Source organism: Dipodomys spectabilis, unplaced genomic scaffold (assembly GCF_019054845.1).
Source record: "Dipodomys spectabilis isolate Male_0828 unplaced genomic scaffold, ASM1905484v1 ptg000030l, whole genome shotgun sequence".
In the NCBI taxonomy this organism is placed as follows: domain Eukaryota; kingdom Metazoa; phylum Chordata; class Mammalia; order Rodentia; family Heteromyidae; genus Dipodomys; species Dipodomys spectabilis.
The window spans coordinates 7,668,595-7,737,010 of NW_024870707.1; the positions used below are offsets into that span (position 1 = coordinate 7,668,595).

General features: G+C 52.9%; 4 protein-coding genes across 4 annotated transcripts; 2 read left to right on the top strand and 2 right to left on the bottom strand.

Moving 5' to 3' along the window:
* The first annotated feature begins 809 nt into the window (after positions 1-809).
* Myrf (myelin regulatory factor) lies at positions 810-30,610 on the top strand. The gene is made up of 26 exons (XM_042676062.1): positions 810-890; positions 11,344-11,431; positions 11,554-11,817; positions 14,487-14,548; positions 15,429-15,699; positions 16,374-16,624; positions 16,714-16,837; positions 18,213-18,408; positions 19,723-19,799; positions 19,981-20,091; positions 20,512-20,602; positions 20,886-21,086; positions 21,287-21,398; positions 21,869-21,978; positions 22,786-22,946; positions 23,030-23,102; positions 23,303-23,391; positions 23,640-23,708; positions 24,293-24,381; positions 24,493-24,678; positions 24,885-25,136; positions 27,094-27,181; positions 27,339-27,413; positions 27,685-27,790; positions 28,872-28,946; positions 29,108-30,610. Exons 1-26 carry the CDS (start codon positions 845-847, stop codon positions 29,186-29,188), a joined length of 3,348 nt encoding a protein of 1,115 aa, XP_042531996.1. The 5' UTR covers positions 810-844; the 3' UTR covers positions 29,189-30,610.
* A 1,157-nt stretch (positions 30,611-31,767) lies between these two features.
* Positions 31,768-34,888, bottom strand: Tmem258 (transmembrane protein 258). The gene is made up of 4 exons (XM_042676110.1): positions 34,764-34,888; positions 32,990-33,099; positions 32,144-32,279; positions 31,768-31,876 (listed from the first exon to the last, which is right to left on the bottom strand). The coding sequence occupies exons 1-3, from the start codon at positions 34,764-34,766 to the stop codon at positions 32,153-32,155; spliced, it is 240 nt and encodes a 79-aa protein (XP_042532044.1). The 5' UTR covers positions 34,767-34,888; the 3' UTR covers positions 31,768-31,876; positions 32,144-32,152.
* Positions 34,889-35,098: 210 nt separating this feature from the next.
* On the top strand, positions 35,099-39,672 carry Fen1 (flap structure-specific endonuclease 1). The gene is made up of 2 exons (XM_042676477.1): positions 35,099-35,226; positions 37,837-39,672. Exon 2 carries the CDS (start codon positions 37,855-37,857, stop codon positions 38,995-38,997), a length of 1,143 nt encoding a protein of 380 aa, XP_042532411.1. The 5' UTR covers positions 35,099-35,226; positions 37,837-37,854; the 3' UTR covers positions 38,998-39,672.
* A 1,785-nt stretch (positions 39,673-41,457) lies between these two features.
* Fads1 (fatty acid desaturase 1) lies at positions 41,458-55,766 on the bottom strand. The gene is made up of 12 exons (XM_042675872.1): positions 55,484-55,766; positions 53,739-53,849; positions 53,011-53,208; positions 51,905-52,006; positions 51,673-51,801; positions 47,671-47,731; positions 45,636-45,712; positions 44,922-45,019; positions 44,653-44,749; positions 44,145-44,224; positions 43,931-44,056; positions 41,458-43,737 (listed from the first exon to the last, which is right to left on the bottom strand). Exons 1-12 carry the CDS (start codon positions 55,688-55,690, stop codon positions 43,686-43,688), a joined length of 1,338 nt encoding a protein of 445 aa, XP_042531806.1. The 5' UTR covers positions 55,691-55,766; the 3' UTR covers positions 41,458-43,685.
* Positions 55,767-68,416: the final 12,650 nt, after the last annotated feature.

Consider the following 68,416-nt stretch of genomic DNA (forward strand, 5'->3'; position numbering starts at 1 on the left):
GGAAAGTCCATGAGACTCTTATCTCCAGTTAACCAGCAAAAAGCCAGAACTGGAATCAGTTGTGGCTCAAGTGGTACAGCCCCAGCCTTGAGTGGAAAAAGCCAAGGGAGAGCACCCAGGCCTGAATTTCAATTGCCAGGCGTGACAGGTGATGATCCTGCTACACAGAAAAAATGAGCACCTCAGAAAGTTCTATCAGACAGTGATTCCTCAGATAGGACTTAACCTCATTAAGCCTCAGTTTCCCTTTCTGTAAAATGGGGATAATCATAGTACCCTCTTGGCAATCCTCTCTAAGGTTTGGTTCTGAAGCCGCTGACCCCAGCCTGCGACGCCTGCTGAGCTGGCGCCCTTTCTGTCCCTATCTGGGCCCTGGCCCTGGCCCAAGCCGACCCAGAACCCAAACCCAGACGGAGGATCCGGGGGCCCAGCGTCCCCTGGAGGCGGCACCGCGTCCTGCCGCGCGGAACTGCCGGCAGGGGGCGCCGTGCGCGGCGAGCGGGAGGGGGGGGGGGAGGAAGCGCGGGTAAGAGGCGTGGTCAGGATAACGGGGCGTGGCTATATCAGCAGCGCGGGGCGGCGAATGGTCGTGTCAAGGCAGTGGGGCGGGGCTAGGGCAGCGGGGCGGGGCTAATGGGCGGGGCCAGAGTAGCGGCACGGGGCGGGGCTAGGGCAGCGAGGCGGGGCCGAGACCGCTGGGGGCGAGCGCACCGCGCGCTGTGCGGGACGCCAGCAGCCGGGAGCCGAGCCGGGACGAGCGCGCGGGCTGCGCCGGCGATGCCGCGCCCCCGGGCCGGGCTGTAGCGGGGGGCCGCGGCCGGAGCGCACGCCCGGAAAGCCGGACATGGAGGTGGTGGACGAGACGGAGGCGCTCCAGCGCTTCTTCGAAGGTGAGAGCCGGCGGGCTAGCGGGCACCGTCGTCCGGGAGGGGACTCCGGGTGGTTCCCGCCACGCCGGCACCGCGCGTGGCCCCATCGCGGGGGTCTGCGCAGGCGTGGGTCCCCTCTGCTGCCTCCCCTGACACGCAGCTTCCTTGGGGCTGCGTCGTCTTCCCGGCTCGGTCTCCCTCCGGCCGTCCCGTTGGGACCTTCAGTGCTGACACCGCACCCCCCCCCCCCCCCCCCCGCCCCGGCACACTTCCCATCCGTGGTCTGGAGCCTACCTTCTGGGACCTTCCATCTCTCAAGGCTGGTTGTCCGATGCCCAGCCTGCCCCCTAGAAACCAAGACCCCCTTGCATGCCTTTTAGGTAGTGGCCTCCCCTCCGCCCATCTCCATGGCCTCCCTGCGGGGCTTCCCCGGGACGGGGCTTGGGACCCCCTTGGAGATTGTCATGGCCATGCGCAGTGCTCTTTCTCCCCAAGGCTAAAATTACGCTGTTTTGGGGCGGGGAGCAGAGACTAGTACTGGGGTTTGAAGTCAGGAAGGCTGGTGCTCTACCACTTGAATCACGGTGACACTTCTGGACCTCCCCCCCCCCCCCTTTGGTGTTTAATTGGATAAGAGTCTCCCAGACTTTACCGTCCATGCTGGCTTTGAACCTCTTTCCTCACACTTCAGCCACCTGAGTAGCTAAAATTACAGGCGTGAGCCACAGTGCCCAGCTGAAATTTCACTTTGAAGCAATTGTTCCTGCCCTACCTGAGGCAGGACCTCTCTCCAGCATGCTTCCTAGGCAGAGAATTTTGTGTGTGTGTGTGTGTGTGTGTGTGTGTGTGTGTGTGTGTGTGTACGCGTGTGCCTTCGCTAGAACTTGAACTCTGGGTCTGGGTGCTGTCCCTAAGCTTTCTTATTCAAGGCTAGAGCTCTGCCACTTCAACACTTCAACCACAGCTCCATTTTCAGCTTAATGGGGGCTGGCTTTGAACTGCGATCCTTAGATCTCAGACTCCTGAGTAGCTAGGATTCCAGGCATGAGCCACCGGTGCTGGCTTGGGATAGAACTTTCTTGAAGCTGGTATCCCCTACACCAGCTACCTGTGCTCTTGGAGACACCCCCAATACTGAGAACTGCATCCCACCAGCCCCGTGAGACTCCTTAGGCTGTTCTCCCAAGCTGTCCTGAGAGCTACCTCTCTTCCCCACAAGGAGCGACCCCAGCCTGCTCTCACCTTGACCTGAAAGGACCCTCCCTCCCTCACAGTGGCATCTATGCTTACCCCATCACGTTTTCTTCACCCCACCCCCCACATCGGTTTTAGAAGTGTGTTCCTGTGTCTTACCATCTCCCCCACTCTTCCTGAGCAGCCCCTGCCTCTCCTCTAGGGCTGCCCCTCCTCTGTGAGTACTCTGGAGGGAGGGGAGAAAGTGTGGGAGGGGAAGAGGAGAGGAGGGAGGTGCAAGGTGATGTCTCCCAGCCTACTGTGCGTCTCAGATGCACTGGGACAGTGATCCAGGACTGCTGGCCCCTTTGGCATCCCTCTCTAGTATCTTGGGGATCCTAGCTCCTACCTCATCCTCTCCCCTGGTCCTTAAATTCCTATTCTGTTCCTTAATGGGTGAAGAGCCTTCCTTGGGGGAGACTCTCTCCTGGTCCCCACTATACTGGGACAACAGGGTATAGGGATGAAATTGGGGCCAACGTTTCATGTCCAGTTCCTGGTTTCCTGGGGAGTCCCTTGGGTAGGAGAGGAAGGCCTTCCTCTGCCTTAGTCTCTCTGTGAACTTGGTAGAGGGGAGGGCTTGGCAGGAACCTTTGTTCCTGCTAGCGGAGCAGCCAGGCCAGAGCACCCCCAAGCCTCAGCTGTCCTGCTCCAGGACTGTCACATGGTGGATCCTGAGGCACCTGGACTAATTGAGGGGTGCTAAGTAGCTCTCCCTCAGTCCCAGGGACTCTTACTCTCCACAGACATCATTTGTCCTCTAGCAACCTTTTAGGCGGAACCCTTGGGAAAGGGGATGGGGTCCCCAGGTAGAAGGGAAAGACTCTGGTCCTTGATGGGCATAGAGAACTAACTTGGGGTGCCTGGTACCTGCAAAATACCCAGATGGCCTGTGGGCCATATCCCCTTGATTCCTAAAGATACCCTTACACTGCTTGCCCCGGACCTGGGCCTCAGGCAGAGGGGTGAGCCTGGCTGGTCTGGCTCCCTGCTCCTAAGCCAAACCTTCTCTCCTGCCCTGGAAGGAGGGGGGGCGCGGGGGCTGACGCCACAGCTCAGCCATGCGGCTGCCTGGTGGGGAGGCTGCCCTGCTCCCTCCAGAGAGATAAGAGGAGACTCAAGAATGTCTGTGGGGAGCAGGGTGGGGTGTGGGGCTGGCTGCCCAGGAGGGCTGGGCTAGGGAAGGCTACAGCATCTGAGATGGAGGCAGGGTGGTAGACACCAAGGGCTGGTCTCTCAGGCCCTTTGGAATGGGAAGGCCCAGCAGAGAATGGGGGCGGGGGGGAAGGGATGGTGGGGTCCCAATAGGGGCATGGCATCTCTGAGGCTGAACTCAAAAGCCTGAGAAAGAACTAGAAGAGGGATCAGAAAGCTGTGTTTTGTGTGTGTGGCTGTCATTTCTGAGCTCATCAGGGGACCCTGTATATTCTCATACTCAGGGCTGGGGACCCCTGGGTCCTGACCTCGTCCCCTCGTGGGCTCAGTGGCTCCAACTTAGACTGTGAACAGAGGGCCTCAGGCTTTTGGCTCTGGGACGGGAGACAGGAAGAGGTGATCATGTCAAAGACCCCACACACATGCACACACTGGATCTGCTGTCCGTGCCTCCTCATGGGCCTGGTCCTGCTGGGTGGGTAATGGGAGACTGGGGGACTAAGGCGCTTTGGGCCTCTTGCGGGAGGCCGGGACAGGGCAGCCCCCTCGAGGCTGGTACAGCCGGGCCCTTGTGACCATCCAGCTAATCCCCTCCAGAGAAGCCAGGGCAGCCCAGACGGGCGGGCACAGTGCTGTCAGAGGGAACCCTCCTGGCAGGATGCACTGGCTCTCAGCAGGTAACCGGGGTGTAGGAATAGGTGTGTTTCTCATCACCTAACTGGCAAGGCCATGAGGGCTGTGTGACTGGGCAAAACCTGTTCCTTCTATGGACTCTTTGTTCCTCACCTGTAAAAGCAGAGGTGGTCATGATGCCTTCAGCCCTGGTGAGCCCCCTCTCTCAGTATTGAGAACAGGGGGACACTGTAGGGATGGCTGAGCCTGAAGGGGGTGGGCTGGCCTCTGACTTGAGGCTGGGATGAGCAGCGGTACCCCAAGAACACAGGTGGGTATGGAAGGGCCTCAGCAACTGCTGGGAATCTGGCGTCCAACCAGGGTGTAACAGCTACTGAGTTCTGGGGCTGCCTCCCAGCCTCTAGATGGGAAGGCTGGGTCTCCACTAACGGTTTGGGGCCCTCCATGCAATCTCTGGAGTCCCCCAGGCTGGATGGGTTGGCCTGGGTCTCACCCATAGTGAGTCTGAAGGGCGGCCTGGCCGACTTCCTTCTCTGGCCTCAGTTCCCCGCAAGTGTAGGAAGTGGATGGGATCCGAGCAGGGTTTCCAGTGTGATCATTTTCAGACATCCAACAAATAGCCTGTGATTGGACACACAAGGCAGACAATTGGGGGCTGGCTCTCCAGAGCCCCACGACCAGGGTCTGAGAGACACCTCTGGCTCGGCACTGTGCAGGGTGAGGTACGGGGTCAGCCTTTTTCCAAGGGGCCAAGAGTGAGGCTCATAGAGGAAGGGTGACTTAGCCAGTCAGCCCAAGTTGACCCGGCCCCCAGCTCTCTCTTCTGCCACCTGGGGCCGGGGGAGGGGCTACTTGTTGGGGACAGCATCTTTGCCTCCAAGCCTCAAGTGGAGGCTACCTAATGGTTTGAGAGGCTCCTACCTGTACAGCAGTGTGGGCTGAGACGGGCTGTGTGAATCCTCTCTATCTGTCTGTCTGTGGTATACCCAGGAGGAAGTGAGTGGAGTGGGGAACAGAGTTGGGATGAGACGAGGGGGTGCTCCTGTCCCAGGTCCCATCCCTGAGCTGGTTTGCCAGACCCAGCCCTCGGCCCTGGGCCAGGTGAGGGGGAGATGCCTGAGGGGTCTGACTCATCCCCAAGGCCCCACACCCAGCCGTGGGCCAGAGGGTGTGCAGGAAATGGCCCCAACCAGTGGAGGCCACACTGGAACCAAAGTGTTGGGGTGGAGGGTATGCTGTGGGACGCAGCTGCGGGACGCACCTGTGGAGATCAGTGTTAGCTAGGGTCAGGGAGCAGTGTCACCAGCTCCTGTCCTTGGGCCTAACCTGAATCTTGGGAGGGTCTCAATAGAGTATCCTTGGGGAGAGGCCTTTGGCAGAAGCAAAAGGGGACAGACAAGCCACTCTAGGCAGAATGGCCTCTTCCTGGGGACAACCCCCTCAGCTCCTAAGGAGTTACAGCACTGGGTGGTGGGGGGAGGAGGCTGGCAGCAGAGGCTGCTGGGTAACAGCCCAGTGGGGGCTGCTGATTGGTTGCTCCTCTTGGACTTTGCCCTCCCCGATAAGGCTGGGGCAGAAATCATTAACTGAATCATTAACTTGGGGTGGCCCTGCCTGGCCCAGTCAGGCTGCCTCCCTTGATTTTCCTCTTTCCTCCTTCCCAGAGCCTAGCCGTTCCTCTGGGCCTCAGTTTCCCTCCGTGAGGGGCTCCTCTCCCATCTCCAGATCTCCAGTCCCCGCAGTTGCTGTGTGTGGGTGGTCTGTGGGCTGGACGCAGGGAGGACAGCAGATTGGATTTGTCCCTGTGCTGGGTGGTCAGCGGGAGCCGCTGCTAGCTCAGCCTCTTCCCCTCCTCCTCTCATCTGTAAAATGGGAGCTCACTTGTAATCCTCCTCAGTGGTTACCTCTGGAGGTTTCTGTGAGATTGGATAAGGCAGCCTGCAGCGCCTGGCCTGGCTACGCCTCTGATGCCTGAACCAGAGGCAGGTGCTATGTGCTATGTGCCTGCCTCAAGAGGTGTTGTGTCCCACAGGGCAGGATGGTGCCCTCCCAGACTCAGGCTTGGGCCCTGTTAGTTGGCACTGTGTGTTTCAGGGGACCCCCCATTTCTGATCTCCTTTTTCTGGGGGGGGTGAGGAACACATTCTACCTTTGGGGTACATTCTACATGCACTGTGATAAGTCTGGCCCTGGTGCCTGTTTCTGGTCCCCTCCATGTCATCCTCCATCCTAGAGATGCAGAACTTGTTCCAGTGGGACAGGAGACCTAGGTGGATGGATCCAGAGCCCCACATTGGCCCCTGATGCCCTGCCCTCGCCCCTTTTAGTTGGAGGCAGGGAAGAGCGGGGGAGGAGGGGTGTAGCTTGGATAGCTACACCTAAAACCCATTTGCTCATTTGGATCTGTTAGCAGCTGGAGTGGAGAGGGCCTGCCCACAGCCAGTGGAGAGGGGAGTGGAAGGGAAAAAGAAGGGGCAAAGTCCTTCTGGGGGGCCTGGTCCAGACTATGAAGCTCTGTCTTGGGGAGGGGTGGCTGGGCCAGGCTCACCTGGGCTCTCCTCACCTGTCTTGTCATCTGATCTGTTCTCTAGCATGTCAGCTCCCTGAGGCCTCAGGTCTGGCCTGGTTCATTTACTGCTGAGTCCCGAGCCCAGCTCCCTGCCTGACACATAAGGCAAACCTCCCGGGTGGGTGGACGTCCTGGTGCGTGTGGAGGTGTGCGCTGTGGTCAGGAGAGCATGATGGAGTGTCGCAGACAGGTGGGCAGGGCCACTACACGGCGTGTGTGTGGCCTTCCCGTTCTGGGCCTTGTGGCAGAGGGTCAGAGGCATTGTGGGGGGGATATAAGTTGGCCCCTTGGGCAATTTGGGTAGGGGCTTCCAGAGGTAAGTGAAGGTTCTGGGAACGTGCAGGTTCTCTAAGAGCCAGCCACAGGTGATGACCTCGGTTGATCTAAGCTGAGACGTGGGAGCGTCTTGGAGCTGTGAGGTCAGTTTGTGTCATCCTGAGGACAGGGGACCCGGGACATGAAGGCAGCCCGGACTCTCTGCAGGCCGGCTGGATATTTTGTTGAGAAGTCGGGAGGAAACGGAGACAGGTGTGACTTGGGTTTGAAGATCTGAGGGGACAATGACTGGAGAGCCATGTCTTCTCTCAAGCATGGCTTTTGGACCCAAGAGGACAATTTGGCGCAGAGACGCAAAGTCTTGCTGGCATGATCGCATCAATAAAGATAGAAAGTCCCGATCAGGGGAGGCCAGAGCCCTTCTGAGCCCTGCTGTAGAGGAGCCTGCGAATGTGAGGAGACAGCCCACAGCAGTGGGCGGCTGTCTGTGACTGGGGTAATTGCGGAGGGACTGCAGGCATCTGCTTACCCACTGGGCAGTGGACAATATCTGGAGTCACGGCCTAGAGACTAGAAGAAGATCAGCATAGTATAGTCATGCCTTGGACAAACTGGAGGGGCTTTGAGAGACTCAGAAACTTCCTTGTGGGAAGGCTGAGAACAGATCGAGCCCAGGCAGAGGCAGCCTTTGGGCTCAGGACCCCCAACCCACCCACGCTGTACTCCATTTGACCAAAGGAAGCCGAGGCTCAGGGTGGTCAGGTCCCTTTCTGAAGGCCGCGCAGCAGTGCCAGGTGGGCAGCGCGTGATCCCAGCGGCTGCTTGGAGCTAGGGCACCTCTGTGATTCAGACGCCTTGAGGGGACACTCAGGGACCAGGCTTGGGCCCCCATGCCCTGTTTATCCCGAGTGCAAACCTACCCAGCAGGCCTCTGGCCCCTACATGCTCAGGTCTTTGCCCACCCTGCCCACGGCCACGTGGCTGAGGGGATTTCCGCCATGTTTGGGCATGAATTGACAAGTGCCCCATTGACGGGGCAGGGGAGGGGGTGGGCAGGGCACAAGCCTCCCACTGTGCCGGGTCCCCACCCTCCCCCGTCCCCCAGGACAATGGCCGGGCCTCAGCCAGCAGCCACAGCTGGTGCTGGGGGGGTGGGTATGAGCACGAGGAGGGGAGGAGAGGAGGGGTCTAGTGTGCAGGGACCACCTGGGGTCCTGCTGCTCATGTCCTGCACCTGGCTTAGGTCCCCTCCATACCCCTCCTGCTCAGCTGGGTGGCCTTAAAGGAAGGAGGAGAGAAAGGGAGGGCTCTGCTTCCCCACAATGCAGACCCCAGCCTGCCTGGAAAGGGACAGTGGCTGTTTCCTGTTCCAGGCAGGTAATAAACAGCCTCAGGAAGGAGCGGGACGGGAGGAGCTCTGTTTAGTCCCAGACCCTCCGCCCAGCATGGCCTGCCATGTTCCCCAGCTTGCCCACTTGGGCACACTCATTCCAGGTGTACTTTTGGCATACCTACTGTGTGCTAAGATCCTTACACCCCAAAGGAGGGAGCGCATAGCCAAGCTCTTAGACTTGGAAGCCATTCACAAGGTGTCAACCCTCGGCCTCAGTTTCCTCATCTGTAAAATGCAGAAGCCACCCACCTGCTAGGAGAGGAGGTTAGGAAAATTAACCATGAGCCACAAAAAGGGTATGGTCCGAACTGGGCACACTGGCCACGCTCTGGACACTCACCCTCCCAGGGAATATGATCTGGGAAGAAGAGTGGACAATCTGATGGGAAAGTAGAATCAAGGCGCAGGGGACAGTCAGAGCATCTTCCCCGGGGGGCACTGGAAATGGGAGGAAATGAGAGTCTGCCTTTTGCAGCAGAGAGAGTTACAAGTGCAAAGGCCCAGTGGTGGAGCTTGTATTTGGCCTAGCCTGGGAAGGGTCTGGACTCCCGAGAGTTGTGCAGAAGGAAAGCTAGCAGGAAGTGTTTGTGCTCAAGGAGTGAGCCAACCATGCCAGGCCTTGGACAGGGAAGGTCTCTGGGTTTGTCCCAAGTGGTGGGAAGTTGTTGGAGGGTCTGAAGCAGGGAGGATGCGGAGATGCTGGTGGTTGGCTGCCTTATGGTGCCCCTCTCTGTTTGTGGGGCCTTGGGTCGTCTTCAGCAGCCTGCTTCTCAGGGGGGTGTCCTGAGGATTGGGGTGAACCTGTGCCTCTACTGAGCCTCCTGCCTGCAGTGCCCTCATGAGATCCAGTGACATTCTCGGGACTTTGGCCACGGTGGGGAGGGGCATCCTGAGAGTGTCCCCTAGGGACTATACCTCCCTCCCACCTCTGAATCCCAGTCTCCAGCAAGCCCCTGTTTACCACAGACCCCCAGTGTGGATTGTGGGGTGGGCTGCCCCCCCCCCCCAGTGGCTAACTACACAGCATGGGTCAAAGACAAGACAGGCCTCCAAGGCAGGCTTCCAGGGAGAAGAAGGCGGGGGTCAGCATGCCTTGGGAGGCCCTTCAGCATCTCCCCCAATCCTGGGCCCACCCCTACCCTGCCATCAGCCCCCTACTCCCCCCTCGGTCCTCCCGGCCCCTGGCACGGAGGGTCCCTCCTCCCCCCAGCCACATCTGGTTCTTGTTAGGGTCTCCCAGGATGCCTCTGCCTGTGCCCCCACCTCCCCCCCCACCCGTGGGGGAGATTAGGGGTGATTAGGAGTACTCCTGGCCAGCAGAGGAGGAGGAGGAGGAGAAGGAGGAACCGGAGACTGAGGGCTGGGCCTGTTATAAATAGCAGCATCCTGATGGCAACAGCCCATCATTCATTCACCCTCCATTCCAAGTTCAGTCTCAAGAACCTGCAGCTTGGGTGGTAGGGGTGGGGGCGAGGTGGGGAGGAGCTCCTGTCCCTCTTCCTGACTCTTAGATCTTGGGCTTTTGATCTTCCCTCCTAGCCACTAGGTGGGACAGACCATGTGGGCAGGGCAGGGGTTGGGGGAGGGCCCTCACCTCACCACACCTTCTTCCCTAGCTGGCCCTGTATATGGAGTTGATTCCTCTTTGCTGTGCTGTCTTGGGCAAGACTTGATCTCTCTGAACAGTGATCAAGTTCATGGAGGTGTTTGGAAAGTCAGCTGCGTAATGCATTTAGAATAGTGCCCTGTCAGTCACTGGGACCCGCCCCCACACCCCTGTCACCCCCCATCACTGTCATGGTCACGACTGAAAAACAACTCTGTGACATGGGACCTGAAGAGCTTGCAGGTATACTGTGCAGGCACAGTGAACTCCCATGCCTCAAAAAACAAGCAGCACACAGTAGGTGCTCAAGAAACAGGCACTGCGGTTGCCAGGGAGGATGGTGTGGGGTACTAGAAGGTAGGTCTACCCAGTGGTCCTTCCCAGCTCCCCGGAGTGCGGCCATGGGTCATGCATGGTGGGTGACCTCGGCTACCAGCTGGGTGAGCGGGTGGGGGTCAGTAGGAGGGCCTGGCCTGTGCGAGCAGCTCGTGACTCCTGGGAGGGCTTAACTGCTCATTAATCACCTAAGCGGGGCTCAGCATTCTTGAAATGCCAGCTGGGGCCAAGGGAGGGGACAGGGGTGGGGGGCTTGGGGTCCCCAGAGCTCTGGAGGCGGGGAAGCAAGGACAGCCATTCCATTTTGCAGAGCTCCTAGTGGGTGCTAGAAATCACCTAGATCTCTCCTGTCCAAGGAAGTGCTAGCTGCCCATGCCCCCATTTTCCCAATGAGAAGACTGAGGCTCACCATGGGTTCCACCCGCCCTGCCCCCCCCACACCAGGGTCACATGACAGGGAGTGGCTGAGCTGGGATTTGTTCCTGAACTGTCTGAGCTCTGTTCCCAGGGGAGCCGGCCTGGGGTTGCCCACCCCGGACTCCAGATCCCAGGAGAGCATGGGCGGGCCTTTGCCTGGGTGAAGCTGGCCAGCCCAGGTCAGCGGCGTGGGTGGGGCCGTCTTCCATTATCAAGGTTGACGCATCTCCCCACGTCAGCCCCCTTATCACCTCCCCCTCCAGCTCCCCCACACACAAGGTGACCCTGGGAGAGAAAAAGGCCAGCACCACCCCCTCTCCTCCCTCACGATGCCCCGCAGTCCTGGGCCACCTTTTCTGAGTCCCTCCCCACCATGGGCCCAGGGCCAGCAGGGAAGGCCCAGGAGGGAGAGCCTCCATGCCAGGCCTGGCTAGGTGATCAGGACTTCTGCCTCCCCGATGTAGGGTATTTGGGCTGTGGGCCTGCCTACCAAGGGTGGGTTGGGATCAGGCATTCCTGATTCTGGAGTCTAGGGTGCAGTGGCTCCTCTAGGCTCTGGGCCTCCAAGGTGTGTCCTCCCTCCAGACTAGGCCTCGTGCCTCCACATACCCACAGCTGGGCCACCTGTAACCCATCACAGGGGACAGGGCTTGGCGTGTACTGGGTCTGAGCACCCAGAGTGGTGGACCTTCCACGGCCCCTTATAAGAAGACCTAGGGCAGAAAGGCTTGGGATACTGCTGGGACTTGCTTCTGAGGGAGTGCAGGGACTTCCTCCTGGAAGGAAGTAGCCTGGGGCCCAAGGCTTCAGGGTCCATGGGGAGCTACCTCAGCCCAGCCCATTCCTCACCCTGCAGGCCATGACATCAGCGGTGCCCTGGAGCCCTCCAACATCGACACCAGCATCCTAGAAGAATACATCGGCAAGGAGGATGCTGCCGACCTGTGAGTCACCCTGGCTCTGCCCCGACCCCCTGGTGCAAGCCCTGAGGCCCACGGGGTCTTCATCCTTTCCCGGTGCTCACCCCTGGGTCCTCTGGGGACTGAGCCTCCTCTCTTCCCCACAGCTGCTTCCCTGACATGGCGGCTCCGGCCAGTGCGGCCTCCTTCCCCCACGGGCAGCCTGCCATCCCCAGCTCCAGCGGGCTCCACCACCTGAGCCCCCCAGGAAGCGGACCCTCCCCCGGGCGCCACGGCTCCCTCCCGCCCCCAAGCTACAGCACCCCACTCAACTGCAACAACAACAATGGCATGGGGGCTGCTCCTAAGCCCTTCCTGGGGGGCTCTGGGCCCCCCATCAAGGCTGAGCCAAAGGCTCCCTATGCCCCAGGGTGAGTGAGGGCAGAAAGTGGGTGGGAACACCAGATGCAGGGGTTCAGCATCTGTGATGGAAAGGGCCTAGGGGATAAGGCTGTCCTGTACGGAGTTGGGGCATGGGGGGACCCCCGGCTGAGGCAGGGGGTACCGTGGGCTTTGTTCTGAGGCAGTCGGCAGACACAAGTGTTCAGAGCAGGGCAGGGATGAGGGCTGAAAGAAATGCTAGAAAAACAATCGCTGAGGGGCTGGGAAGGTGGCTCAGTAGTAGAGTGCTTGCCTAGCATGCATGCAGCTCTGGGTTTGATTCCTCAGCACCACATAAGCAGAAAAAGCTGGAAGTGGCGCTGTGGCTCAAGGGGTAGAGCGCTTCAGCCTTGAGCTGAAGAGCTCAGGGACAGCGCCCAGGGCCAGAGTTCAAGACCCATGACCTAAAAAAATAATCTCTGAAAGCAGCGTGCAGAGGGGAGCAAGAGGGTGAGTCTGGCCACAGGACCTTTTACACACGTGTGCACAACCATGGGACACCAGGCACAGGCCACCGTCTACTCGCCCATACAGTTAGCTGACATTTCCTGTGACCCAGAGAATGTGGGCCGTGGCTCAGACAGTTCCCCTGCCCCAAAAAGGCTTGTGGAGCCAGGGCTCTGTCCTGAGAAAACCAGGTCCTGCCCATCCTCCCCTGGCTCTCCAAGGAATCCAAGCCAGCTCTCTGACCCAGCCCTGCCTGACTCCAGGGCAGCCCCCAGGTTCATGCTCAATGGTTCAAGGACCTTAGGAAAGTTCTGGTTTTCCTGGATCAGAGTCAGGGACCTGGCTTGGTGGAAAAAGCCTAGATTGCTGGTGCCAGCCCTAGCCCTAGCCTTGGCTCTGGCTCCATTTGCCAGTGTCCTGCCCTGGTGACCTGTGACCTTTGACCTATGCCAGGTCATAGGTGAGCCCCCTATGTTTTCTCCACAAGGTCATGATGGAAATAAGTAAGTCTTAAGTGGGGACAATGGAGAGGGTGGGTTGAGACCCTGGCCTATGAGGGACAGAAATGGAGGGCAGGCTTGGTTGGGGCTGCAGCAGAAGGTAGACTGGCTGTGGGAGGCCAGGATGCAGTCCCTAAACCCCGAATCCTAGTGTTTACTAAGCATTTTCTAGGTGCTAAATATCTCCCGTGGTGTGGGCTCATCTGCTTTCCCCAGGAGCTAGCTCTGGAGGTCCTGACTACCCCTGGTGGCAGGATTCGAGTGGCTCCTGGAGAAGGGGGGTTTGTCCAAAACCTTCTGGAGATCCTGAAGCCAAGCCTGCTCTAGGGAGGCACTTGTTTTAGGTGATGGTGGAGAAAGAGGGATCCCAGGGCCGGGGATGGTAAAGCGATGGCCCTGCGTGCTATGCTCATCCCCCAGCCTTGAAACATCAAACCAAACACCACCAAATAGAGGCATAAGGAGAAGTTACAGCTTTTGTTGTTGTTGTTATATTTTCTGTATGTGTGTGTGTGTTGGTTTGAACTCAGGTCCTAGGTACTGTCCCTTGGCTTTATGCCCAAGGCTGGCACTTGACAATTCAAGCCACAACTCCCCTTCTGGCTTTTTGCTAATTAATTGGAAAGAAAAGTCACAGACTATGCTGCCTCAGCTGGCTTTGAACCAAGATCCTCAGATCTCAGCCTCCTGAGTAGCTCGGATTACAGGCGTGAGCCACCTGCACCCTGCTCAATGGCAGGGTTTTATGAGGACAAAATACAAGGTCCTACAGACTTGGGGTATTGATCATCCGGGGACTGGAGGCGTGGCATGTTAGAGAAAGCCAAAGCCATGATCACGAAGTGCAGGGACAGATGGGAGATGGCCTTGGAGCTGAACAGCCCTGGGGTGGGTCTGCAGGATTCAAAGCTGTGGTGAGGGGGTGTGACACTTTCCTCTGTCACTCTCACGGAACTCAGTGTAAATGAGGCCACCCAGGTGGTGGTGAGGGCTTGTCCAGGAATGAGCTGGGCCTGTGATGGAGCAGGGCTGTGTCTATGACAGCTCACTGGCCTTTCTGCTGGTTCCTGGGCACCGTGACGGGAAGGCTCTCCAGACCTGTGCGCCAGGGATGGCCAAATTGCTGGAGAACCCCAGGTGGCCAGTCTCTCCCTGGGCAAGCATAGGATTTGTGCAGGACATGTTGACCTCTGGGGCTGCTCGAGTTTGTTGTTTTTCCTGAACCACTGATAAAACAAAACTTACAAGAAAAAAAAAAAAAAAGAATCCCAGGCCTGGCAGAGCTGGCTCCCTGCCCAGTCCACACCGCCTCTGGCAGGGCAGCCCCTGGTGACCCAGTGAACCCCACCCCAGGTCCAGTTCCAAGGGCCTCATGTCTCCAGGCAGCTGAAGGGCCTTGGTGGGTACAAGAAGGGAAGGTAGGCCTGGCCCCTCCGCCAGGACGGGTGACTTTGAATCTCCAGATCGTATTCGGGGACCTGGTAACTAACAGGCCTACAGTGGCCATTTGGTCTGAGGGGATTCTGGGTAGGACTCTGAAGCCCCTTACCTACAGTTGAGCCCTGGGCCAGAGGTAGGTGTGAGGAAACCTCAGTACTGTAGCTATGGAAGGTTTGGGACCCCCCCCCCCCACCCATACACACACCAGAGCTTAAAGCCTAGGGGGGCTCGGCTGCTAGCCCAACTGCCTTTCTCTCTGGCCCCCCCTGCAGCACACTGCCAGATTCACCCCCAGACTCTGGCTCTGAGGCCTACTCCCCCCAGCAGGTGAATGGTGAGTCCAGCCAGAGGCACCGCCTCCCCCTCTGGGTTTGGGCAAAGTGGTTGGGGCTGGTTGGGGCGGCCTTATCGAGGGAGGGAGGGAGAAGGGCAGGAGGGGGCCAGCAGCTGCCCAATGGGCCCAGATTATCGTTGGTCAAATACTCCCCGGCGCTGGGCTATTGTTTCCCCATGGGCGGGTGGGGAGCCGGGCCCTGCTTCTGCTGGTGATGCCACCGCCTGGCCGCCTGCGCCATGATGGACGCGCCCTTCGGGGGTAAGTGGACAGCTGGGGAAGGCTGCGGGTGCAGACTGAGCATGGACCTGCCCTCCGCTGGGCCCCCTCACCTTACCGGGTGCTGGGGGGGGTGTGCAGCAGCCCCCAGGCGGTCAAGAGCAGAATGACCGTGGGCAGCTGACTCCCTGCAGCCTGAAGAGGGGTCAAGAGTTCTGTTTATCTTACCAAAACATCCCTGGAATGCCTCCTGGGGAACAAAGGGAGCTGCAGGCCCCCCTTGGGCTGGGGGCCCAGGCCCCCCACCCCCAGCCAGGGTCCAGGCTGCTGCAGGAAGGAGTCTTGACTGAGGACAGCACTGGGGTCCCAGGAGAGTCCTTTCGGGGACTATGGCAAGAGGATCTGGTCTGAGAGGACTTGGGGCTGGAGGAACGCTGAGCCTGACCAGCCCTGGGGGAGGGGGGGGGAAGCTGACTAGGATGGGGAGAAGGGCAGACACCCCCCTGCCCAGGAAATTGCTTCTCTCTCCAGACTTTAGCAACCCAGCCTCCAGGTATGGCTTAGGAGGGGGGCAGAAGCGTGAGATCTTGCCTAGGGAGGAAAGTGTCCCCAAACCAGTTGAGTTCAGTCTCTGATGTCCACCCCCCCATCTCTCCCGCAGACCCCCATCTCCTGCGCACCATAACCCCTGAGACCCTGTGCCACGTGGGAGTGGCTTCCCGCTTGGAGCACCCGCCCCCACCTCCAGCCCACCTGCCCGGCCCACCCCCACCCCCACCTCACTACCCTGTCCTGCAGCGGGACCTGTACATGAAGGCTGAGCCTCCCGTCCCTCCCTACGCTGCCATGGGACAGGGTCTGGTGCCCACCGATCTCCACCATGCCCAGCAGTCCCAGGTGCTGCACCAACTGCTGCAGCAGCACGGAGCAGAGTAAGACTTGGGCAGCGGTGCCCTGGGAAGGTGGGGGTGGGGGTCAGTGGAGGGGTGAGGGTCTGGGCTCATCAGGGTGGAAGGACAAGGGGTAGGAAGGGCAGAGGCTCTGCTGATAATGTGGAGGCTGGTATAGTTATTCCCACTGCCCAGCAGCGCCTCTGAGGACCTATAGCCACCACAAATTGCCAATGGTTGCCTTGTTTCACAGATAGGTAAACTGAGGTTCTGAGAGGGGGAAATGGCTTGCTCAGATCATGGAACAGGGGAAGGGCAGAGCCAGGACCTGAACCTGGGGGCTGAACACTCAGTCCAGACACTAGGAGCTCTTCTACCTGCCTGCTGCAGTCCTTTGTCAATGATTGAAATTTTATCAAGGAAAGATCCTGCAGGCTGTGAACGTTTTTCCCCAGGTTCCCTCTACCTGGATCCAAAGAAGGTCTTCCTCCCTGGCTTTTGCGGTCCGGGCCTCTGGCCTCTTTCTAACCCTGGAGATGCTCCCGCCCCACCCCCACACACAATTAAGAATGACACCAAGGGTGGCCCCTAACACCAGCCGTGTGGGGAGCATAGCTTAAGGAATTAGGGTTCCTCAGGTTGAGGTGTGGGTACTTCCTAGTGGGAAAGAAGTTCAGGGAGAGGTAGTCACCATGTTGCACACCTCTGTCCCCCAGGCTCCCCACACACCCTTCCAAGAAGAGGAAGCACTCCGAATCCCCCCCCAGCACCCTCAATGCTCAGATGTTGAATGGAATGATCAAGCAAGAGCCGGGCACTATGACAGCCCTGCCCCCGCACCCCGCCCGGGCCCCGTCCCCACCCTGGCCTCCCCAGGGCCCACTCTCACCAGGCCCTGGTTCCTTGCCCCTCAGCATCGCCCGGGTCCAGACACCGCCTTGGCACCCACCAGGTGCACCCTCCCCAGGTACGTGGTTGGCCAACCTTCGGCATTTGGGTGGGGGGGTTGGGACCTAGTCACCTGGGCCCATGTGGGTGTTTGTTCCTGCTGTCTAGGTCTCCTGCAGGACAATGATAGCCTCAGTGGCTCCTACCTGGACCCTAACTACCAGTCCATCAAGTGGCAACCACATCAGCAGAACAAGTGGGCGACACTGTATGATGCCAACTACAAGGAGTTGTGAGTGACCGTTCTGCCCCCCACTACCTCATTCCTCATTTTGGGGCATCCCAGGACCCCACTGAGTTTCTCAATCGGAGACTGGGAGCCCCTGGGTACAGGGTGGGCAGAAAGAGCTTTCCTCTAGGAGGAACCAGGATTGGTGCTCAGCCTGCCTGACCCCTAGCTAGGCCCAGGCCTCCTGAAGGAGAGGTTATCTATCTGCCAGGGCGGGTTGTGGGAGCCAAGTCAGGAGGAGGTGGGTGGGGTTGTGTTGGGTCTGGCTCCTCCCTCCCTTCCTTCTCCACCCTCTGCTCCTGCATTCCAGAAAGGTAACAGGAAGTGGAGTGGGAGTGGGGAGGGCCCCTCCAGCAGCCCCCTCTCTATGGAGGGAGGACATGGGGGAAGACTGGGTCAGAGGCTGCCCGGGCATCCCTGGCCTACCATCAAGTCCCAATGGTTCCCGATTCCCAGCCCCATTGGGCCCCACTGCCCACTCCCCTCACTTTCCCAGGCCAGAGGCATAACAAGGTGACCCTCTCACCACTACAGTGGCCTTGGCCACTCCAGCCTCCAGGAGCTGGGCGCCCAGGCTGTGGGATTCTTCCGGGGCTGGGGAAGGGGGTATCTGCTTCCTATGGTGGCTGAATTGACTTAGGAGGTCTGGGGAGTGGTTTACACAGTGCCCTGCCCACGTCCGGGAAAGAATCCCCTCCTGTCACCTCCACACTTCTTGGGCCAACCCCTGAGACCTGGAATGGGTCAGGTGGGGGTGGGGTGGGGGGGAGAGATGAGGTGGGGAGGGGCAGTGTGACCTGGGCACTTTTTGGACACTTTGCTAGCTGAGCCAGGTGCTGAGCCTGTGGGAAGCGGTACGGGCCCCAGGCCTTCCTGTAGACCCTGGCCAGGCCCCTAGCCCTCCTCCCCTAGCTGGGCACCTTCTTCCTGCCCAGCTTCCTCCAGGCACTCCTGGAAACTGTCCGGGGCACCTGGGGGAAGATGCGCTGAGCCAGCAGTCACCCTCTCTGCTGCCACCTGGGGGTTCCCTGAGGAGGGTCAGACTACACTGGCAGCAACAGATGGCAAGCTTCAGCCTGTGGGGGAGTCCCGAAGTGCCCCCTCTCCTTACAGGGCAGAGCAGAGGGAGTGGGAATGAGGGTGTCTGTGGGCTTGAGCAAGCTGGTGTGCTGGGGCCGGTGTATGGCGGAGCCGGCGCCTGGTTCCACCGTTTCCATGGCAACCAGCTGTCAGGTTCAGTGAGGTTCTGCAGACGCAGCCCCTCTCACCCCATCGCCCATGAGGGAGGGGGTTACAGGCGGAAGCAGCCAAGTATGATGTCCCCAAGGGGCTTCAGGGGCCCTCTGGTGAGTGCCCTCACTGGCCCCCACCCCCGCAGGCCTATGCTCACTTACCGCGTGGACGCTGACAAGGGCTTCAACTTTTCGGTGGGTGACGACGCTTTCGTGTGCCAGAAGAAGAACCACTTCCAGGTGACAGTGTACATCGGCATGCTGGGCGAGCCCAAGTACGTCAAGACGCCGGAAGGCCTCAAGCCCCTCGACTGCTTCTACCTGAAGCTGCATGGAGTGAAGGCAGGTTTGGGGTTTGGAAGGAGATGAGGGTAGGATGCGCATGCACTGAGAGGTTCCAGGATATGGGGAGCACATGGGGTGCCTGTGCCTAAATTCCACCCTACCTTAGTCTTCTCCGCCCCCCTCTTGCTGGTCTTGGGGTTTGAACTCAGGGCCTGAGCTCTGTCCCTGAGCCTCTCTGTGCTCTACCCCTTGAGCCACAGCACCACTTCCGGCTTTTTCTGTGTATGAGGAATTGAACCCAGGGCTTCATGCATGCTAGGCAAGCACTCTACCACTGAGCTATATTCCCAGTCCTCCACTATGTGTGTGTGTGTGTGTGTGTGTGTGTGTGTGTGTGTACGTGTGTACCAGAGCTTAAACTCCAGGCGTAGGCACTGTTCCTGAGCTCTATTTTCCTCTCAAGGCTAGTAGCACTCTACCACTTGAGCCACAGCTCCACTTCCAACTTTTTGTTGGTTAATTGGAGATAAAAGTCTTACAGATTTTCCTGTTCAGATGAGCTTCAAACTGTGATCCTCAGATTTCAGCCTCCTGAGTAGTTGGGATTACAGGTGTGAGCCATGGCGCCTGGCTCCACTTCTTCCTTGTACTGACAAGATGCCGGGCTTCCTAGCCCTCTCCCTCTTACACCCTGCTTCCTTTCTATCCTGGGAGTCCCAAATCTGCATCCCCAGCCAGGAGCCATCTGTGCTCATCTACCGTGTGCCTTCATTCCAGCTGTGCCCCTGCCCTTCATGCCCACAGCTGCTACCTTCTTTCATGCCTCTCCCTTTCCCTGGGATATCTTCCCAGCACCCCATCCCATTGCTCCTGGCAGGCTCCACACTGGCCTGCCTGAGGACATGACTAGCTCTTTCATGGTGTCTCCAGATGGGCCTGGTATATATGTTGGCATGGCTCGGTGGGTGCCCATGGAAAGGTGGTGGGGCTATGATTGTGGGGGAAAAGGTCTCAGAGGCAGGGGTCTGGGGTGTGAGATGGGGAGGGTACAGGTGTGGAGGGGATGGAGGAGGAAGCAAGCTTGAAGTGTAGGAAATTAAATGGGTGTGTCTGTAAGAGGTGTCATTGCCATGGGGACGTCTGTGTTGTTGTGCAGATGTGGGCGCAGTAGTGTGCTGTGGGTGGGGGTACAGAGGCTGTGTGTGCACTCTAAGTGGGGGAGTAGGGAGGGTGGAGAGGGGTGTGGCTAAGTTTGGTGAAGCGAGGCTGTTCCCTCATGGGTTCCAGCTAGGCCTGGGCTGAGAAGGTAACGAGGGCAGGGCTAAGGCCCGGGCCTTAGCCTGTGATGTCTTTGGGCTCCGTCTTCCACAGCTGGAAGCCCTAAACCAGTCCATCAATATTGAGCAGTCTCAGTCTGACCGGAGCAAGCGGCCTTTCAACCCTGTCACGTGAGTGACCCCCCCCCCAATCCCTATGGGGCCCAAAGGGCCCGCCCTAGAGCTTAAGAACTAGAGGGTTCATCACAGGGAATGCTGCTCGCTCCAGCCTGGTGCCCCTCCACTGCCCAGCTCTTGGCTGCTTCCCTTCCGGTCCCCCAGCCCTTCTGATCGTGCTGCCTCTTCTCTTCAGGGTCAATCTGCCCCCTGAGCAGGTCACCAAGGTGACCGTGGGGCGGCTGCACTTCAGCGAGACCACCGCCAACAACATGCGCAAGAAGGGCAAGCCCAACCCTGACCAGAGGTGAGCAGCTGGCTCTGACCCGGAGCCCCCGACCCCAGGGTGCAACCAGAGCTAGTTCACCTAGGAGCACGCAGGCCCAGGGCTTCCAGACTGCCCCGTGTCACCCTTTACACAGCTCGCCCCTGACTTAGGGTTGGGACCATAGAGGCCTGGCAGCTCCACTCGGGAGCTGCTCTGTGGGTTCCAGACTGTGCATCCTTGGGGGATTTCTGCCCTCTACTGGAAGCTCAGGTTTCTCCTGCAGGGTGCCAGGTTAAGGTCTATACCTTTTGGGGGGGAGGAGGGGTAAGATGACAAGAACGGGGATCCATGTCTACTTCACACCTGGCCCTGGAAGGGTGGCGGGGGTAGATGGGTAGAACACCGACTGTCTCTATCCTCCCTCCATCCCCCCCCCCCCCCGCCCCCCGCATGTCCCAGGTACTTCATGCTGGTGGTAGCTCTCCAGGCGCATGCGCAGAACCAGAACTACACTCTGGCTGCTCAGATCTCAGAGCGCATCATTGTGCGGGTAAGGGCAGAAGCCTCTCCAGAGGGAACGAAGACAGTATTTGAATGTCACTGGCTGTGACCTGGCTGTGTCATCCTCTGTGGGTAGCAATGTTTCCCCCACAGGAGAGCGTGTTGATGGCTCAGTCCTGGTCACTTCCTGGGTGCTGGACAGCTTAAGTTGGGCATGGTGGAGCCAGGAGACCTGGGCTGGAGTAGGAGGGGTGGCGGTGGGTGGGGTTCTTCCTCTGAGGCTCTGCAGGTTCCGGATCCCCCAGGACTGAATCAGCCCCAACTTGTCTTAGGCCTCTAATCCGGGCCAGTTTGAGAGCGACAGTGATGTGCTGTGGCAGCGGGCACAGGTGCCCGACACCGTCTTCCACCACGGCCGAGTGGGCATCAACACCGATCGACCAGACGAAGCACTGGTTGTGCATGGCAACGTCAAGGTCATGGGCTCACTCATGCACCCCTCAGACCTGCGGGCCAAGGAGCACGTGCAGGAGGTGGGGGCGGGGCTCCAGAAGGGGCGGGGCTGGGTGGAAGGACAGCTACCTGGGTAGGGGAGGCTGCCCTTGGGGCTCATCCTGTGATCCCAGCAGCAGGATCTCCCATGCACAGTATAGTCCCCCACTTACCTCCCTTCGGGGCCCACTCAGGATGACCTTGAGAGGGAGGGTTCGATCTGGGCCTGGTTTCCTGGCAGGTGGACACCACAGAGCAGCTGAAGAGGATCTCCCGCATGCGGCTGGTACACTACAGATATAAGCCCGAGTTTGCCGCCAGCGCAGGCATCGAGGCCACCACGCCAGAGACTGGTAGGGACCTGCTGGGTGTGGGTTGGGGACTGGAAACCCAGTGACCTTGGGCCTCTGCCCACAGGCTCTAGCCCTTCTGTCCCCTGAAATCCTGCTTCCAGAAACCCTTTCCCTTGACCCCTGGAACTCTGCCTCTAGAAGTCCCTAGGAAATTACGTCCCCCAGGTCCTGGAACCTCACCTCTTGACCAGCACAGAGGATCATGGCCCCAGATCATTGCCCTGCTCGCCCTTCCTCCCAGAATCCTGCCTCCATCCTCCCAGAACCCTGTCCCTTCTCCCAGGACCCCTACACTTCCAGGATCCTACCTGACCCAGGAGCCCCAAGCCTGGCCCTGTGGGTTCTAGGCTGTCTGAGGGAGCCCCACAGCTCCAGGGTTCCAAGACCCAACCCTCCAGACCAACCACCCCATCCTTACTCTGGAGAGCTGTGGACAGCCCCTACCCAACCCCTGGTGGGTCTCTCCCCAGGCGTCATCGCCCAGGAGGTGAAGGAGATCCTGCCAGAGGCGGTGAAGGACACAGGAGACATGGTCTTTGCCAATGGGAAAACCATAGAGAACTTCCTGGTAGTGAACAAGGTGGGCTGGATGGGGAACAGAAGGGGCCCAAGAGCACTGTGGTGGAGGAGGACCCCTCTCCTTGCCCCCCCAGAAGAAGAGGCAAACTTTCAAGGTTGAGAACAATAGGGATCGAGCTAAAGGTCACTCACCCCCTCTCCGCCCCACGTGTCAATAAGACATTGACACTTTGGTCTCAAGGCCTGACTGTAGGATGTATTTATCTTCTGGCATGTTGGGGATCAAACTTCACACGTGCCAGGCAAGTGCACTGCCACTGAATTCACCCCCCCAGACTACACCCCTTATGTGGCATGAAACTGTGCACCCAGGAGACATAGGACTTGTTTTACCCCCAACTCCACCCTCCCAAATAGTCAAGTGCCCAAAAAGGTGGCCCAGAGGTAGCTGGTCGCAGGGCCAAGGCTCTGAAGGGCAGCGCTCTGGCTCTGAAGAGTGGGGGGTGAGGGTGGGGAGTGGGAAGGTGGTTCCATGGTAGAGCGCTTGCCTTAGCATGCATGAGGTCCTGGGTTCAATTCCTCAGCACCACATTAGCAGAAAAGGCCAGAAGTGGTGCTGTGGCTCAAGTGGTAGAACACTAGCCTTGAGCTGAAGAGCTGAGGGGTAGTGCCCAGGCCCAGAGTTCAGGCCCCAAGACTGACAAAAAAGAGTGTGGGGTTCTTCAGGCAGTCAGGACAGCCTGGGCAGGAGGGATTCTGTAGGGCCCGGGATGGAGAGGCCCATGCCCAGATCAGGTTTCTGTGGCTGTGGGACAGTGCAGCCGATGGCTCCCAGGCTGCGAGCCCTGACAGCCCATCATCCCGGCAGGAGCGCATCTTCATGGAGAACGTGGGGGCTGTGAAGGAGCTCTGCAAGCTCACAGACAACCTAGAGACGCGCATCGACGAGCTGGAGCGCTGGAGCCACAGGCTGGCCAAACTGCGGCGCCTAGACAGCCTCAAGTCCACAGGCAGCTCCAGCGCCTTCAGGTGGCAGCCTGGCTTGGAATAGGAAGGGGGGAGACCCCCCCCCCTTTTCAGGGGCACCCTTGACCTTGGTTTTCTTGCTGCAGTCACGCAGGGAGCCAATTTAGCCGAGCAGGCAGCGTCCCCCACAAGAAGAGGCCCCCCAAAGTGGCCAGCAAGGTAAAGGGGGTGAGCAGAGAGGACTGGTGTTTCCCCATTTCCCTTTCCAGCTGGTACCTCTGCAGCCTCACCAATGCCCTCTTGCCCCTTTCTGCCTCCTCCTCTCTGCCTCACCTCGGGGAACATGACACTAGGCTTGGGTGGAGCAGCAGGCACCCTAAATCTGCCTCTTCTGCTTTTCTTCTCCTCTGGGTCCTCAGGCATCCTCAGTAGTCCCCGACCAGGCTTGCATCAGTCAGCGCTTCCTGCAGGGAACCATTATCGCCCTGGTGGTGGTCATGGCCTTCAGGTGAGTTATCTCCCCAGAAGCACTGCCCAGTGGGGTCAGCCGCAGCCAGGCCCTGCGGGGGGGTGGGGCGGGTAGGGGTGGTTTGGGGAGGGCTCGGGAAGGTAGACTGCCCCTCGTGTCTCCCCTTCTCGGGATGGGAAGATCCACTCACAGCTGGGAGCCCAGTGCCTGGGGCTCAGGACCACAGGGGCCCTAGGAGCTGGAGGGCCACTCCAGCTCTGACTGTGACCCTGTTCTGTGGCTCCCAGCGTGGTGTCCATGTCCACACTGTACGTGCTGAGCCTGCGTGCTGAGGAGGACTTGGTGGATGCAGATGGGTATGTCTCTGAAGGCCAGGTGGGCTTTGGGGGGCAGCCTAAGGCCGGCCACGGGCACCATGATGCTATCTGAGGAGGTTCCACCACCACTCATAGCCCACTATAGGCCTGGTGAGGTGGGAGGGAGGATCTCCCTGGAGGTTGGGCAGCCAATCCCAGTCCCCCTGTGGCCTGCTCCTCCAGGCAGGCCATCTTGGAGGGCTCTCATAGACACAAGAGGTACAGGGAAGGTGGCCCTGGGCAGGACCTTAGGCTCTGTCTACCATTGTTTACTCCCAGCTCCAGGGACCATTTCTGATTGCATCTTCTCTTTCCTCCCTGGCCTGTCACCCTCTTGGTCTCTCTGTTGCCCCTTAGCTCTTTTGCCGTGTCTACTTCCTGTCTTCTGGCCCTGCTCCGGCCCCAGCACCCTGGGGGGAGTGAGGCCATGTGCCCATGGTATGTGTCTGACCCACTACCCATCCTCCTCTGACTCCTGGGCCCTTCTTCCTGCCTCCTTTCCACCTGCCCTCTACCTCCTCCTCCATCCCTGGGACTCCAGGCCTGCCCCCCAGCCTCTCTGAGCTCAGCCCACCCTTCCCCAGCAGGTCCAGCCAGAGCCTTGGAGCCACTCAGCTCCGACAGTCTCCTGTGACCACCGGGCTCCCAGGCGTACAGCCGTCCTTGCTGTTGGGTGTGTGCCTGGACAGGGCTGAGGGCTGAAGATGGGGTGGGATGGGCGGCTCTATTGTTGGTGGGCACGGTGCTGCTCCCCTCTAGCTCATATAGCCGCTGGCTTCCTCAGTTACCTCCAGCCCAACCAGCTCAGCCCCAAGTCCGCCTCTCCGCACCCTGGACCTGTGCTCCAGCCACCCCTGCCCTATTGTCTGCTGCTCTGCACCCACCCCCAGCCCTGCCTCGGAACCGAGCCTCGGCCCCAGCTTTAACCTGCTTCCCAGCGCCAGCCCCAGCCCTGCCACCAACCACTCAGGTATGGCTACCTCGGGTCACCTGCAACCAGAGAAAGGCCCCAAAGACTCGTTGATGGGACGATCTCCTAACGACCAGAATGTGGGCTGGAAAAAAGCTGGAGGAGTCTCCCTAAGAAGACCAAGAGACACCTGGGGTTCACAAAGACAGCTGGACAGAAGGCAACTGCACCCCTTCTTCTCAGCCTGTCCCTGGTTCTGTTCACAGGCTCCAGCCAGATGGCCCCACTGCCCGTCACCAACATCAAAGCCAAGTCCTGGGGGATTTCAGCCAATGGCATTGGCCATTTCAAGCATCCCAAGAGCCTGGAGCCTGTGGCGAGCCCTGCAGTCCCTTTCCCCGGGGGACCAGGCAAGGCCAAGAACAGCCCCAGCCTGGGTCTCCATGGTCGGGCCCGCCGAGGAGCCCCCCAGCCGAGCGCTGGCTCTGCTCTGCCCACTCAGACCCAGGCCCAGCCAGGTACATGCCGCACCCCAACACTTCCCAGCCCAGCCTAGCAGGGCTCAGTGGCCAGGGCCCCATTTCAGCCCAGTCACGGGGCTTCCTGAGCACAGAACTGGCAGTCAGTATACCTTTACTGAGCGTGTACTAAACTCTAGGAATCAGGCAGGAGCCTAATGTTGCTCTATTCAATCACTTTAAGAAAGGAATTGTCATTGTCCAGGTGAGGACACAGAGACCCATGGGGTGGATTTGTCCAAGCAGCAGCCAAGCACCTGGCCCTGGCTCATTTGTCACTGTGCCAGAGAGGAAAGTGCTGTCCCGGGTCCTCCCAGCTTTTCCTCAAACCTCCAGCCTGTGTGTGTGTGTGTGTGTGTGTGTGTGTGTGTGTGTGTGTGTGTGTGTGTGTGTGTGTGTGTGTGTGTGTGTGTGTGTGTGTGTGTGTGTGTGTGTGTGTGTGTGTGTGTGTGTGTGTGTGTGTGTGTGTGTGTCTGTGTCTGTGTGTCTGTGTCTGTGTGTCCTCCAGCCTCTGTGTGTGTGTGTGTGTGTGTACTAGGGCTTGAACTCTGCACTCTCACTTGGTTTTTTTATTCTCAAAGCTGACACTCTACTACTTAAAGCCAAGCCTCCACTTTCAGCCTTTTGCTTGAGAGTTTCAAGGACTTTTCTATTTCCTCAGATCTCAGCCTCTTGAGGAACTAGGATTGCAGGCCTGAGCCACCAGCGCCTGGCTCCAACCTTTGGTTTTAACAAAGCTAGAAAACTTGGTTGTAAAAGTGTTCAGACTGGCCTCCTGAGGCATGGAGGTTGCCTGGGCTGCAGAGGGACCGGCCCCTTAGCCAGCAGTGCTGAGCTAGGATTCAAGTCTTAATGCCATCATTTGGTGGCTTTTGTGGCTTAAAAACAAAAGCTTGGAACGCGTGGCTTGCAGAAGCTGAAGTTCAAAGTGCTGGGGAAGCCGCAGGGGGTAGAAGCTGCAGAGGCAGATGTTTCTGGGAGCCCAGCACTGCTGGCAGCAGGCAACAGAGATGTGGCCCTGCCCCAGAGAGCTCGCACAGATGGAGACATGACTCCATGGCAGGACAAGGCTATGTGCAGGGACTGGCTTGGGAGTGGGGAGAGCATGTCATCTAGACCACGGAGGGAGGGGACCAGGGAAGGCTGCCTTACAGGAGGTGCCGCTGGAGCTGTCTTTGAAGGACACTGGAGGTTTGCCCCAAAGTGGGACAGGCACCTTCCATCTCATCTGCGTCTGCTACCTGCCCCTAGCTGCTCAGCTCAGGCACTCTGGGTCCTGCTTGGGGTCCTTGGGTTGGGCCTCAGTGAGCTGAAAATGTGCTGAATCCAGCAATTATTCAGAGGCCAGCAGTCCTACCTTCCCAGCTAGAAGAGTCAGGTGGCAGCAAATCCAGGGGTGAAGTGAGATGGACAAGAAACCCCCGCCTCCCCCCCCCCCCCCCCGCCATCACCTCACACTGCATGCTTCAGTCTGACATCAGCCAGCCAGGCTGGGGCATTTGCTCGGTGAAGGACACTAGCAGGGGTGGGCTGGCAGATGTCCCAGGGGGCTGTGTGGCAGGGAACAGCCTGATTTGTCTGCAGTGCTCCCTCCTGGCTGAGTCCCTCAGACTCCCAGGGTACCACCACTGAACCTAGAGTTGGAGAGTGAGCACAGGCAGGAACAGAGAGAGGTCTATGAACTGACTTCCACCTACCACAGTCCAGGGACGTAAAGCTCTCTTCCTGATTCCCAGCCTTCTGGTTCTGAGGAGGAGGCATACCTCTAGCTCATGGCAACTACCTGCTTCTAGGGCTGTTGAAAAAGGGACATGCAGTGACCCCAGACATTGTGGTGGTCTAGAAAGAACCTGGTGCTTATTCACACTAAGGCGTAAGTGTCTGATCCAAGTCTTGTGAGAAAACACCTGACATTTTGTGTGTGTGTCCCGTTTTGTCCCCTTCCTGGCTGTTGCAGCCCTAGTGCCCTCCCTGACCTCCATCCAGTTGCTGGAGAATTCCATGCCCATTACCTCCCAGTACTGCACAGCAGAGGATCACTGCAGGTAGGCTTGGCTCCTTCCTGTCCCTCCAGAGAGGCCTCAGGTGACACACGCCTGTGCCCTCAGGGGAGTCCCCCCACAAGGCAGGGCAGCCCCTTTCTGGTCATCTGAAAGGCTCCAGTGCAGATGGAGGCTGAGGCCCCCATCTTTGCCCCTTCAGGCCGGGAAACTTCACCTACCACATCCCTGTCAGCGGCAGCACCCCACTGCACCTCACCTTGACCCTGCAGATGAAGTAAGTGAGGGGGGGATGGAGGGAGGAGAATGGGAAAGAGGCCACGCCCAGAGCCACAGAAAGGCCTATCAGAGTCCAGCCTGTTGCTACATGGTGGGCCTGGCCTGTGATGCTGCCTTGTGGTTCCATGGCTGTGGGTGGGGAGGGCAGGGCTGTGTCCCGCCCCAGGCCTCATGTTCCGTGTGGTTCACCAGCTGGGTGGTACTCATTCCAGGGATGGGGTTGGGGTGACTCAGGAGCCCCACTCCCTGATATCTGGGCCTTTCCCCAGCGCCTCTTCCCCCGTGTCCGTGGTGCTGTGCAGTCTGACGGCAAAGGAGGAGCCGTGTGAGGAGGGGGGCTTTCTGCAGACTCTGCACCCCCACCAGGACACCCAGGTAGGGGCGGCTGGGGAACAGGCTGGCCAGGCCTCTTCCTGAATGATGTCTTCAGGGCCTGAGGAGAGGGAGCTGGGTATCCGCCAGGGGCCCTTGAGGCCTGGGCCTTGGCCTAAGGAAGGGAGGTGTAGACACATGTTGGTGGCACAGGAGCATCTATCGCGGTAGAGCCCCGGGGAGGAAGGCAGTTCACGAGGGCTAGCGTGATGAGTGCAATGATGGAGATGGAGCCGCTGCTGGTATCCCAGGCGGTGGGTGCCAGGGAAGGCGGGCAGAGGTGCAGTGTTAGCAGAGCCCTCAGGCCGCAGCAGAGGGCTGCCTCCTGGAAGGCTGGACCATCACTGTCCAGGCTCCCCACTGGCCACACTTACAACCTGGACACTCTGGCTTCTCCTTAGCCCAAAAGGCCATAGGATTAATTACAGGAGGTAAAGGATTTGGTGAGTCAGTATTCATTGAGCCCTGACTCAGGCCCTGTGCTTCCAGCTCAGATACAGAGGTGAAACAAACACATCTGGGTATTGGCCTCTAGGAATGTGTTTTCTACTGAGGGACAAAAATCTTGGTAAAAAACAAGTTACAGTGGAGTACAGGACAGAGGGAGGGAGAACAAAGAGTAGAGGGGCTGCCAGCTGGCCCCTTGCTAGACATGGAGCTTGGATCCGAACCCACATAGCAGAGCCAAGCCAAAGTCTCAGGTCGGGGGCGGGCCAGCCGCTTTACCAGGAAGAGACAGACAGGCTTGGGGTTGAACTCTAGCCCTACATCTCCCCAGACAAGTGACTCAGTTTCCTTATCTGTAAAGACAGGCTTCATGAGGTACTTCCAGGAGTACAGGGGTGAGGGAACAGTGGCTGAGGAGGAGGTAGGACCCAAGGAAGGTGACCGTGGACTTGGCGGTACAAGGTGCATGCGCAGAATGTGGCTGCTGTTGCTCCACAAAGCAGAACATCATCCTGTCCTCTCTTTGTAGCACTTTGTTCTTCACATGAACACAATGCACATCCCAGTGAACAGGATGCTGGTTGGGATGGGACCAGGAGTGCTCTGACCACCCCACCCCCCCGGCCTTTTTCTCCAGGGCACCTGCCATCAGTGGCCAGTAACCATCCTGTCCTTCCGTGAATTCACCTACCACTTCCGAGTGGCACTGCTGGTGAGCATGGCCACCTTGCCCCAAGGGTCTCTGGGTGCAGGGTGGGGCTTAGGGGAAAAGTACGGGGGCTCTGCAGAGTCTAGGGCAAGGCATACCAATAGAAGGGTCACCTGCCTGTACCCCTAGAGCTACCTCACCTGTCCCACTGCCCTTCCACCCAGGGCCAGGTCAACTGCAGCTCAGAGGCCCTCACACAGCCAGCCACAGACTACTACTTCCACTTCTACCGCCTTTGTGACTAGCTGCGCATGCATACTGGGCCAGGTCCCTGCCCTCCACACTGGATGTCATGGTATAACACTGGAGCCTGAGGCTGCCCAGCTCTCGGCCGCTCGCCCTCACAGACCTCCCTGACTGGGGAAACTGGAAGTCTTCACACTGGAGCAGCTGTGCCTGCTGGTGGCCCTCGATGACAGAGGGAGTGGGAGAGACAAGAAATCCATGTCCTGAGCCTACCTGCCACCATCTCCACCCAGGAGGTCTAGACCCACTGGCTGGCAGGGGGCAGGGGGCAGCTGTGGCCCTGACTTACCAGGATCCACCCTCCCTGCCTCTGCTTCTGAGGTGGGAGGAAAGACCCGCCAGGAACTTGGGCCCACCCCTACAAGACCTGGCTGGACCCCAGAATCCATCTTGAACAGACAGCCCTTGGTGCTGTTCCCCAGGGGATGGCTGGGTAGTGGACCTTTTGGGTTTGACTGTTACTCCAGACTTGGCATTCTAAGCTTTAAGAGCTTGGTCCCAGGCATTCCCAGGGCAGCCAGGGTCAGCCCCACAGGGCTGGAGACGACTGTGCCTGATGAAACCACCCCCAGTCCTGTGCAGGCCTCAGGGGAGGGAGGCAGTAAGCCAGGTAAACCCTGGACCCTGAACTTGGCATGTCCTCGAAGGGGACAACCTGCGTTCCTGGGGGCTCCTAGAGCACACTGTGGCTCATCATTCTCTCTGAGCAGAGGAGCAGGAATCCCTGCAAGCAGTCAGCCGGGCCTCGGCTGGTGGGTGGATGCAAATAACTGTCATTAATGAGGTCATCACTACATGCACTTAAACCAGGGCCAGAAGGGGCGGAAGGCTGGAGCTTTGGGGCGACACCCACCACGACAGGGCTGCGGCACTGGTCCCTGCGAGGAACCTTGGCCACCCATCGCATCCCAGTGCAAGGCTGGCTTCTCCCTCCACTCTGGCCTGCCAGTGACCTTGTCTCCAGAAATCTAGAGGCACCTTTTGCTAGGCTTGGAGTCAGGCTGGAAAGCCTCAACAGTCCCCACCTTTGCCAGGAGCAGAGTGGTGGGTTTTGGCTTAGGAAGAAGTTTCTTATCAAGTGCCAACTTCATTCACCATTTCCTTACCAGGGCCCCAGAACATTCTGAGGCCACAGGTGGGCTCATGGGAGAGCGTGGCAGTCACTTAGCCACCTCTGCGTTGGGGTCAGAAGCGAGCCAGGGAGTGGCCATCCTTGCCCTGTGATGTCCTGCCATCTCTTTGGGAATGAGGCCTTGCTGCTCTCCAACTTCTCGTTCTCTGCTCTGAGTGGGAGCTGGGGGCCCTCTTCTGCCACAGATCTCAAAGCACTTATCTTCAGGACAGGGAAACTCCCGAGGGGCTCAAGGACAGCAGGGCTCCCTTGCAGCCTTGTACCCCCCACGTGGCGCCACCTCCTTCTGCCATAGGAACCGTACGACTCCCGTGCCTCCTGCCGACAGTGCCTTCAACTGCTTAACCCCATGTCCACGAACTGGATGATGGGGTTTCCTCACTAGAGGGGTGTTCTTGGATTGCAGCCCCTCAGTCCTTAACTGGAAAGTGACCCTCCGCTGCCCCCTGGAGTCCATCTGGACACAGAGAGCCCGGGTCCCATGGCAGCTGGCTGTTCAGCCATGTCTGAGGAAGAGTCCTCAGTGCAAGAATTGGGGTCAAGTCCGGGCTCCAAGCTGCTTGAGGGGGTCAACCCTGGACCAAAGTTGCCTTAAGCCCAAGGTATAAAAGGGCTTCAGGGAAGGTGAGGGGCCACTCGCTGGAGGCGATCTGCCGGGCCAGCCCTCCGGAGGTCCCCCTGGCCACCCTCCCTTCCTCTCTCCTCTCTGGCATGTACTCCTGCAGGCCCTGGGCTAATTCCCTCCTAGCTTCAAGCTGTACATAAGGCTTCCCAGCAGAGCCCCTGCCCACACATCCCCTTAGTGATGCGTGCACGCACAGAGCGCCCCTAACTCCCAGGCTTCTCCCTGAGCCAGCGCTGACTCATATTTATCATGTACCCAGTCTGACTCTGAGGTGGGCAGAGGAAAGCAGAGGCCTGCTTGCTCCCTGTCTCCCAGGATTGTCCTTTTCTGAAGGAATATACATATATAAATAAATGTATAAATACTGCTTTGTATCTGAGCTCGCTTCCTCTCTCTTCTTGCAACTGCTTTGGTGCGAGAGGGCATCACCTGAGGGGCTGGAGAGCTTCATTACAGGATTGGATTCAGAGACCCCTGCCCCAGCCACCTCTCCCTGGCATACCTTTCCTGCCATGGACCACCTGTCTGCCTATGGAAAAGCAGCCTCAGGACTGAGTCTAGTAAAGTCATCCAACCCGAAGCAGGATAGTGGGGCTCTAAGGAGATTAGCCCAGCACAAACTGACAGATGTTCACAGAAACAACTGAAGAGGGTAGGTAGGCCCGGATCCTTCCTATCAACAAGTAAGCCTTAAAGTCCAGTGACCAGATATCCCAGCCACACAGCCCTTGCCCCGAGACAGACCCACGCATGTAAGGTGGGTCTGGGACAGTCTTGTGGGCCCGACCAACCCACCGACACCCAGAAAGGACAGGAGATAGGACTATCCCACATCTGCTTTTATTGGAGTCAGCAGGTGGGACCCTTCCAGCAACAGTAAAAAAATTAAATTACAAAAGCAGGGATTCAGTGAAGCCATCTGGTGGGTACCTGTAAAAAGGCAGGAGTATCAAGATGAGCCCAAAGACCCCCTTCTTCCCACTTCTTTATCTGAGATCCTATGCTCCTTGGACAAGGCTGACAGGTGCATGCGGGGCAGGGAAAGAGCACATGTGCCCAGGGTCACCATCCATGCCAGTGAGTCTGGACCATGAACTATGGAGTCTTGCAGGTGAGAGCCTGCTTGAGTTGTGGCTCGGGGAGACTTCTCAGGGCTGTACCCCAGGGTCCAGCGTGTACCACCTTGTCACCACTCACCGTGGGGGTTCATACGTAGATGCCAACCCAGAGGAGGAGGAAGAGGACTCCAAAGCCCATGAAGAGTGAGGCCACCAAGGAGATGAGGAGCTCTTTGTAGATGTCCCGAGTGTACTTTGTGGAAGTAACCTCATAACTGGGCAGGGCTGCTAAGGAGAAGCACTGATGGACTGTGGATGCAGGAGGTTGTCTGCTAACACCCCAAGCTATAAAATAGAGGCTGAAGGCTTTCTGAGAGGTTTGTCTGGTTTGGTATAGCCAAGAGATAACCTGAGAGCTGGTACTCCATACTATCGTCATCTACCATCTGTGAGATCAGACTCCCAAGGGCAAGGTCACTGGTCCCAGGTCATACAGCTCATGGGTGGTGGAGCCAGGACAAACTTTCAGACCTGCGGACAGCTGAGCATACTTTTTTTTTTGGGGGGGGCGGGGGGGAGGAGGCCAGTCCTGGGGCTTGAACTCAGGGTCTGGGCACTGACCCTCAGTTTCTTTTGTTCAAGGCTAGCACTCTACCACTTGAGCCACAGTGCCACTTCCGGCTTTGGAATCAAACCCAGGGCTTCATGCATGCGAGACAAGCACTCTAAGCCACATTCCCAGCCCTGAGCACACTCTTCCTTATTCCAGTCTCAGCTCCTCTAGGCCAGCCTTCAGCTCACTGAAGTCTGAAGAGCAAACTGAGCTCATCTGAACTTGACAAGTAAGAGCATGACCCATCTGTTTCTCTTCTCCCATCCCCACCGCAATGAACCAAACTAGCAGGGCACATGGACTTCACATGGTTTCTTCCTTAGCTTCCCACATCACTAATTCTGGCCCACTGACTACTCAATAAAAGGATACACGAAGAACCAGGCAGTGAAGAACATGCCAATGGCCAGAAGCACCACGGTCAGATGGGGGAAGACAGCCGGGTTGACGGGGCTGGTGTATCTGCTCATGGCCTCGAGCTCCTAGGAGAGGGCAGATCAGAGCTGTCACAGAATCCCATGGTTTCGCTCCGGGGAGGACACTGGAGCACTCTTGTGCCGCTGGGACGGCCAGAAGCTCATTTCAGTTTGGGAAATGTGGGATTCCTTTAAGAACAGATATCAAGCAATTCATTGTTGGAATGACAAAGACAATGGTATCTTGAAGCAGAAGTGGCACCTTCTCTGTGGTATAAGACAAGAGACAGCTGGGAATCACAGGCTTTGACACAAGTGGTTAGCTGCAGATCAATGGTCCTTAGCAATTTTGGATCCCAATGTCCACTATGAAAAGGTGATAGATGGTATGGACTCTGCGTGGGGCAAAAACAGCACACACACACACACACACACACACACACACACACACACAAAGCGTACCTACCATTTCCAGAGTTTTATGGATCCATGTCTACAAACTCCACGCTACTATCCTTGCTGTAAAGCAGAGCCTAGACCAACACCCAGATGACCTCTTCTAATTCAATTGCACAATGCTCACTACACAGTTATGGAATCTTAGGATCTACTAGCAAAAGCCATCAGTTAAAATTCTTACTCTAGATGTGGCACACTCCACAATTCTTGCCATGTGATGATGCATTGCAAGATTCTGCCATCAAGGCCAACTGCGGATGTTCTTCCACTGTTTGGATCTCTGGAACTGGGAGCTAAAATAAACCTCTTCTTAAAAAAAAAAATTCTGTGTCTACTGAATCATCTGAGTTTGAGTAAAGTGGTTATAATAAAGTCTGTTTCACAGGACTGCTGTATGATTTAAGAAAGATGATGAATAATGACGCATCGAGTTCAATGCTTGGTATAGAGTAGTTTGCTCAATAGGGGTTTGTTTTTGTTTCCTTCCTAAGGTTGCCAAATCGATTATGAGATAATGCCTGTGAAAGAGGGCTATAAACGTAAAGTTCTGTACAAATGTTAGCTTTCATTGTCACCCATCAGCCAATGCTGTGAAAATCCAGAACATAACAACTCTACAAGAAGTAAATGGACCCCATTGTTCTAAGAGACACAAGAATTCAATTCAGTAAACAATTATGTCCCCCTGACCCCCCTCAAAGCGATAAAGACAATTGCTGTCCTTTATTGAGCTCTCAGTTGCAGGCCCTGTGTTTGGCACTGAGAATACAAAGATGAATAGACATCATCCCAGAGCTACAGGCACGTCGGACGGTAGTCACTAGGAGGCGTGGCAGATCACAAAGAAGTCCGTGAAACGTGGCACTAAGTCTGCAGACTGGGCGATCCTAGGAGACCGGGGCCAAGTGCCTCACCGAAAAAAATGACATTTGCCCGGGACCTTGTAGGATGAGTACGAGTTCAACAGGGGAATCTTTCCAGACAGAGATCACAGATCACAGGAACCAGAAATACAAACTCAAAGGGACTTAGAGAGCTTCGCACACCCCTCACCCTAACCATCGCGGAGACGGTAAACTCAGGGCGATGTAAATTTCAGCCCGAGGAGTCCCAAGGCCTTTCCCGCCCCACACCCCAGCTCAGGCCGGGGGGTTCCAGGAGCATCCCGCCCTCCGAAGCCGTCTGGGGCCTCCGCGAAACCACGCGCTGTGGGTGGGACGCGCAGTAGTCGCGGACCACAGCCCCGTCGGGAACTCCCTCAGCCCTCTCACCATTTTGCCCTGCTCAGTGGAAGCTGCGTCTCTGCCACCGGAAGAACACGTCGGCAGGAGCAGGCGCCTAGCCTAGCTGGAAGCGGAAGTGTCTCGCGCGAGTGGCATTGTGGGAATTGTAGTCCTGAGTTTCTAGGTGTGGTTGGAGCTGGGGCTGTGGAGGTCTACCTGGTGTAGACCGAGCGGGGATTAGGCGGTGGGAAACGGTAGGACAGGATCGCCGAGAGAATCAGCTGTCTCCGAAGTAAATGCCGTGGACACGGACTCCGAAAGGGCGGGCAGCGTACTACCCTCCCCAGAAGGCTGTGCGTGGCGTGCAGGTCACGTGACGGCAGCGCGGGCTTTGGAAGACTGTGGAGTGTGAGCGGCGACCGGCGGCCCTGCGGTAGAACGGGGCTTGAGGCCGTGCCGGACGTCGCCGGGCCCAGCGCTGCCTGCCGAGGTCTCGCGCCCCAGAAGCCAGGTGAGACCCCACGAGGGGCGCGTCCGACCGAGCCGGGGGCCGCCGGGCGCCACGGGAGCCGCGCTCCGGCGCGCGGGATTCGAAGTCGGGAGGCCCCGCCACCTGTTGCAGACTTCCGAACCTCTCTTTTCTTCCACTTGGAAGAGCAGAATGGCTTCCCCCCGACGGGGTCGTAGTGTAGTTTTCCGTGTGCTTGGAACTTCTGAAACTTGGCTTCCTTGCTATGCCTGTGAGGCGTAAACCGACAGACCATTGTTTTCTTTGTACACGCTGAAGAGGGAAGCCAGGGTGAGGTATCCGAAGGATCCTCCCCAACCCCGCCTTTCTTTTCTTTTTTCTCTTCTTGATATTGGGGAAACTTTCGAATTTTCCCAACAGCATCAGCAAGGCTTAAGCTCGAGGGTTGGGATGCGGGGGGGGGGGGGGGGGGGGGGTCCTCGTGGATCACACATCCTTTCATAAGATGTGATTAACACCACAATGAAAAAATTTATGGACCAGTGTGTTCCCATTGTACCCACTTCACACGAACAGGTGAACGTTATTATGTAGAAGGCATGACCTGGAAAAAGTGTGTGTGCCCGTACTGAGACTTGCATTCAGGGCCTAGGTGCTGCTCTTTAGCTTTAAGGTAAAGGCTGGCACTCTCCTACTTGAGCCACAGCTCCATTATCTGCTTTTTGTTGGTTAGTTGGAGCTAAGTCTCACAGAGTTTTCTGCTTAGACTGGCTTTGAACTTCCATCCTTAGATCTCAGCCTCCTGAGTAACTAGGATTAAAGATGGGAGCCACCAGTGTCCAGCTGCAAAACATTTATTTTTGGTATCCTAAAGTCAGGTGTAATGACCAAGAGACAGAACTTTCTGCAGAGTATTTGTCCTCATTCAGTAAGGGAGAGCCCTGTGGAGGACTGGTGATAGTGTGCTTGAAAATGGTAAGAGCACTTGCAACTGAAGTAGTTCAATCCTCAGAAGCAAAAAAGTTTTAAGAAAATTAAAGCTGAGAGAGAAGAGTGGAAACAATTGATATATTGGCACGTGCCATTAGAGTACAAAATGACTTTAAGTTGCACACTGGAAAATCCTTTTTACTAGGTTACATACTTAACAATGTGGATTTTTAAAACTTATTTTCTTTTTTTTAAAAAAAAGTTATGTTTTCAGGACACCACTGGCTCAAGTCTGTAATCCTAGTTACTCAGGAGGCTGAGATACGAGGATCTCTGTTCAAAACCAGCCTAGGCAGACAAATCCAAGAAACTCATCTCCAATTAACCATCAAGAAGTTGGAAGTAGAGTCATGGCTCTAGTGGTAGGGTGCCAACCTTGAACAAAAGCCAAGCAAAAGTGTAGTGCTCTGACTTCAAGCTCCAAATACCAGTGTGCGCACACACACAAAGTTGTTAATTTAAAGAAAATGTATAGTGAATAAAAATTCACATTTTGGTTGTAATTGGCAAAAATTGTGAGTGTGCTTTGGAAAGTTCTTTTTTTAAAAAAAATGTGTGTGGTACTGAGGAATCTAATCCAGAGCTTCATGCATGCTAGCCAAGCACTCTACCACTAAGCCACCTTCCTAGCCCAGGAAAGGACTTCTCAAAGAAAGATTTGGTAGAGGGCCTGAGCCACAGAAATGCTGAATGACCACAGCATACTAGCCCCTAAAACAGAGGCTTGGGTGGGGTAGTGTAATTACCATGATACCATATTTGCACTGTGGTGGGGAGAAAATACAAAGGGAATTCCCAGGAACATCCTAATGAAAGTCAGAACTCTAATAAACAAAAGGGGATGATGAGGATAATAAAAGCAGTGTATGAGACAACCCCTCCCCTCCCCATTCAGATATGTTGTTCTTGCTAATCCCTTGAGGATGCTCTATCAGTCAGAGCTTCCTAGGGAAACAATTTCCATACACATTGCATTTGCTTAACTGATATTAATGCTGTTCTTTAGGGCTGAGCTCTACCATTAAGGTCCCTGGACTGCTAATGCTGAGCCATGAACTCTTCCTGTCCTTGGTGCATACTTACGTAGCAGTATGCTGGTGTAAGCCATCGCCTTGTCTACAAAACCTTTGAAGTTTTTTATTTTTTATTTTTATTTATTTATTTATTTATTTTGCCAGTTTGGGGGCTGAACTCTGGGCCTGGGCACTGTCCCTCAGCTCTTCAGCTCAAGTCTAGTGCCCTACTACTTGAGCCACAGCACCACTTCTGGCTTTTTTCTGCTTATGTGGTGCTGAGGAATAGAACCCAGGGCCTCATGCATGCAAGGCAAGCACTCTACCACTGAGCCAACTTCCCAGCCCAAAACCTTTGAAGTTTTTTAAAGAACGAACTTGAAAACAGTATCTCATTCTTCTAAGCACCCAAATCAGTTTCTGATCTTAGTAAACCTTAGTACTGAGTGACTGCTAAAGTGTAAGTATCTTGAGCATAAGGGGTCTGGTCTTGTTCATCCTCTCATCTGCTTTGCTGGCTTGGTGCCTTTTTTGGGGGGGCGGGGAGGGAGTGATAAATTTGATTAGGCATGAAGTTGATGGGATAGCACCATTTATAGCCCTTGCTCCTTTTGTATCCTTAAAGTTCTCTTGCTCATCTGTTTTGTAGCGACCCCTCTGTGTTGCCATGGGAATTCAAGGCCTGGCCAAACTAATTGCCGATGTGGCCCCCAGTGCCATCCGGGAGAATGACATCAAGAGCTACTTTGGCCGCAAAGTGGCCATTGATGCCTCCATGAGCATTTATCAGTTCCTGATCGCTGTTCGTCAGGGTGGAGATGTACTCCAGAATGAGGAGGGGGAGACCACGAGCCACCTGATGGGCATGTTCTACCGTACCATCCGCATGATGGAGAACGGCATCAAGCCGGTGTACGTCTTTGACGGCAAACCACCGCAGCTCAAGTCAGGCGAGCTGGCCAAACGCGGTGAGCGGCGAGCCGAGGCAGAGAGGCAGCTGCAGGAGGCTCAGGCGGCCGGGGCCGAGGAAGAGGTAGAGAAATTCACCAAACGGCTAGTGAAGGTCACTAAGCAGCACAACGACGAGTGCAAGCATCTGCTGAGCCTCATGGGAATCCCATATCTGGATGCCCCCAGCGAGGCAGAGGCCAGCTGTGCTGCCCTGGTGAAAGCCGGCAAGGTCTACGCTGCGGCCACTGAAGACATGGACTGCCTCACGTTCGGCAGCCCTGTGCTGATGCGACACCTGACAGCCAGCGAGGCCAAGAAGCTGCCCATCCAGGAATTCCACCTGAACCGGATTCTGCAGGAGCTGGGTCTGAACCAGGAGCAGTTTGTGGATCTGTGCATCCTGCTGGGCAGCGACTACTGTGAGAGCATCCGGGGCATCGGGCCCAAGCGGGCCGTAGACCTCATCCAGAAGCACAAGAGCATCGAGGAGATCGTGCGGCGGCTTGACCCCAACAAATACCCTGTGCCGGAAAACTGGCTCCACAAGGAGGCCCAACAGCTCTTCCTGGAGCCTGAGGTCCTGGATGCAGAGTCCGTGGAGCTGAAGTGGAGTGAGCCAAATGAAGAAGAGCTGGTCAAGTTCATGTGTGGTGAAAAGCAGTTCTCTGAGGATCGAATCCGCAGTGGGGTCAAGCGGCTGAGCAAGAGCCGCCAAGGTAGCACCCAGGGCCGCCTGGACGATTTCTTCAAGGTCACCGGCTCGCTCTCCTCAGCTAAGCGTAAGCAGCCAGAACCCAAGGGGGCTGCGAAGAAGAAGGCCAAGACTGGGGCAGCGGGGAAGTTCAAAAGGGGAAAATAAATATATCCCCCACATCGTCCCTGTTTAACCCCAGAATGTCTGCCTTAGACCCTCCCAAGAGCTAGAGCTAGCACCATCCATGGGGCGGGGAGGGGATCCCATTGCTTTGCCAGTGCTACCCTTCTCAAATGCATTTTTCCCCCCTTTTCACTTGATTTTATGGCAGGAAGGCCACAGAGTGCTTTTTATTTTTATTTTCTTGGTTTAGCTCAGGAAAGTGTGTTAGGCTCAAGCCACTTCTCAGGTAGCTTAATGGACACTGGACCCGTTGTTACGTGAAAAGTTTTAAGAAAAAAGAGCTAAATGGTAGGCATGAGTATATGGAGAGGCCTTCCTGGTTGGCCAGCTGTGGCTGATGGGAAGGGATGGCAGAACGTGCCTGCTTCTTCCTCATCTACAACCTGCCTTCAAAGAGCCCTCAAGAAGGTCCTAGTCTAGCCGATCGCAGAAAACAAGAGGCAAGCAGAGCACAGTAGTCTGTCACGGGTAATAAAGGTTGGCTTACAGTGGCTGAGTTGAGCAGAAACTTGAACTTGCTATTCAGAGGAGTAAATGTTCTGTGGCCTCTTTGAGGCATCTACTGAGTTGAAACCTCGGGATAAGACGTTGGTTTGCATGTGCTGTTTTTGTTTTGAAGATATGAAGAGGAAAAAAATAAAATTGCATTAGTTGTCAGATGTCCTATTCTTTGAGGACTTTTACATTCTAAAATAAGATCGGTTGGGATTCATAGGCAGTTTGAGATGACCACGAGGTGGCGCTGTGCCCCACACAATTGCTGTGGCAGTTGTGCGTCCTTTAGAGGATGCCTAGTTTATTTTGCTGAGAGGAATATGAATAAGTTGATCTCTAATGTCCCACCTACTTTGTGAGGTAAAGAAGCTCCTTTGGGAAAGCTTTGTAATTTACATCAACCAGCTCCTAACAGCATTTATTTTGCCAGTTTCTAAGTTAGACTCCCATTCAGAAACCAGTCTGTGATATGTGAATTCAGGTCAGTTTCCTAGAAATGAATGTTTTGAAAATTTTAGTCCTCAGAGTTTGGTGGGGAGCTAGCTTCTAGTTGTTTTTGTTTTTGAGCATTAGTATCATTGCTGTTTGAAGGGAATTAACGGTCCAAAATGTGTGTCGACATCCAATGCACAAAAAACTAACACCATTGGTTCCTGATCTTGGTGGTGGTTTTTATCAATTGTAGGCTTGAACTTGGGGCCTTGGCACTCTCTCTGTGCTCTTTTGCTTAAGGCTAGCACATTTACTTTGAGCCACAGTGCCACTTCAGTTTTCTGGTGGTTAATTGGAGCTAAGAGTCTCACAGACTTTACTGCTTAGACTGGCTTTGAACCATGATCCTCAGATCTCAGCCCTCTGAATAGCTAGGATTACAGGTGTGAGCCACCAGCACCTGGCTTGGTTTCTAACCTTTTAGTGAAGGAAACAATTGTCCAAGTGAAACCTTAGGTAAAACCTCAGGATGAACTTTAGCTAATGCAGGATAGTTTCTCAGCAATGGCCCTGTAACAAGATTGAAGTCCTCCAAGAGATGCATTCTACCCAGGGAAGGAACTTGGGTCACTTGTACTTCAGAATTTTTTTTCTGCCAGTCCTGTGGCTTGAACTCAGGGCCTGGACACTGTCTGCACTTCTTTTGCTCAAGGCTAGCACTCTACCACTTGAGCCACAGCACTACTTCTGGCTTTTTTCTGTGTATGTGGTATTTAGGAATTGAACTCAGGGGTTCGTGCATGCTAGGCAAGTACTCTGCCACTAAGCCACAGTCCCAGCTCTGTACTTAGAATTTTTAATTAATTTTTGGTGAGAGTACTGGAGCTTGAACTCCAGACCTGGATTCTTGTAGGTTTTTCATTCAAGGCCAGTGCTATACCACTTGAGCCACTGCCTCCTTTCCTATTTTTTAAATAGTGGTTAACTGGAGATTAGCCTCATGGACTTTCCTGCCCCAGCTGGCTTCGAACCATGATCCCTAGATCTCAGCCTCCTGAGCAGCGAGGTGTGGAGCCACTGATAGCCAGCTTAAGCTCCATTTTCTGACTCAGGTTATTTGGGTGTAAACCTGTAGTAAGGTTCCTAGAAAGGTTCCATTGTTTTGCTCAAAGCTATTTTAGTAGGCGCTGCTGTGGAGTCACTGTGTTTGCAAAGATTAAGGCAAGTAGGACGTAGGGAAACCAACCACACAAACTGGAAACGTTGACAGGGTAAGGATGTGGAGGAGGCAGTGATGCCCATGAAAGCTGGCAAGGGGGGCTAAGCAGTCCAGTTCCTACAGGTATTAGGAGGACATGTCTTTGCTTCTGACTTGCGTGTTGGCATGGAGAGTCCTGGTCCTCGCTCTACCCATAATAAGGCTTCCATAAGGGGCTTTGGGGTGATGATGGTTGTTTGGAAAGAAACACACAGGTGAACACAAGAAATCTAGGGAACATGTCAACAAGCAGCATGGATTTTTAAACAAATAGTTTTTATTTGGCCAAAATTAACTAATTGTTTTTAGCTTCATCAGGATAAGTGGTAACACACATAGAAGACACTGACATTGGACCCAATTTAAAGAAAACACCTCAAGATAGCAAAAAGGGTAAAGTCATTAAAAACAGTTTCAGAAATCAGAGTTCTAAAACTGAGGTGAGTGCAATGTCCCGTCACCATCTATGACCCAGGGTCAGCTTTTTCTCTTGAATCCTATTCTCTGCAGTCCATCTGAGATTACCCACTTCACCATTCTTAGTCTTTCGTTATTCCGTGGCCCTTGTGGCCATCCGAGGCCACACAGGTGAAGGCCGGGAAGGCCACAGTGGTTTAGGTGCTTTGAAGACCTGGTCTTGGCACAGTAGAGCAGGTGCACTAGTGTTTGCTCTGACTGGTGGCTTGTGCCAGAGCTAGCTGGCATGACAGGCTGGTGGCCCCACACTGACACCCCAGGTGGCAGGGAACAGGAATGTGGAGGGATGAGCACCTGTTCTGGAGGGAAATATCCAACGAAAGCGGAATTGTTCAGTTTTGCTTCTAATTTTTCTACCCAGCCCATTGCAAACCAATTGCAGGGCCAACTTTCAGCAAAGACGAACTCTTCTGCTACCCGCTGTCCCATGCCCGGTTCTGTCAGATGTCTAACTCTGGCAGCCTCGTGCCCAATGCTGACTCTGTCACTTCCATCCCGACTGCCCGCCGTTACCTACAAAACTCAAGATGGCTCTGCTTTTGCCTTCTAGCCTGTTCTTTTCTACTTTTCTCATAGTTAACAAGCTTAGATTGTTTGAACAGGCAAAGAAATATCTTCACCTGGACTGTAAGGCTGTGGAATTTGGGGTGCAGGAGGGATTGCTGATACTGGGCCCCTGGGAGTTAGGTCAGACTCAAGGCACATTCCTATGTGTGCTCTTTGGGGAGAGACGTTCCTTATCTTTTTGGACTGGAAGATTAGGCAGACTATTTTAGTGTTAGACAGATACGCTTTGGAAAAGGCTATCCTAAATTCCTATCTGGTCTCCAGAATAAGATACTGAGCGAGAGTGGACAGAGACCTCTGACTACAGCAGCGACAGTCACAAACCAGTGTTTAAACTTACTACAACTAGGAAGTCGTTTGCTTAACCCAACACTCCTAGTAACGCTATAATTTAGGAGATAAAAACTGTTTCTGCTTACCGCCCTTACACTTTGACTTTATGACAATAAGTCATAAACTTTTCTCACTTGTGCTTATTGCTATTAAACTTGGAATTACAGATTGGGCAGCAAATGGAAACAAGGGAGAGCCCCATTTGTTTCTCGGGAGGAAGAATACTCTTCCCCTCTCCTTGCTAGGAGCATTCTCCCAGTCTTGACAGATGTCTGTTCTAAGCAGAGGTTAGAAGTGGATCAAGGGGATTTTTCATTCCCAGTGACTCTACCATCTGCTTGGCAAAAGAGCATGCCTGCCATTCCCTCTGGAACCGGATGCAACACGAGAGCAAAACCAGTAGTGCCAGGATCATCAGCTGAATGACTCCCAAACCACACTCCTGGTCTTTGCCCCACCTGCTTCTAAGGCTGGAAAATGGCTTCTGGCAACCACAGCCAGATGTGGGTGACACCTGCCCAGGGTAGTGACTGAGTTCCCAGACAGGGAAGTTGGGTCAAGACTCAAAATTCTACACATGAATGCTTCAAAGCCTTTCTAGATCTTGCTATAAACATTCAGCTACTCAGTCTGAGGTTAGCAAGTGAGGGGGGAGGGAGGAGAGGGAGACATGTCCCCCTTTACATGAGTTCTGGGGTACATCTGCCTGACACTGGGCTCAGGAGTTACCATCATCTGAACCCCCGCCCCTTTTACCCTTTGCTCACGAACTGCATATTACCAAAGTGGAGAAAAACAATCCTGGGCTTTGCTCAGGTGGTAGAGTGCCTGCCTTGCAAGCACGAGACCCTGAGTTACAACCCCAATACCATCACCAAAAGAAGAAAAGAAACAATTCAACAGACTTACACTCCTCCGGGGAGTTGTTACAAGTGTCCCCACACCCCGCTAGTCATAGATCTGTGCCTCGCAGGCAAAGGGGTGAGGTCTGAGCACAGACCTTTCTGTCCCCGAACCCACCACCCCCCTCTGAACATAAGAACCAGTGGCTGAGTCCCTCGAGTCTCCCTCTGCTTTGGCTTCAGTCTCTTCCACACCAAGGGGTCTGTTACTGGTGAAGGTAGGCGTCCAGCCAGAGCTGCCCCGACTCCTTCAATGAGCTGCAGGCACACAGGGGTGGACAGTGAGTCAGCAGGTGGAACAGAGCCCACCAGCAGTGGAGAAGCCCTGTGACGTGAGCCATGCCACTAGACAGCCCCAGACAGCAGGTCCTGACTGCCTTTGTCACCTTCCTGTCACCTCCCCCCACAGGCAACATCTCCTCCCCCACCCCTGGCTCCAGCCAGTACTCACTGCACGATGTCGGCGAAGGCTGAGAGCAGAGGCTTGGACTGGTACTCGATGCCATACTTGGCACACAGGGACTGCACCAGGGGTGCCACTTTGTGGTAATTGTGTCGGGGCATCGTGGGGAAGAGGCTTCAGGAGGGCGGGAGAGGAAAGTTAGTGGCTGGTGTCCCTCCTCCCTCTCCCCCCCCCCAGGACCGTGCTTCCCCTCCCCACTCACTGGTGCTCAATCTGGAAGTTGAGATGCCCGCTGAACCAGTCGTTGAAGGCGGACTGGTGGACGTTGCATGTGGCCTGGAGCTGGAGGAGGTTGGGGGGAGCATGATGTGTGAGAGGGAAAGAAGGGCTCCTTTCCACCCGGCAGCAGGACAGATGCCTCAAGCACAGAGGACTTTTTTTTTCTTGCTATTAGTGCCCATGACCCACAGGTTATTTTGCTGTTGTTTTATCACCCGTGGGGCTGAAACTCTGGGCGTGGGCGCTGTCCCTCAGCTCTTCAGCTCAAGGAGAGCACTCAACCACAAGAGCCACAGCGCCTCTTCTGGTTTTCTAGTGGTTTATTGGAGATAAAGAGTCTCACAGACTTTCCTGCCCAGGCTGGCTTTGAACCACGATCCTCAGATCCCAGCTTCTTGAGTAGCTAGGATTACAGGTGTGAGCCACAGGTGTCTGGCCCATGTTTTTATTAGTTCTGTTCTACCCAGGTGTTCTGAGTAACTGTCCCTTACCTGTGTGGAGACCCAGTCCTTGTTCCGGTCGTGATCAATGTGCATGGGAATGTGGTTCATCTGTGTCACCCACACGAACCAATTGCTCTCCAGGAACCTGGCATGTAGACACCAACAGTACAAGCAGAGCCCAAGGTTCCTACCCCTCCTCGGGTAGCTGACCCGGCCCTGTCTGCCTGTGCGAGCCAACTCCACAATCACCTCTGGCTAGGCCCAGCACCAGTACCTGTGCCTTCCCGTGCCAGCCCCTCCTGCCTTTCATGCGCTACCTGACAATGAAGAATAGGCCCAGGAAGCCTTTCAGCCCCAACAGCGGCATATACGTGAGGAAGACTCGGACATAGAAGGTGACCATCCAGGCTAAGTCCTGCGGTGAGAATATCAGAATGATTCTTCCCACCTCCCACCCCCCAGCCATCCCCCAGCCCCGGGCCAGCACCCTGCCCCATTACATCTAGTGCCACTGTACCTTTCTTCTGGTTGCACTGCAGCCCCTTGCCCACCACCTTCTCTAGGGCACATAGGGACTCCCTGCCTCCAGCCCCTAACCTGTCTAACTGTTCACAGAAGGAGCATCCAGGACAAGGTACCATTTAAGCCAATCTGGCAAAGCCCCAACTCCTGTTCTGCACCATCAACCAAGTGCCAGTCTTCCCCCTGACCCATTATACCCAGCAGGCCAGTGGCTCAGCTCCTCCCTCCCCTCCCAGCTTCTCTGCTTGGAGAGTTGGACTATCTCTAGCTCATCCTCCCCATCACTCCCTGAGGGCTCCAATATTCTGCCCAGCCCAGGAACATCGGGGGACAATGACTGCAGCGTTGGGAGTCAGGTGATCTGCCGAGCCCAGGTCACATGGTCCTGCCTACAGAGGAGTACCTCACACCTACTTCTCCGGTCTTGCTCTCAACTGGACCTGGAGATGGGCGGTGCCACCTGCAGAGACCCTGGAAAAGATAGAGGGCCATAGGCCCTGGATACTCACCACCCACTTCTTCCTCTGGACAACAAAATAGAAAATATACCACTGGAAGTAGAGAGGCAGCAAGGCTGGAGGCCCGACTGGGGGGGAAAGGAGACAGGGAGGAGCTGTGAGCAGTGGCAGGGTCACACAAGGACTGCCGTGCAAAGATGGTCCTCAGCACGGCTGCCCCGTCGCCCCTCCAGCAGCTCCAAGCCAACAGGCACCGAGGATGGGCACAGATACAAGCTCTCCAGATGGTGTCAGGAGTCAAGTGGGGGAGGAGTTCCCTTTTCCCAGTGGATGCTAGAGTTTGACATTTGGGCTTTACAAGTTTCTGCATTGGAAGCTTGGTCACTGTGGAACTAAAGGTCCACCTTTACAGGTGGACACTAGTGGGAGGGAATTAGATCACTGGGACCAATGAAACTCCTCCCATGTAAGCCCCTAGTTGATTGTCTTGGAGTAGGTTGTTACAAACTCAAGCCGCAGGCTTGGTACATGGTCTGCTCCCACACCTTTGAAAGGACACTGTTAATACCTTCGGCACTGCCTGGGCCACAGCCTTACTCTGAGTCACCTGCCTTTATCCTGACTCCTCCACCAACCTCCATCATGCAGGTTAAGGGGCAGCAAAGTGTGTGTGTGTTTTGGGATGGACCTTGCTGACCCCTCCCAGCCCCAGAGATGCACCTGATGCTATCTTTAACCCTTCATTGCAATGTCCACTCACAGCTCCTATATCTATTTTTTTTTTTTTTTTTTTGGTACTGGTCCTAGGGCTTGAACTCAGGCCCTGGCTGCTGTCCCTGAGCTTTTGTATTCAAGATTCACATTCTACCATGTGAGCCACAGCTCCATTCTAGCTTTCTGGTGGTTAACTGGAGTTAAGAGTGTCACAGAGTTTCCTGCCTAGGCTGGCTTCGAACTGTAATTCTCAGATCTCAGCCTCTTGGATATCTAGGATTTCAGGTATGAGCCATCAGTGCCCAGTGACTCCTGCATCTTGATGTGCTCTGGATTCTAATATTCTTTCTTATAGAAGCCTCTGTTCTACCCTCTTCCCTACCCACCTTTCTTAGTAGGAATCGTTGATGATAAATAGTTTGGATAAATAAATGCCTTCAAACTTATTTATTTATTTTGCCAGCCCTAGGTCTTAGGCTCTGTTCCCTGAGCTTCTTTTGTTCAAAGCTAGTGCTCTACCATTTGAGCCACAGCACCACTTCCAGCTTTTTCTGAGTAGTGTACTGGGGATAAAAGAGTCTCACTGACTCTCCTGCCCAGGCTAGCTTCCAACCATGATCCTCAGATCTCACCTCCTGAGTAGCTAGGGTTACAGGCATGAGCCACTTGAATCCAGCTGCCTTCAAACTTTTACTGGAGTTTTAAAGTCAAATTTCATGGCATTATAGAGCAGACTTTCAAAGCAGGAACTACATGGCAGATTCTCGAAAGAGCTTAAGTGACAGCACAAAAGTCTTTTGCCCCATAGCCACAACAATTAGAACTACACCCTATCCGTTTACCCTGACCTGACCTCTAATCTCTGCTGGACAAGGCTGAGCGCTTTAGCAGAAAGCCAGGTGTTGGCTGTTCACATGGATAATCCTAATGACTAAGGAATATGAGATCTGATCATTGCACTTCAAAGCCAACCCAGGCAGAAAAATCTGACATTCTTGTTTCGAAATAGCCAGCAAAAAGCCAGAAGTAGAGGTGTGGGAAAGCACCAAGTGGCAGAATGCCAGCAGTAAGTGACAAAGCCTAATTGAGAGCCCAAGGCCCTGAGTTCAAACCCCAGTATTGGTGCTTGTATGTGCACGCACACAGAGAGGCACGAAGCTTCAGTAGGAGGTCCCTATAGACTACTCATGGGAGCAAGATTGAGACAAGAAGAACCCATTTGCCCCCAACACAATTGAGTACTAAAACTCTAGCCTGTTGCCTTTGCTCAGTGGAGAAGACATCTGCTCCCAGGTAGTTGAGGAGCCATGTCCTCCATATCCCTTAGCACCAGCTCCCAAAGGCCAACCCCCAGGTGACTGCAGCTACTCACTGAGGAAGAAGTACTTGTGCTGGTGGTTGTAGGGCATGTACTTTTTCTTTTGTTTCCCAAGCTGTGAAGCAGAGCAAACACAAGGTCAGCAGTTATCATTCATGGACCAGTCACTCTCTCCCCTCCCCATAACCTAGGCTTTTCCCTACTCAGAAGCTGAGGCCGATTGGAAGGTATCCACAGACCCAGCCTTAGGGCCATCACCTGGAGCAAGAGGCCTGGGCTGCCCTCAGTGAGGGTCATGTAGAGTACATGCGCAATGCTGTCTACAGGTCTTCTGGACTTGTCACATTTCTCTAAAGACTCTCTGTCCTGAAGTTTCCAGGCCCCCTCTCCCACACTTGCTATCTCCTACACTTGCTATCTCCCATCTTGTAGTTATGGGACATCAGAGTCTGTAGGAAAAGCTGTCTTACCCTTGTGTGGGTATTTGATCTATGCCTTAATCTCCATCAAAATCTTTTGATCTCAAGGTAACCTACATAAAAAAAAAAATCCCTTGAAAGCTAAGCAAAGTATAGCAAATACTTGTGCAAAGGTTACTGAGCATAAGGAGTCATCTGAAGGTTCTGGCAAAGTGTTCCCCAGTGGGTAGTAGTTATTTTGTAAGCTGGGCCACAGAAGGGACAGGCTGAGGCTAGCAGACCAAGGGGTCAGTGCAGAGCCCATTTAGTGGGTTCCCATGTCTGCCTCTCTCCGTGGCTCCTGCATTTCTTGTTCCAAGTAGTTTTGGTGTCCAGGCAGAGTTCTGGCTTGTCCTCTCACATACAGAAAGCATTCTCAGGTCATTCACTAAAAACCTATGCTGTACAGGACACTTGAGCTAGACGGAGCATTCTTTGTAGGTGGTCAGATTCATTCGAACATTGGAGGCCTACTCTGCCAACTACTGTTCACGCTGAGGGTACAGAGGTGAATGGTACCCTGCCTGCCTATACAATGCTTGTAAATTAAGGGATGCAAGTTGCTTAAAAAGACACTTGTAGACAGAGTTCAAAGCAACAGGAAACTGCAGATAGGAAACATGAACAGAGAAGCAGCGATTTGGAAAAGGTCCACAGATCTGACACCCACACTCCGACATGAATGTTATCAAGGGCCAGCAATGTAAATGCTTAGGAAAGAGCATTTAAAAACAGAAGGAACTGACTGGGAAGGTAGTAAGTACAGTGGTAGAGTGCTTGCCTTGCATGCATGAGGCCCTGGGTTCAATTCCTCGGCACCACATAAACAGAAAAAGGCAGAAGGGGCACTGTGGCTCAAGTGGTAGAGCGCTAGCCTTGAGCTGAAGAGTTGAGGGACAGTGCCCAGGCCCAGAGTTCAGGCCCCACGAATAACAAAAAAAGAAAACAAAAACAGAAGGAACAGCAAGAACGAAGGCTCTTGTGTTGTCCAAGACCAGAAAACTCGGGAGGAGCCAGGCCATACAGCACCTCACAGAAGCCTTGGTTGCATGACCTGTTTTATGCTTTAAGAGGGTCATCTGGCCAGATGTGTGGAAATGAATCACAGGGCAGATGTAGTTACAAAGCTCATTCTCACCGAGATACATTAGACTAGAGGCTAGAGTTTAACATGGTTTATGTTCTACAAGTTCGTGTGTTGGAGGCTTGGTCAATGTGAAGCTATTGCAAAGTAATGAGACCTTAGAGGTGGATACTAGTGGGAGGGAATTAGATCTCTGGGGACCAATGAAATTCTTCCCATGTAAGTCCCTAGTTGATTGCCTTGGAATGGGTTGTTACAAGAGCAAGCCTGCCCTGCCTTCCTTATCTCCTCGCGTGACTATTCCTTACAGGTACTTACTCTGCCACTGTCATGGCATCTGCATGACTTATAGAAACCAAATGGCTAGGGCCACCTCTCCTGAACTTTCAGGAGCTGTGAGCTAAATAAACCTCTTTTCTATAGAAAGTACCCAACCCTGGGACATTTTATTGCAGCAATGGAAGATGGGCTAATACACCAGGGGAGAGGAGGTAGTAGAGATGCAGGTTTGATGGAGCTGCATTATATTCTGGAGGTAGGTAGGTAAGAGAAGGGAATGTCATCCCATCCTGAGCAACATAAACTGAGGAGAGACCCCACAGAGAAGTGCCCTCTTGGCATGAGCAGGGAAACGGCTGTGCGAAGGGGCCTCCTCCACCACTGCCTCCTGAGATGGTCAGATGCCCTCACTGGATTTAGATCCCCAGAGGTCAGAAGGGTTCTGTTAAGGGCAGGGCCCCTTCTACCTCCTTGTCATCCAGGAGAGGTAGGAGGTGTTGGGCAGATGCCAAGTTTGTTCCCCAGAGGGACCAGACCAAGCCCAAGCAACTTAGAGCAAAGACATGCTCTAAGAGGTAGGCTAGGAGGAAAAAAAAAGTGAGGAGATACTTTGGCTCCCCAATCATTCGGATTTTTCATGGTTGCAGACAGATGTTCTCTGAAAACCCAGCACCAGCAAGCAGCGCTGGCAGTGGTAGGAGATTCCTTCCACTTGGCCCCTCTCTTTAGGAACCCCAGCTGATGTTGCTTTAAGTAAGTAACCCATGCTTCCCTCAAAGCAGCTCTGGGATCCAGGAAGGGGGGTGAGGGGTGGGGCTGGTAGGTAGCCCATGCAGGGCTGACCCGCACACAGCACAGGACAGGAAACAAACTATAAAGAAGTTAATGCTTAGGAAAGAGAAGGGAAAATGAGATCCCGAGGGACAGGTAAGGCAGAAACCTCAAGCACTGAGTGCCTGGTGCCAGGACAGCCAGTGCTGCCAAAGCCTTTCTCCAGAGTTGTGCCTCAGGCCAGAGGGGAGCGTTGGGTCAGACTACCTTGAACTCATGCCTGAAACCCAAACATATCCCACAACCGATTAATTCCTGGCAAGCTGAAATGTCATTAGGTTGGGGGAAGGGATCTGGCAGAACTCTTGACAGCAGCATGGAACCTGGGGACAAAGGGTTTTTAATTAACTTTCTAAGGAACTCTACTGGCCTTTGGAACTTTTAACTGCTTATGCTCACTGAAAACTCATTAGGTCTCCCAATCATTTTTCCTTCGGTTGCTGCATTCTGGGATTTGAACTCAGGGCCTTGTGCTTGCTAGCAGGCACCGTACCTGCATTCTGATTTTCACTCATAATCTCAGATAATAAGTCATCTGGAAGTCAGGCTGGGCTCAGGAAGGTGGGAAGAAGCAGACTTCTCCCTTGGTACCATGGGATTGGTACCAGGATCCCTTGTAGGTGTTCCAATCTCTTCTACAAAGTGGTATCTTATTTGGAAATAACAGAAGTACAGCCTCCCAGGATACTTTACATTGAGTCCCATGAGGCTGGCGAGATAAGGCCTTGATTGGTTACTTTTTTTGTTTTGTGATGCCAGGGGTTGAACCCAGGACCTCACTCATGCTAGGCAAGCCAGCCCACTCCCAATATACTATAAATCCTCTCTTGATTACTTACAATACCTAACACAATGTAAATGCTATGTAAATAGTTCTGTGTTAACAAATAATGACTAAAACATATCTGCACGTTTGATGAGATCCATGGTTACTTAAATGCACAGATGCTGACCCAAAACATATGGCTAGCCAGCTGTGCTCAGTGAAGGAATGTTTCAGGAACTGGGCATCATGGCAGAGTGAGACAGGTCAGGAAATCTGGTGTAAGAGAAAGAAGCACCAAGCACTGGAGGGCGGGATGGGTGACACCTGCCCTGCAGCAGGGTGTCAAACAGTCCCCTGGGAAGTGTCACACATCACCTTCAAGGATGAGCAGGGGCCTGCCCAGAAGTCTCTTGTTACTCTCTGGATCTTATGCAGCAAGTGGTTAACTATTTGCCAATGGAATTCACAGGGAGGGTTGGGTGATTCTCTCCTGGATGACCCTGGTCACTTCCCAAGGGCAAGGGTCTCAGCCAGCACAGCCCATTGTCACTATACAGGACCAACAATGTTTTCCCCAAAAGCCCTCCATGCTGGCTCTCTTCCTTCCCCAAGATGTTTGCATTGACACCTCCACTCACCTCCACAGACAGGACTTTCCCCAGGGCGAAGAAGAGGGGATGCATGTTGATGTCTGGGTCTTTGCGGAAGCAGTTGGGCTTGGCATGGTGCTGGAAGTGCATGTGGTTCCACCAACTGGCTGGGGCTCCCTACAGATGATGGAAGGAGAGGAGGAAAACCTAGTGTCACCACCTCCCATCCCTAGCCCTTCACTGACTGGAGTTTCAGAGAACTCCTGTCCACACCACTGACCTTCAAGTGGCCAATCACAAAATGATGCAGCAGGTGGTTCCAGGTAGAAGTACCAAACACTGACAGATGCCCAAAGTCATGCTGCAGCCACCCAGCCTGGGCCTAGGAGAGAAAAGTTAACACTGAGAGCAGCTCACCCACCCACAATCCTTTGTGCTGACCTCAGCAGTTCCTTCAGCCTCACCCTCTATCCACGCAGTCTGATGGCCACTCTCCCCTAAGGGAGCACTTCAGGAAGAATGAGAAAACCCAGTCTTAATTCTGCCTCAGTCACCGACTCACATGTGAGTGGAAGCAAATCAGTTTGCCTGCTCTGAAGTGCGATCGACATCCACAATACAGTAAGGACTCAGAAGTAGGGAGAAGGCTTGCAAAATGGGTTCTGACAGCCAAGTATGGGGGCCCAACCATGATTAGCAGGTGGAATAAAGTCAGGGTAGGGAGAGGGCCAAGTACAGGTGCAAAGTCAGGATCTTGGTTCTTGGCATACTTGGGCTGTGGCAGAACCTGAACAAGAAGTTTCAGAAAACAAATTCTATATGAAGAAGGGAAGCACGTGAAGAGCAACTGGAAAGGGAGAGAGAGAAAATGAATATGGCCACGTGGTCTATGAACAGGTAAGAGCCATAGCCAAGGTGGCTTACACTTGTAATTCTAGCAACTGAGAAGATGAGATGAGAAAGATCACAGTTTGAAGGCTCCTTGTGCAAGAAGTACATGAGATCCCATACAACCAATCAAAAGCTAGGCATGATGCTACACTCCTGTCATTTCAGCTACTAACTAGAAGGATAACAGTCTTGGCTAGACTCGGGGGTGGGGGGGGGGGGGGGGAGTGAGACCCTATTAAAAAAACAAAACAAAATGAAACAAAAAATCCACAAAGGCAAAAAGGGCTGGGAGTCTGGTGGCTCAAATGGTAGAGTACCTGCCTGGCAAGCACATGGCTCTGAGTTCAAACCCAAAGACAAGACAATAGAATATGCATTTACTTTCTGCATCAACTCTCCTGAATATCTTCAGATCTTCAGGCAGGATTGTTGGCCTTCTGAAAGCTTTCGCCACAATGCCAAGCACAACTCCTCTGATCAGCCAAAGGCTCTCACCTGAACTGTGCTGAGAAGTACCGCACAGAGGAGGAAGGGCACCAAAGATGTCCCAAAGACCCACAGAGTAAGCCAGGCAGCGACGTCCAGCAGCAAGATATGCAGCAGGTAAAAGAGGAAGAAGAAGTGGTTGGCCTTCATGAGCCCCATTCGCTCTACGGTAGCCCGCAGTTCCCGGAACTCATTAGTCAGTTCTTTCTGTGGAAAAATGGGGACTGTTAATTCTTCCCAGCCATGACCCTATAAACCCACACATGCTGGACACAAGGGCCCTTTCAGGCTCAAGTACCTGTAGAAGCTGTGGGGAGTCTACAGTCTGAGGCAAAAATACCATGACAACAAGGAAGTCTGACAAAGAGGTACTAATCAGAATGGACTCAGGCCCAACGGCTGGGTACACTTGACTCTGGTTCTTGCTTGGCCACTTACTGTGTGAGATCCCCCCCCTGGCTGTGTCACTTAACTTTGAGCCTCCATTTTCTCATATGTAAATGCATGAGAATTGTGTAAGTCCATGCTTGATAAATATTCAACAGGAAGGTCTCCATGATGATGATGATGATGGTGGTAGTACTAGTAGTGGGAGCCTTGAGAGAAGCAGGGGTTTCAAAGCCCTGCTTTGTATGGCCTGTGAGGCAGAGACCAAAAGACTCCTGTGAATGGCTACCTGTGATCCTATCTAGGTTTTTGTCCTTCACCCTCCTCCCCAAGAGCAAACAGGGTCTCACATGCTTGGTGGGCTCAAAGCTGGGCTGCTCCGGAGACAGTTCTCCAATCAGGAGAGAGTTCATATACTTCTTCACAAGGCCCTTGTTGATGTGGAATGCCACAAAGGGATCCTGTAAGTTTGGGGAGAAGGCAACAAGGTGAGGGGGTCAGTCCCAGGCTCCTGGGGTTCACATCAGAGGCCATCCTCTTGCTGGCAAGTTGAAGAAGAGACCACATCCTCCTCCACAGCTCAAGATCTCCCAGTGTTTAGGTTCCCATCACCGGGCTGCTACACAGAGGAATCAGTAGCCTCCCCTGAGGGCTGTCCAGAAAGACCTGTCTGGGCTGATCTTTGGGTCTGAAGGCAGTTTTTACCCAGGGATTTAGCATCCACTAGAAAAGCCAGAACGGGGAACTGTGGATTTCTTTTCCAGCAGGACTTTCAACAAGTTCTTTCCTTTCTTAGCCAGTTTCTCCATAAACGGCCAAGACAGAAGACCCAGATCTTCTGTCTTCCCTCCACAGCTGTTCTGGGCAAGATTTCCTATGTTTCTCCCAGCACCCTGACCACTCCTTGTCCCCATAATAATTAAATTTCGGTTATGTAAGGTGGGGTCCTCCAAGATAAGATTCATGTCTGTGGATGGGGGGACCCCAAGCCCAATAAACCACAGAAGGGGCAGTGGGGGAGGAGCACCCCTCTCCCACAATGACACTGGCCACTTCAAATCACACTTGGGTAGGAAGGCCAACTGCTAAGCTCCCTCTGCACACGCGCCAGCCTAGGTAGGCCAGCAAAGCTATCCAGGTTCCAGAGGTCACTGGAATGACCAGCTTGTAGCCTGGCTCTGAGGCTACTTCAAAGGGAGACGTGGGTTCTCTTCCCCCCCCCCCCCCCCCCCCCCGCCCCAGATTCTAAGTCCAGGGGCAAAGAAAAGGAACAGTACTCTTGTTGCTAAGGGGGAGGGGAGCGGGGGAGACCTCACCCCAAGACACTACAAGTCATAGGATAACAGAGGAATCCAACAAGAAAGGATCCTGAGTAGATAATGAGTGGAAGCAACCGCCCCACCTTTTGGATCCCTAGGGGATCCCAGCGCTCTGGTCTAGGGGACGGCTCTGAGGATGGAAAGACAAAAAGCAGCAGGACCGAGCCTGGGGTACGCATTGCGCCTACTGAAGCGTGGGGGAGGAGGAACCCTCATCTCTTTCGTCACGCCGCGCAGGGGATCCCAGGACAGCCGGCTCCCTGCGGCTCCCTCCCGGCTTCGGCTGGCCGAGTGGGCACACCCGCGCCCCCCCACACCCCCCGCACACGAATCCCACGCGGCTGCGCGCTCCCCTCCCAGCCCTCGAGACCAGCCGAGGTTCCCTCTCCCTCCGCTCCGCTCCGCTCCCAACCCCGTCCTGGGCAGCACCGATCGCCATCCGTCCCTGGCGCCATCCCAGCCTTCTCCCCCTGACGCCTTCCCCTTCCCAACCCAGCTCCGGATCCGGCCCAATCCTGCAGACGGAGGACCGGGACCACAGAGGAAACGCACGGCCGCAGCCAGCCGTTTCTTTGTGCGTGCACGCCGCCGGCCTCCATGCCACCCCACCTCCTCCGAGCCTCTCTCCCCTCCTTCCGAACACCAGATCGGTCCGCGGGGTGGCTTTCCTCCGGAATCGGCGGGGTGTTCCGCCACGGGTTACACTTCCCGTTTCGGACCGGGGCCGCCGGGTCCGGCGTCCCCTCCGGCGCCTTCCCCTGCCCGCAGCCGCTCACCGTGGCATCCTGCCCGGCGTAGTGGCTGATGACGCGGGAGCCGCCCGGGTGCCGGCGGGTGAACTCGCTGATGTTGTACACCTTCCGATCGATCACGAGCCACCGCTCCCGCTCGCGCCCCGAGCGCTGCGCCACCTCCTCCCAAGTGAAGTAACGCGGGCTGGGCCGCTGGGCCTCGCCGCCGGCGGTCACCGGGCCGGGAGTCATGGCTGGCTGGCTGGCCAGGTCTGGAAAGCCAGTCAGTCCGTCCGTCCGTCCGTCAGCCGCGGACGCGTCTGGCGCGCGCTCGGGACGCCAAGGGAGCGCCCGCCGCCCGCCGCCCGCCGCCCGCCGCCCGCCGTCCGCCGCCCGCCGGGAGGAGCAGGAGAAGGCTGGCCCGCTAGCGCGCGCCCGGCCCCCTCCGCCCGCGCCTTTGGGTTTTCAGCACCCGCGGCGCGGACCGCCGAGCGGAGCAGCGCGCACTCCCATTGGCCGAGCCGCGTGGCGTGGGGAGTTGGCCACGCCCACTCGGCCAGCCTGAAAGGGCGGGAGGGCGGGCATCCTTCCACCCACCCACCCTCTACCGCCGCCGCCACCTTCGCCGAGCGCCTCAGCCGACGTGTGGTCCTCGGGAGAGCGCCTCCTAGCGGACGCCACACAGCGATCGCCACCTGATGCCGCTTCCCGACTCCGCGTCCCACTAGCGGGTAGCTAGCAGCTCCGGGATGCCCTTCCTCCCCCCGCCTCCCCTCCTGCCGCCCGTCGCACACGGACGGAATAACGGTTCCTGGGAGCCCTTGGGTGCGCTCCAGCTCGACGACCCAGGCCGAGGCCCAGAGCACCGATGGGCCCAGCTGGGCCTGCAGGAATCCTGGCTTCTGTCCCTGTAGGTATGTTGAGTGGAAAACGCTTGGGACAGAATTAAATTTAGCCGTTTAAGTGAGGGAGGAAACACCACCCCGACCAAGTGGAGATGAGGCGAGGAAAAATTTATACACCTAAAAGGGGTGGGGGGAGAGGAAGGAACATAGGAAAGCCATCTGATTGGTTATGGCCCCCAGTGGGTTGCTGTATTGGGGCATGAGTGAGGAGCTCGCGGCCTGTGATTGGCTGAAAGCTAGGTTGCCTAAGCTAGGCCCTGAATTCCTCCAACAAAATAATTTCTGCTTGCAATTTACCTATTAAGTACATAGGCTTTGTGGGATGGTTAAACCTAATTAACAAGACGCATTACCTCACATAGCTTTATAGCGTTTGTAATGAGAGTACTTAATATCCACTCTACTTATTAGAGGAATGCAGGATATTACAACACACAAGGATATGATGTCGTTGATATAGACATACTGTATAGCTGAACTCTTAAATATATTCCTCTTCTATATCATTTGACAGATAGCTTCACATTAACTCCCTCCCCCCACTTTCCCAGATTCTGGTAACAATTCTACTCTTACTTTTTTTTAAAATTCCACAAATTTATTGAGAGCATGTACCATTTCACTTAAGGTGACGTCCTTCCGTTTTCTCCATGTGGTTGCAAATGACTGGATTCTGTTCGTTTTCTTGTGACTGAAGAGTAGTCTGATGTGTATATATAACACGTTTTCTTTATCCATTTATCCATTGATGGACACTTAAGTGGAACCCATATCTTGGGCTATTGTTAATAATGTTGCAATACAAATAAGAATGCAGGTCTACCCCCTATCCCCCATCACTTAAGATTCTGGCTTTTTGTTGGTTAATGGAGAAGTCTCATAGATTTGTCTGCCTGAGCTGGCTTCAAATCCTACCCTTGTGAATAGCACCTGGGCAGATATCTCTTCAACATACAGATTACTTTCCTTGGAATATATTCTCAATAGTGGGGGCTGGATCATAGAATAACTTTAAAAAAATATTTTGAGGAACCGCCATATAGTCACTGTACTAGTGATTTACAATTCCACCAACAGTCAACAAGAATTCCCTGATGGTGATCATTATTCTCACTAGCGGGAAATGCTATCTCACGTTTTAATTAGCTCTTCCCTGATGATTACTGATGTTGAACATTTGAAGAACATACCCGTCGGCCATTTTTATGTCTTCTTTTAAGAAATTCTGAACAAGTGCGTTCTCTCTCTCTCTCTCTCTCTCTCTCTGCTTTAAGATAGAGTCTTGCTTCATAAGGCTTGCCTCAAACTCACAATTCTCCCACTTCTACTCATAAGTGCTGAAATTACAGATATATGCTACCACACCTGGTTTATTTGACCACTGCTAATTATGTTTCTCATTTTATTGCCCTTGAGCTGAATTCCTAATATATTTTCTTGGATATTAACTCCATAATAGGTTTGTGATTTGCGCGTATTTCTCCCATTCGCTGTTGTTGATTGTTTCCTGGGTGGGCAGAAGGCTTTGGTTTCACGTTTTCGCATTTGTCTATTTTTACTTTGGTTCCTTGTGCTCTTCCCCCACCCCCACCCCCCTCTCGTGTACCTGCCAATCCTGGGGCTCGAACTCAGAGCCCAAACTGTTCCTGAACTTTTTTGTTGTTGTTGTTGGTCACGGGGCTTGAACTCTGGGCCTGGGCATTGTCCCTCAGCTCTTCAGCTCAAGGCAAGTGCTCTACCACTTGAGCCACAGTGCCACTTCTGGTTTTCTGGTAGTTTATTGGAGATAAGAGTTTCACAGCTTTTCTTGCCTGGGCTGGCTTTGAACCATGATCCTCAGATCTCAGCCTCCTGAGTAGCTAGGATTACAGGCATGAGCCGCCAGCTCCTGGCTCTGTTCCTGAACTTTTTGCTCAAGGGTAGCACTCTACCACTTGAGCCACAATTCCACTTCTGGCTATGTTTCTTGTGCTTTTGAGAATACATCCAAAAATTTATCACCCAGTTCAAGGTCATCGGGCCATTCTGCTGTGTTTTCTTCTAGTAGTTTTGTAGGTCAGTAGGTAGACACAGGATGGCTGCATATGAGCATTTCAAATGAAACACATCAGGGAAGACTGTTAAAATAATCTATCAGGAAGACAATACCAAGTGACTAAGGTAGACTCCTTAATAGGTATGCATCACTGTGCCTCTGTTCTTTCCCCATACTTTTTCTCAATCTACTTTAGGACTAAATGATTCACTTCCCCTTAGCCAAAGAGATTTTTCTTCCCAACTTCGAACATGCCTTTACTGTGGAAGCTAAACAAAGTTAATCTTGATTAGTGTAAGGGGTGCCGAAAGGAAATGCTCACACAGTTCAGGCAGAAGAGGGTTTATTCAGTGAGAGTGACCGAACTGCCAACCAGCCCAAGATGGAGGTGTGTGGAGCAAGAGAGCTTACGGTGGGAGGAGAGAGCTTAGATGGGGAGGTTGTGTGACCACAGTGGATAGGAAGATGATCTCAGAGCCTGGAGGACCCCCACTGCCCCCAGACATGCCAGTTGCCTGGGTTACAGGTGCTGGCTGGGGAATTCTAGGGTACATAGGGAGAGAACCAAGGGAAGGGGTTATTTCTCCCTTAGTATTTAGATGGGAGACAGTCTGGAAATACAGGGTGCTATAGACTTTTTAAAAAGATAGGGAGGACTGGGAAGGTAGCTCAGTGGTAGAGTGCTTGCCTTGCATGCATGAGGCCCTGGGTTCGATTCCTCAGCACCACATAAGCAGAAAATCCAGAAGTGGCGCTGTGGCTCAAGTGGTAGAGCACTCACCTTGAGCTGAAGAGCTGATGGTTCAGGCCCCATGACTGACAAAAAAAAATAAATAAATAAAAAAGAGGGAAAACCTGGGCGCCAGTGGTTCATACCTGTAATCCTAGCTGCTCAGGAGGCTGAAATCTGAGGATCATGGTTTGAAGCCAGCCCTGGCAGGAAAGTCTGTGAGACTCTTATCTCCAGTTAACCATTCAAGAACCAGAAGTAGTGCTGTGGCTCAAAGTGATAGAGTCTAGCCTTGAGCAAAAGAGCTTGCATATAGTTTTCCCCTTACTGTTTCTAGGGAATTTAGTTACACATATTAATTAGAATTTTTAAGTCTTAGGGACCTTACTTTCTAGTCATCATTAGGAAGTTAGCTCTGAGGATGAAGTTTGAAGCCAAGCCAAACAGTAAAGTCCACAAGACTCTTATTTCCAATTAAGCACCAAAAAGTTCAGAGTGGAGCTGTGGCCCAAGTGCTAGAGGGACAGTGCCCAGGCCCTAAGTTCAAGTCGCCAGACCAGAACAACAACAACAAAAACACAATACCTAGAAGTGGAGGTCTAGCTCAAGTGGTAGAGTACCAACCTTGAGCAGAAAAACCAAGCAAGAACATGAGACCCTGAGTTCAAGCCCTAGTACCAGCACAAAAGAAAAATTGTGAACTGTCACATCTTCCTGTGTACATAGGAAAACACATCAGTCTTAAGTTCTAAAAGCATGGTGCTTCCTCACACTGCATATATGTCAGTGTGATACTGAACGGGACTTTCTATAACAAGAGATTTAAGAGACTTTAGAGGGATCAGGATTTTGCCTCTGTTAGGAATATTTGTTTGGTTTTGTTTTTGTTTTGGCTAAGTCTGAGAATCAAATGGTTGTGTAACTTCCCCTCAGCTTCATCGTTAAAGTTTTCTAGTATAGGAAGGCCATCTTTTACCTGGAGATAGGATAGAGATTCTATCTCACACCTGTGTAGCTTACTTTGTGTGTGTGTGTGTGAGAGGGAGCATGCGCAGGTGCTGTGTGAGCATGCATGCAGCAATACTCAAGCTTGAACTCATTCTCTCACATTCTTGCTTGGGATTTTTGATAAGGCTGGTGCTCTACCACTTGAACTACAGTTCCACATCTAACTTTTTGGTGGTAAATTGGAAATAAGAGTCACCCAGATCCTGAGATCCTCAGATCTCAGCCTCCTGAGAGTTTAGGATTACAGGCATGGGCCACTGATGCTTGGCAGCTTGCTTGGATTGCTTATAAAAACAAAACTTTAGGGGGGCGGGGAAGTTTGAGTGGGGGAGCGGGGCGGGGGGGGGGGGAGGATGGGAAGGGATGGGAAGGGGAAACAAAGGAGGAGGCTACAATGCTGGATAAGAAATGTACTCATTGGGCTGGGAAGGTGGCTCAGTGGTAGAGTGCTTGCCTTGCATGCCTGAGGCCTTGGGTTCGATTCCTCAGCACCACATAAGCAAAAAGAAAAAAGCCGGAAGTGGCGCTGTGGCTCAAGTGGTAGAGCGCTAGCCTTGAGCTGAAGAGCTGAGGGACAGTGCCCAGGCCCAGAGTTCAAGCCCCATGACCGGACCCAAAAAAAAAGAAATGTACTCATTATCTTGCCCATGTAATTGTAACCCCTCTGTACAGTATTTTCACAATAAAAAAAATTTTTAAAAATTAAAAAAAAATGAAAACAAAACTTTAAGCAGCTAGCCTCCAACTGAATTTCCTTTTTTTTTTTTTGTCAGTTGTGGGGCTTGAACTCTGGGCCTGGGCGCTGTCCCTCAGCTCTTCAGCTAAAGGTGAGTACTCTACTACTTAAGCCACAACACCGCTTCCAGTTTTCTGGTGGTTAATTGTAGCTAAGACTCTCATGGACTTTCATGCTGACTTTGAACTGTAATCCTCAGATCTCAGCCTCCTGAGTAGCTAGGATTACAGGCATGAGCCACCAGTGCCCGGCTAAAATATATTCTTTTGTCTTTTACACTTGTAGGCTTATAGGCACATTCTACTTGCATGCAGCCTATGTTTCTTTGGGTCTGACTTACTTTACTTAATATGATTTTTTCCAAGTCTTTCCATTTCCTTATGAATGATGCAAAGCCATTCTTTCCGATGGAAGCCTAGAATTGCATAGTGTGTATATACCACATTTTCTTGGACCATTTGTCCACTGAGAGACATCTGGCTTGATTCTATATCTTAGCTATAGTAAACAGTGCTGCAATGAGCATGGTTGTGCTGCTAGCTTTAGTGTAACCTGGTTTGTGGTCAATTGGATAAATTGCCCAGTAATGGAATTGCTGGGTCTTAGGGAAGCAATATGTTTAGTCTTTTGAGGACCCTCCAAGCTGCTTTCCAGAATGGTTAAACAGCTGGGCACCTGTGGCTCACGCCTGTAATCCTAGCTACTCAGGAGGCTGAGATCTGAGGACCAGGTTCAAAGCCAGCCTGGGCAAGAAAGTCTATGAAACTCTTATCTCCAATAAACCACCAGAAAACTGGAAGTGGCGTTGTAGCTCAAGTGGTAGAGCACTAGCCTTGAGCTGAAGAGCTTAGGGACAGCGCCCAAGCCCAGAGTTCAAGCACCATGACCGACAAAAAGAAAAAAAAAGAACAGAATGGTTAAGCAAGTTTACATTCCCACCAACAGTGTAGTAGTGTTTCCTTTTGGCCACATTCCCTCCAGCTTCTATTATTGTTAGTTTTCTAGATAATGGCCCTTCTAACTGGGGTGGAGTGAAATCTCAATGGTGTTTTGATTTGCATTTCTTTTATGGCCAGAGATGTTGAACATTTCTTCATGTTTCTATTGGCCATTCTTACTTGTCTTCTGAGAAGTCTCTCTTTAAGTCTTTGGCCTATTTATTAATTGGATTGTTGTTTCTTGGAGGGATTTTTGTAGGGGGAGGTGTTAATTTTTTTATCTCTGGTATATTGTAGATATTAGGCCCTTGTCTGATGCATAACTAGTAAAAATCTTCTCTCATTCTGTGGGCTTTCTATTTATCTTACTAGTCCTTTGCCATACAGAAACTCTTCTGTTTGATGCAATCCCAGATATCCAGTCTTTCTTTGATTTGTTATTCTGAACCTATACTTAGAAAGTTTTGGCCCATACTTAGGAGCCCTAGTTTTTCCCCTTCCTATTCCTATAATATTTTTATGGTATCTAGCCTTACATTAAGATCTTTGATCCATTTAGAATTGATTCTGGTGCAGGGAGTTTTCTGCATGTGAATAGCCAATTCAGCCAGCACCATTTGTTGAAGAGACTGTTTTTCTTCCATTCTGTGTTTTTGACTCCCTTATCAAATATTAGGTGGCTTTAGGTCTGTAAGTTCATTTCTGGATCTTCTATTCTGTTCCATTGGTCCTCAGGCCTATTCTTGTACCTGTTCCTAGTTGTTTTTATTACTATGGCTTTGTAATAGAATTTGAAGTTTGATATCGATTGATTTTTCTAATTTAGAGTCTTTTATTATTCCATATGAAATTTTGGATTGCTCTAGTTCATTGAAGAAAGTTGTTGCGATTTTAATGGGTATTGTATTGAATTTGTAAATAGCTTTGGGCAGTATTGCCATTTTCATGATGTTAATCCTTCTAATCCAAGAGCATGGAAGGTTTTTCCATTTCCTTAGATGTGCTTTAATTTCTTTTTTTCAGATTTTAAAAGTTTTCATAATAGAGATCCTTCACATTTTTGGTTAAATTAATTCCTAGATATTTTTTGGGGAAGATATCACAAATGGAGTTGCTTCCCTGATTTCAGTCTTGATCTTCATATGGTTGGCTACTGAATTTTGTGAGTTAATTTTATACCCTGCTACTTTGCCAAAGTTTTGGATCAGCTCAAGTAACTTGGAGATGGATCTAAAGGGTTCTTTAAATACAGGATCATGTCATCTGCAAAGAATGATAGTTTTACTTCTTCTTTCCCTATATAGATCCCCTTTATGTTTTTCTCTTGCCTTATGTTCTTGCTAGATTTCCACTACTGCTTTGAAGAGGAGTGGAGAGAGTGGAAATCCTTGTCTTGTTCCTGATTTTATCAGAAATGGGTTTAACTTTTCACCATTATAATGTTGGTTGTAGGTTTGTCATATGCAACCTTTATTATATTGAAGAACATTCCATGGATTCCTAGCTTCTCCAGAGCTTTTATCATAAAGAATGTTGAGTCTTGTCAAATGCTTTTTCTGCATCTATTGAGATGATCCTGTAGTTCTTGTCCTTGCTTCTGTGTTGAAGTTACATTAACTGACTTGCATTTATTGAACCAGCTTGGCATCCTTGAGATGAATCCTGTTTGATCATAGTGTATGATTTTTTTTTGGTTATTTATTGAATTCGGTTGGCCAGAATTTTTTTTTGGGGGGGGTCCAGTCATGGGGCCTGAACTCTGGGCCTGGGCACTGTCCCTCAGCTCTTCAGCTCAAAGCTAGCACTCTACCACTTGAGCCACAACGCCACTTCCGGCTTTTTTCTTTTTGCATGTGGTGCTGAGGAATCGAACCCAGGGCATCAGGCATGCAAGGCAAGCGCTCTACCACTGAGCCACGTTCCCAGCCCTGGTTGGCCAGAATTTTATTGAGAAGTTTTGCATTAATGTTCATCAAAGAAGTGGGTCTATAGTTGGCTTTCTTTGATGAGTCCCTATCTGGTTTTATGCTGGCTTCCTAGTGATCTTTCCCTTTCTATTTCATTGAAGAGTCTGAGGAGTATTGGAGTGAGTTCTCATTGAAGCCCTTATAGAATTTGGCTGTGAAGGGCTGGGAGGTTGGCTCAGTGGTAGAGCACTTGCCTTGCATTCATGAGGCCCTGGGTTTGATTCCTCAGCACCACATAAACAAAAAAAAAAAAGCCAGAAGTGGCGCTGTGGCTCAAGTGGTAGAGTGCTGGCCTTGAGCTGAAGAGCTGAGGGACAGCGCCCAGGCCCAGAGTTCAGGCCCCATAACCGGACCCCCCCCCCAAAAAAAAAAGAATTTGGCTGTGAATCCATCATATCCTGGGCTTTTCTTGGATAGGAGGTCTTTTATTGGCATTTCTATTTCATTACTTGTTATGGGTCTATTTAGTTGACTTAAATTTTCTTGGTTCAGTTTGGGCATATCAGTATTCTCTATGAATTCTTCCATTTCTTTCTAGATTCCCCAGTTTGTTAGTATAAAGGTTTGCAAAGTATTACCTTATATTTTTCTGAATCTTGCTTGTTTCTTTTGTGATGTTCCCATCCTAGTCTCTAATTTTATTAGCTATATATTTTTAAGCTAAGATTATTTCACTATTATGTTATTATTATTTCTACAGTGAATCTTTTAAAGGGCCATCTGTTATTCATTTGGTCATTTAGATGCCTCTGAGTATAAACTTTAAAAACATATCCCATTGATTTTTTTCTTTTCTAATGAAATACAGAAAAAAGAATTTTGTCTATGCTAAAAGTTCCTTAATATGGCCACTGCAATTTTAAGTTGTACTTAAAAAAAAGATTATCCCATTTGCCTAAAACCACATGAATTTTTTTGCTGGTACCAGGGCTTGAACTCAGGGCCTCAAGGTCTCACACGGCTTTTTCACTCATGGTTGGCACACTGCTATTTGAGCCAAGCCTCCTGTTCCAGATTTTTGCTGGGCAAGAGACAAGAATCTCTTGGATGTATCAACCTGGATTGGCTTCAAATTGTGATACTAAGATCTCTGCTTCTTGAGTAGGTAGGCTTACAGATGTGAGCCCAATAATGCCCAGTTGGCCCATAATTTTTTTTTTGGGTCCGGTCATGGGGCCTGAACTCTGGGCCTGGGCGCTATCCCTCAGCTCTTCAGCTCAAGGCTAGCGCTCTACCACTTGAGCCACAGCGCCACTTCCGGCTTTTTTTCTTTTTGCTTATGTGGTGCTGAGGAGTCGAACCCAGGGCCTCTGGCATGCAAGGCATGCACTCTACCACTGAGCCACCTTCCCAGCCCCGGCCCATAATTTTTGAACATAAAGTTAGCCAATATCCTAGAAAGGGAATTCCAGATCCCTAGAATCCCAGACTTCTCAAATTTTGGGATATTTTCTCTCAAAAGACGTATATCTGAGGGCATGGAATGTAGCTAAGTGGTAGAGTGTTTGCCTAGCATGCAATAACAAACAAAAATGTTCCTAGTAATTCTGTGTTTAGGGATATAGCCTATGAGATTTTTTTTTTTTTGAAGAATAGTATTTACAAACAATTTAAGGGAATACCTTAAATACTCATAAACCCACTCAGTACCACATAAACAGAAAAAGCCAGAAGTGGTGCTGTGGCTCAAGTGATAGAGTGCTAGTCTTGAACAAAAGAAGCTTAGGGACAGTGCCCAGGCCTTGAGTTCAGGCCCCAGTACTGGCAAAAACATAAAGAAAGAACAAAGAAAAAGAAAAATATATGTATCTGAGGCCTCTGACTGGGAACAAACTAGTAAATTAGCTGATCCAATGCAATCATGGGCCCAAACCAGTCAAAAATTAGTCAGAAAAAGTCAGAGACCTCAAAATACCTATCTATGGAGCTTATATATAAGCTCATGGCTCATAGCTCTAATTAATGTAGGAAGTCCCTAGGCTCTGGCAGAGATCTTCATTTCATCACCTGATCAGGAGGGAGGTCAATGGAGATACTATTTCTGGCACCAATCTGCTCAAAGCAAGGAATAAAAACAAATTATGCATCAGTGTATTTCAGCCAATAAATAATTCATGAATTGGACAACGCTCTGAATCAGTAAAGGTTCAAAGTGCTCCATCCAGCAAGATGGCAGGAAGTTTGCTAGTTAAAGCTCCAGCTCTAGCTCAAGTCATGTGGACCCTGATCTGTATTTCTAACAAGTGCCCGAGTTAGTTTTCCTCTCTTTCTTTTTTGTCTTCCTTCCTTCCTTTCTTTTCTTTCCATTTTTCTTCTGTGCCCATGCTCCTTCCTACTTATCCCCTCCCTTCCTTTCTTGATTACAATCCCAGGAATTGAACCTAGCACTTTATAAAGTGCCTACTCTCTGCTAAACACTGTTCTTAGTGTTTTACACACATTAGCTCATTTTATTCTCATAATACTAGAAGGAAGGCCCTATTAGTAGCATCCTTCCAGATGGAGAAATTGAGCCCAAGAGAGGTTAATTGTTTTGTCAGACAGCTAGTAAGTAGTAGGGCCCAGTTTTATATACGGCCTGTGGTCTGAACCACTTAGCTCTGCTCTCTGTCCTCTGACTTCATTGCTTTGGGATACTGCAATGGGACTCTGTATCTGAGGAGAAGGAAGTCCAGTTCTCCCAAACACCAAGCTAGAGTCTGAGCTTCTACTGAAGGTCAAGGAGGGAGATACAGAACAGACTAAGAGAACTTTGCTTGGCTATCTGGTAGAGAAATACCCTAATCTGTTTAATCTGTTTAATAGATAGAAAACCAAGATTCAGAATGAGGAAGGGACTTCCCACACTCCTTCCCATGGGGAAACTCAGAAGTCTTGGCTTCCAATAAAGATGCCAGGGCCGCCTTGCCGGAAAGATCCAGCTGATATGATAGTCCTTTCTACAAATCCCCACCCAGTATCTTGGCAGTTCAGTCCAAAATGGCCTGAACTCCTTTGATCAAGTAATTTCACTTTCAGGAAAGTAAGGGGTGAGAGACAAAGCCAAGTCACTAATATAGCAAGCTGAATCTCAGAAGTTGAAATCAGCCCCTAGTTCTGACCATAAAAAAAATTCTCAACCTCAATGGACTATTCTCAGCACAGTGAGAATTAAAGAGTGAGTACAAATGACCAGCATGTGAACTATACTGATGGTTAGAAAGTACTTTCCAATGAGAAAAGAACCCTCAGGATTATGGGTGTCCTGATTCCAGTTTTGTGGGAAACCCACATTGCTTCAGTGGTTTCTCATGCACTGAGACTGCATTGGGAGAAAACAGCTCCTATAGCTGCTGGTGAGAATGGAGAGTGTAAAATAAAGTGTGCACACACTTGCCCATGTATGCTGCTCGAGCTTAAACCTAGTGCTTTGTGTGTACTAGGCACTGTGCTGTAGCTCTTCTGTTGAAAAAGAGTTTAACAACTTTATCTAGAATCTAAAAAATGTTGCCTGTGGGTGGGACCAGTGGCTCACGCCCATAATCCTAGCTATTCAGGAGGCTGAGACTGAAGATTGCCATTTGAAGGCAGCCCAGGCAGACAAATCCATGAGACTGTTTTCTCCAATTAACCAGTAAGAAGTCAGAAGTGGAGCTGTGGTTCAAGTGGTACAGCATCAGACATGAGTGGAAAAGCTGAGAGCTCAAGCATGAGGTATTCGCATAAAACCAACAAAAATGTTCCTAGTCATTACATGTTAGGGATATACTTATGAGATTTTGTTTTGAAGAATAGTATTTACAAACAAAAAAAGTAATTAAAAATGGGAATATCTTAAATATTCATCAATGAAATAATACAGATATTAATTAATACAGTGAGGAAAAAAAGAAATAACCAACCCTTTGAGCTAGAAGCTCAGGTGGTAGAGCATCAGCCAATGAGCAAAAGCCTCAGATACGGAGTTTGAGTCCTCATCTCAGACATATCTATCTATCTATATCTACCTATCTATCTATCTATATCTACCTATCTATCTATATCTACCTATCTATCTATCTATCTATCTATCTATCTATCTATCTATCTATCTATCTGTCTATCTATCTATATCAATGAAATGAGGCACGAATGGCTCATGCCTGTAATCCTAGTTATTCAGGAGACTGAGCTCCAAGAGGATAGCCTTGGGAAGCCAAACCAGGCAGAAAAATCCGAGAGACTATATCTAATTAATGGGCAAAATGCCATGCTGGAGGTGTGATTCAAGTGATAGAGCACCAGCCATTAGCCAAGTGAGAGCATGAAGCCCCAGTATTGGCATATATACACACAAATTATTCATGCAATGAAATTTTGGCTTTGGAGGTAACTATTCAATAGGAAAAAAAATACCTAGAAAGAAATGATAGTAGTAATTGCTCCTGGCTGGCTAGAGCAAGATGACATTTTCTTGAATATCTTTTGAATATTTTATAATGAGTGCATAGTACTTTTATAACTAAGGGGTAAAAAAGTTTTCCAGGAAACAAAATTAATAATGAATTCTACCTACCAAAGGCCCATTCAGGAAGTTTTTTATTCAACATTTGTGGAGTGTCTGCCCTTTTCCAAATTCTTAAATTGTGCTGGGACTACAAAATCTGATAGCATAGGGGCCAGAACTAGTCAAGTACGGAG

Excerpts from the sequence above, each read along its gene's own strand:
- Myrf (XM_042676062.1), top strand. The coding sequence starts at position 845 with ATGGAGGTGGTGGACGAGACGGAGGCGCTCCAGCGCTTCTTCGAAG. Across the intron at positions 23,709-24,292 it reads GACTTGGTGGATGCAGATGG|CAGGTCCAGCCAGAGCCTTG; the intron begins GTATGTCTCTGA and ends ACCCTTCCCCAG. Across the intron at positions 24,382-24,492 it reads ACAGCCGTCCTTGCTGTTGG|TTACCTCCAGCCCAACCAGC; the intron begins GTGTGTGCCTGG and ends TGGCTTCCTCAG.
- Tmem258 (XM_042676110.1), bottom strand. Across the intron at positions 32,280-32,989 it reads TTCACTGCCTGGTTCTTCGT|TTATGAGGTTACTTCCACAA; the intron begins GTATCCTTTTAT and ends AGCCCTGCCCAG.
- Fen1 (XM_042676477.1), top strand. The coding sequence starts at position 37,855 with ATGGGAATTCAAGGCCTGGCCAAACTAATTGCCGATGTGGCCCCCAGT.
- Fads1 (XM_042675872.1), bottom strand. The coding sequence starts at position 55,690 with ATGACTCCCGGCCCGGTGACCGCCGGCGGCGAGGCCCAGCGGCCCAGC. Across the intron at positions 51,802-51,904 it reads TTGTGATTGGCCACTTGAAG|GGAGCCCCAGCCAGTTGGTG; the intron begins GTCAGTGGTGTG and ends CATCATCTGTAG. Across the intron at positions 43,738-43,930 it reads GCCTTCGCCGACATCGTGCA|CTCATTGAAGGAGTCGGGGC; the intron begins GTGAGTACTGGC and ends GTGTGCCTGCAG.